Below are 72,089 nucleotides of genomic sequence, written 5' to 3' on the forward strand. Positions count from 1 at the left end.
TTCAGAAAAAAGAGTGCATCCAATGATGATATCTTTTATCTCTTCTAACTGTAGTACCTTCTTAGGTTGCAGGCGTGCCATGACCTGGGAAGCTCTCGTCCATCGAGTTCAGACAGTCTGTAGTAGCCCTTTCCAAGTACTTCTACAACTCGGTAAGGTCCTTTCCAGTTTGCTGCCAGCTTTCCTTCTCCTGGTCGAGTTGTTCCGATATCAATTTGGATTAGGATGAGATCATTTTCTGCAAAAATTCTCAGCACTACCTTTTGATTATATCTGGAAGCCATTCGGCGCTTTAGAGATTCTTCCCTGATCCGAGCTCTTTCCTGGATTTCGGGTAACAAGTCGAGTTCTTCTCTCTGAAGTTGGGAGTTTGCTTCCTCATTGTAGTGAACTACTCTAGGCGACCCTTCCTCAATCTCTACTGGGATCATTGCCTCTATTCCGTATGCTAATCGGAAGGGAGATTCCTTCGTGGTGGAATGTGGCGTTGTTTGATATGCCCATAGGACCTGTGGAAGCTCTTCTGCCCAGGCTCCTTTTGCATCTTGTAATCTCCGTTTTAATCCGGCCAGTATGACTTTGTTAGCGGCTTTGGCCTGCCCGTTGGCTTGTGGGTGTTCAACGGAGGTGTACTGGTGCTTTATATTCAAGTCAGCTACTAGTTTCCTGAAGCCTGCATCTGTGAATTGAGTGCCATTGTCTGTGGTTATTGAATATGGAACCCCGAACCTCGTGACAATATTTCTATATAAGAATTTCTGGCTTCTTTGAGCGGTGGCATTGGCTAGGGGCTCTGCCTCGATCCACTTTGTAAAGTAATCTACCCCTACTATGAGGAATTTGACTTGTCCTGATCCCTGTGGGAAGGGGCCGAGAAGATCGAGTCCCCATTTTGCAAACGGCCAAGGCGAGGTCACGCTGATGAGCTCTTCTGGCAGGGTGATGTGAAAGTTGGCATGTTTCTGACATGGTGGACATGTCTTTACAAATTCTGTGGCTTCCTTCTGTAGAATTGGCCAATAAAATCCCGCCCGGAGTACTTTTTTGGCGAGAGCTCGTGCTCCGAGATGATTGCCACAAATGCCGCCGTGTATTTCTTCTAGCACTTCCTTTGTGTTGGAGGTCGGCACGCATTTTAGTAAAGGTATTGAGATTCCTCTTTTGTACAAGATGTTGTTTATGATGGTGTAGTACTGTGCCTCCCTTTTTAACCTCTTTGCCTCCTTTTCTTCTGTGGGGAGCGTTCCTGTTTTGAGGTAGTTGGTTATGGGGGTCATCCATCCTTGGTCCTGACTTGTTATAGTCATGACTTTTTCCTCTTTCGAGATTGACGGGTTCTGCAACATTTTCTGGATGAGGCTTCTATTGTTGCCCCCTGGTTTGGTGCTGGCTAGTTTTGAGAGTGCATCAGCTCGGGCATTTTGTTCACGGGGTATGTGGCAGATCTTATACTCCCCGATTTTTCCGAGCTGTTCCTTGGTTTTATCCAAATACTTTTTCATGGTGGGATCTTTGGCTTGGTAGCTCCCTGTTATTTGTGATATGACCACTTGTGAATCGCTGTAAATGTTGAGTTTTTGAGCTCCGACCTCTTTAGCCAGCTTCAAACCAGCTAATAATGCTTCATATTCCGCCTGGTTGTTTGAGGCCGGGAACCCGAACTTGAGGGAGAGCTCAACTTGGGTTCCTTGGTTGCTTTCTATTATCACGCCTACGCCGCTTCCAGTTTTATTTGAAGAACCATCCACGTAAAGATTCCATTCTGTGGGGGTTTCTAGGGCATCTGTGAATTCTGCGATAAAGTCGGCCAGATACTGTGATTTGATGGCCGTCCGAGCTTCATATTGGAGGTCAAACTCTGAAAACTCGACTGCCCATTGTAGAATTCTGCCTGCTAGATCTGTTTTCTGCAATATTCCTTTTATGGGCTGGTTAGTTCGAACCTTAATGGTGTGAGCCTGGAAGTACGGGCGGAGTCGTCGAGATGTTAGGATAAGGGTATAGGCAAATTTTTCTATTTTCTGGTAGTTTAGCTCGAATCCTTGTAGTGCCTTGCTAATGAAGTAGACAGGTTGTTGCCCATCTTCGTCTTCTCTGACTAGTGTTGAGGCTATTGCCCGGCTCCCTACTGCGAGATATAATATGAGTGGTTCTCCTTCTCGTGGTCGAGATAGGATAGGTGGCCGTCCTAAGAACCCTTTGAAGTCTTGGAAGGCTTGCTCACATTCTGTCGTCCATTCGAACTATTTTCCCTTTCTTAAAGTAGCATAGAAGGGGAGGGATCTTATCGCAGCTCCTGCTAAGAATCGGGATAGGGCAGCCAGTCTCCCGTTGAGTTGTTGTACTTCTTTGACACAGGTTAGGCTCTTCATGTTGAGTATGGCTTGACATTTATCTGGATTTGCTTCAATTCCCCTTTGTGTGAGCATGAAACCTAAGAATTTGCCTGCTTCTACTGCGAAAGTGCATTTTGGGGGATTGAGTCGCATGTTGTGCTTCCTTATGGTGTCGAACACTTGAGCCAGGTCGGATAATAATGTATCTTCACTTTGTGTCTTTATCAACATGTTGTCCACATAAACTTCCATGATTTTTCCGATGTGATCTGAGAAGACTTTATTCATTAGCCTTTGATAAGTAGCTCCTCGTTCTTGAGACCGAAAGGCATCACGATGTAGCAGTAGTTTGCCTTTGGTGTTAAGAACGAGGTCTTTTCCTGATCTGGTGGATACATGGGGATTTGGTTGTATCCCGAATATGCGTCCATAAACGAGAGGTATCTGTATCCGGAGGAAGCATCTACCAGAGCGTCGATGCTTGGGAGTGGGTATGGATCTTTTGGGCAGGCTTTGTTGAGATCGGTGTAATCGGTGCACATTCGCCACTTCCCATTTGATTTTTTCACCAAGACGACGTTAGCTAGCCATAGTGGGTACTTGACTTCTCTTATAAATCCTGCCTCCAGTAGTGCTTGTACTTGTTCTTCCACAGCTTTGGATCGTTCTGGCCTGAGTTTCCTTCGTCTCTACTGCATCGGCCGAGATCCTGGGTAGACCGCCAACTTGTGGCACATTAGCTTAGGGTCTATGCCTGGCATGTCTGCGGCTTTCCATGCGAAGAGGTCGACATTATCTCGTAAGAATTGTATCAGTAATTCTTTTGAGTCTCCTCTTAGGATCGTGCCAATATTGGTCGTTTTGTCCGAGGTGTCTCCAATTTGAATCTTCTCTATCTCGCCTTCTGGTTGCGGACGGAGTTCTTCCCGTTGCTGGACTCCGCCCAATTCAATTGTATGAAACTCTTCTCCTTTGCCTCTGAGGTTTAGGCTTTCGTTATAACAGCGACGTGCCATCTTTTGGTCAGCTTTTATCGTAGCTATCCCTTTCGGAGTTGGGAATTTCATACATAGGTGTGGGGTCGAGACTATCGCACCGAGTTGGTTGAGTGTTGTCCGACCTATGAGAGCATTATAAGCTGAACTTACATCGACTACGATGTAATCTATTTTGAGGGTCCTGGATTAGTCCCCTTTTCCGAAGGTTGTATATAGTGGTATGTATCCTAGTGGTCGAACCGGGGTATCTCCTAACCCGAACAGGCTGTTTGGATATGCTTTATGTTCTTTTGCTTCTAAGCCGAGTTTATCAAAGGCTGTTTTGAATAAGATGTCGGCAGAACTCCCTTGGTCTATTAAGGTGCAGTGTAGGTTGGCGTTTGCCAATATGATGGTGATAACCATGGGATCGTCATGTCCTGTGATGACGCCAGACGCGTCTTCCTCTCCTTCGACATGATATACTTCTTTGAGATATCTTTTGCGAGAGGATTTGGAGATCCCTCCTGCTGCGAATCCGCCATGTATCATGTGGACATGTCTTTCTGGTGTCTGAGGTGATCGTTCAGTTCATCCGTCATCCTCGTCCCTTCGTCTTTTTCTTTGGTCATCATCTCGGGTAGCCAGAAATCGATCTAATCTTCCTTTTCTCACTAATTTTTCTATGATATTCTTTAAGTCGAAGCACTCGTTGGTGGAGTGCCCTCGAACTCGATGATATTCACAATATTCCTTTCGGTTTCCCCCTCCCCTTTTGCCTTTGAGTGGTCGCGCTGGGGGGATTTTCTCTGTATGGCAGACTTCTTTGTACACGTTGACTAGGGATGCCCTGAGAGGGGTGTAATTATGGTACTTTTTTATTTTCTCCCCCTGTCGATCTTCTTTCTTTTTAGATTCCTTGTCTTTATCCCGGTAGGGGTTCCCAGATTTTGAGGTTTCTCCTAACCGAGTGTTTTCTTCCATGTTGATGTATTTTTCTGCTCGCTCCTGTACTTCGTCTAATGAGGTAGGGTACTTCTTTGATATAGATTGGCTAAATGGTCCCTCTCGTAGGCCATTGATGAGTCCCATGATGGCAGCCTCTGTTGGTAAGCTTTGTATGTCCATACATGTTTTGTTGAATCTTTCCATGTAGTTGCGGAGGTTCTCCCGATCTCCTTGCTTGATCCTTAGTAGACTGGGGGCGTGCTTGGCCTTATCTTTCTAGATGGAGAATCTGGCCAGGAACTTTTTGGCCAGGTCATCGAAGTTTGAAATGGACTTTGGAGGTAAATTGTCGAACTATCGGATTGCTGTCTTCGTGAGAGTTGTTGGGAAAGCTTTGCAGCGAATGGCGTCTGAGGCGTTGGTAAGGTACATTCTGCTTCTGAAATTACTGAGATGGTGGTTGGGGTCTGTGGTACCGTCATATAAAGTCATATCTGGGAGTTTGAAGTCCTTTGGGATTTTGGTTTTCATGATCTCCCTGGTGAATGGATCTTGTTCTTTGTGTGAGCTTTCCTCAGAAGTGATCCGAGGGGCCTTCGATTTGAGATCGGCTTCTAATTGCTGTAATTTTTCTTCCAATTCTTGACGTCGCCGTACCTCTCTTTGTAGATCCTTTCCGATTTCTCATTGTTGTTGGGTTTCTTCTTCAAGATGTTTCAAGCGATCTTGAAGAGCTTCTATTGCTCCTGGTTTAGATGTATTTTTGTCTCCATTGGATTCTGGGGTGTCTTTTAGTGGGGTGTCCGCATTTTTGTGCGGCGTTCTATTTTCTAGATCTGAATCGTGGTCGTTGTCACGGTTGTCCACCATGGTGATGGGATGACTTCCAGGTTCCCTGGCAACGGCGCCAATGTTCCGAGGGTTACCTGAAACTGGAGGTCGATCTCGGTTGAGATCCTCTGTACGGATCGGTACCGACGTGTCCGGCTGGTAGGAGACGACCGGAGCTGTCGTGTCCGACTTGTTGGACTGGTTGTACTGCTGATCCTTCGTCACCGGAGGGTGGGGGTACCTGCAAGAGACTCCGATGCTTAAGTTAGCATGGGTATTAAACAGGTGTTATGTAGAATTAGAGTATGAGTTATACCTGGGTGTTCCAGTGTATTTATAATGGTGAGATGTGATCTTTGGATAAGATAAGTTAGTTATCTTATCTTATCTTTATCTTTTGGGTTGAGGTCAGCGTATCTTCAATGGAACCGCCCTTCTCTCTGTAGGCCTGAATGACCTTTGGATTTGGGTCGTATTCCTTGAATTGGGCCCTTTTTGGGCTTTCCTGTCGATTTGGCCGAGTTCTTCGTAAAAAAGTCGGTCCGCTTGACCTAAAGAGGTCGGTCGGTTTATCGTCGATCACCCCAGGTCGGATATCTCGACCCAGGGTATGAACAAACACTTTGAAGATCAAGATGAACATCAAGACTTATTTTTGAAAAATTTTCAAGAAAAGAAAACATGCAAGACACCAAACTTAGAAATTTTTAATTTTTTAGACACTAACAAATTGAAAATGCATATGAAAAACAAGAAAAGACACAAAACAAGAAAATATGAAGATCAAACAAGAAGACTGGCCAAGAACGACTTGAAGATCATGAAAAATGCAATGCATGAAATTTTCGAAAATAATTTTTAGAAAATTAAAAAGATGCAATTGACACCAAACTTAAAACTTGACTCTAGACTCAAACAAGAAACACAAATTATTTTTGGTTTTATGATTTTATTAATTTTTTTTTTATTTTTCGAAAATTAATTGAGAAAAACGAAAAAGAAGAAAATATTTTTTTGTATTTTTTTCGAAAATAAGAAATAAAAAGCTTAAAATTAAAATAAAATTACCTAATCTGAGCAATAAGATGAACTGTCAGTTGTCCAAACTCGAACAATCCCCGGCAACGGCGCCAAAAACTTGGTGCGCAGAAATCGTGACGGTTCCATTCCTTGGTAACGGCGCTGAAAACTTTATACGCACGTTCATAATCTTAATTCTTTGTCACAACTTCGCACAACTGACCAGCAAGTGCACTGGGTCGTCTAAGTAATAAACCTTACGTGAGTAAGGATCGATCCCACGGAGATTGTCGACTTGAAGCAAGCTATGGTCACCTTGTAAATCTCAGTCAGGCGAATTCAAATGGTTATGGAGATAAAAAGATAAATAAAACGTAAAATAATGATAGAGGTACTTATGTAATTCATTGGTGAGAATTTCAGATAAGCGTATAGAGATGCTTTCGTTCTTCTGAACCTCTGCTTTCCTGCTGTCTTCATCCAACCATTCCTACTCCTTTCCATGGCAAGCTTTATGTAGGGCATCACCGTTGTCAATGGCTACATCCCATCCTCTCTGTGAAAATGGTCCAATGCGCTGTCACTGCATGGCTAATCATCTGTCGGTTCTCGATCATACTAGAATAGGATTTACTATCCTTTTGCGTCTGTCACTACGCCCAGCACTCGCGAGTTTGAAGCTCGTCACAGCCATCCCTTCCCAGATCCTACTCGGAATACCACAGACAAGGTTTAGACTTTCTGGATCTCAAGAATGGCCATCCATGGGTTCTAACTTATACCACGAAGATTCTAATATCTCGGACTTGGTCCTCTGTATTAGATATCTAAGAGATATTCATTCTAGCTTGTTTGCATGTAGAACGGAAGTGTTTGTCAGGCACGCATTCATGAGTGAGAATGATGATGAGCGTCACATAATCATCACATTCATCATGTTCTTGGGTGCGAATGGATATCTTAGAATAGGAATAAGCTTGAATTGAATAGAAAAACAGTAGTACTTTGTATTAATTCATGAGGAACAGCAGAGCTCCACACCTTAATCTATGGTGTGTAAAAACTCTACCGTTTGAAAATACATAAGTGATAATGGTCCAGGCATGGCCGAATGGCCAGCTCCCATAAAAGTCTAAGATAGCATAAAAACTAATCAAAGATCCCTTACAAAGATAGTAAAAAGTCCTATTTATACTAAATTAGTTACTAGGGTTTACAGAAATGAGTAAATGATGCAGAAATCCACTTTCGGGACCCACTTGGTGTGTGCTTGGGCTGAGCATTGAACTTTACACGTGTAGAGGTCTTTCTTGGAGTTGAACGCCAGTTTGTAACTTGTTTCTGGCGTTTAACTCTACTTTGCAACCTGTTTCTGGCGTTTGACTCCAGAATGCAGCATGAAACTGGCGTTCAACGCCAGTTTACATCATCTATCCTTAATCAAAGTATGGACTATTATATATTTCTGGAAAGCCCTGGATGTCTACTTTCTAACGCAATTGAGATCGGGCCATTTGGAGTTCTGTAGCTCCAGAAAATCCACTTTGAGTGCAGGGAGGTCAGAATCCAACAGCATCTGCAGTCTTTCTTCAACCTCTGAATCTGATTTTTGCTCAAGTCCCTCAATTTCAGCCAGAAATTACCTGAAATCAGAGAAAAATACACAAAATCATAGTAAAGTCTAGAAATGTGATTTTTATTTAAAAACTAATAAAAATATACTTAAAAACTAACTAAATTATACTGAAAATTATGTAAAACAATGCCAAAAAGCGTTAAAATTATCCGCTCATCATAACACATTTTCATCAGCTCCTTATCATCTGCTATTGCTCTTAAACCAGTTTGCATAGGCCGATTAGGCACCAGCCACCAAGTTTGGCTAACCTTGTCATACCCAATTTTTTTATGATAGTCTCGGACGAAGAATACATCCAGCGTGTCTGTATCAATGTCCGGCAACTCACAAGTCTCTCCACCGTTGTAACACATACTCCCATCAGCCTCTGTGATAAACGACCCTCCATGGTGAAATATAATGGTAATTAACGGATCACCCATCTGCCAATATTTAAAAAAAAATCACACCCATTGTTTGAAATCAGACATCACTGCTAGTAATAGATTGGAAATATGAAAGTATAGAATAATCAATTATTGTCCACTAATAAGAAATGAATAAACATTACTGATGTCACATCAAGAAATCAGATCCAACTATGCAGAGAAAGTGTGAAATCAAGAACATTATTTTGGTTTAACTAAGGATAGCAGTTCTCTAGACACTAACTTCAATCTTCATGGATCAAACCATTCAAATTTACATACCCTTTCTCACAACTAATCCACTAGTCCAGACCAAATTCATCAAACAACTTGACTATTCCAATAGCTAAGTTAACTTCATTAGCAATTGCAAAACTTACTTTATATTATTCTAACATATGTATGCAAGAATCCATTATGATCACACATTTAGTTTAACTAAACAGCATTACATATTACATTCAGTTTAACTAAACCAACCCAATACAAAGAAAGGCAATTAGGTAAATCAGTCAAATTCAGAATCCATTATCAGAGTTACAAAAAATTTCAACTCCCAAAAGATCTTTACTTCTACTGTGATTATGCAAACTCTGTTTAACAAATTCATTGATCAGAGTCATTGTCCTGAAACACATTAACAATTTGGAAACTCCTCCACTAAGAGCAGTAAACCCTAACACATAAAGAACACGTTTTCATATCATCAAAACACAAGAAACACTCCTACTCTACAATTTTCTTGGCCAAACCACTACGAAAGCCAGTAGTGATCAAACCCTAGCACAGAGAACAGAACAGAGGCGTTCATACCCACGAATTACAATCGAAAAAAATGGCCTGAACTTTTGTGAATATTAGATTAACAACAATATCAAAAAACAGAGGAACCACATTTTTTTTTCATTTTTGGCTTACCTCTTTCAGAGAAACCAGGCTTCCCAACTTTGTGTATGAAAGAGAGGAAAACAGCGATGCTCCAAAGCCAAAGTCTTCCACTGAAATCAGTGCGGTTAATGCAATCGCACATGCGCCATTGGAGATTGAGGGAGGGAGAAGAAGAAACCTCACTCTGTGTTGTGTTTGTTTCGTGTTTAGAGAGGAGGGAGATAATACGTTATTGAAACGTTGATGGAGGGACGTATTCAGCGTGAAACGACGTCGTTTCATGTCATTTTGGTGCCACAGCCAAAACGGCGTCGTTTCTGTGAGTCCCACATGTCAACGACGCTGCCAGCTAAGCTTTTCAGTTGCGCCAGGTGTCCAGAAATTGTCGGAAGGACAACTTTGAGTCCCGGAATGCAAGTTCGGAGATGACTCTGAGAAACTTTTAAGTTCAGGAACTATTATGAGACTCGAGTGCAACTTCAGATACTATATTAAAGCTTATCTCATTTTGCATAGTTTTATTTTGTCATCATTTACACATTAAAATTCTTATATTAACTGAAAAAAATTTAACACACGAGTGGTAGGTAAAGTTTATCTATGTAAGTTCCACGTGTAAATTTATACATAAAACTCATTTTGTAAAATTTTAACTAGACTTTTATTCTCAACGAGAGATGCTCTGTCATGCGGGGAGTGCTAGGTAAATAATGATTATTTTAAACAACATGAATAATTACCAATCAAATAAAAATACACTACATCTTAATTTAATACTACTAATTAAATTTAAGATTAATTGACTCTTTTAACCTTATTAATTCACATTGTTCACACATTATTCAAAAATATTGTTAATTACTTATACTTTTCCTTTGCTAATACATTTGCCAAGAGTGGAAAGCCTTTTAAAATTAAAATACTGCCTAATCTTGTTCAACCACCTATCAATTATCAAGGACTCGATTCTTTTCACTTGTGTTTTCCCATGCATAATTGACGATTGCAATGTGATTCTCTTTTATTTTAGTGACTTTGGCGATTAAACTAACTTTATTAATCCTATAATTAAGTTTAAGAATTTACGTTGAATTAATATTTTTAGAAATTGGTAAAATCTTAATAAATTACAAAATTATTTGTACAAATTGATGAAAGACAGTCACTACTAAAAGTTACAAAATCTTGAAGAAGTTTCTCAAAATTTGACAAGTCAATAAAATTGGCTAAAAACGTATCGTATGGCAATTCAAACATTTGAAATTCAAGCAAATTAATTCAATATGAATTTTACTTCCTATAATTTGAAAGCAACTTCATCCCCAATATATTTACTTAACAACTAAGTCATTAGGAAATTTGTACTGATATAAGATTTGTTCGGGTGAATTTTAAAAAAAATATATATATTTTAAATTATTTTTTTAAAAGATTTTATAAAAAAATAAAAATAATTTTATATTTAGATATTTCATACAAAAATATCTTTTTATTTATCTATCAAGTATATGTTAGTTGAATATTTTGGTAGATTGGTAAAGTGTATAGATAAAAAGAAAGAGAATTGACTTCAAAGAACGTAGTGTACTCAGTTAATTAGTTAGTCAAAATCAAAGGCGTTACTTATTTGGGTCCTGTCGAGTGGGTTCAGGATTCATCAAAGGAAGGTTATTGTCTTATCGATAAGCGAATAGGTTGATCGATGAAGCTTGTCGAAATAGGATTAAACAATCAAAGCAATGATAAGACTAATAATCAAGGCAATTGAAGATGAAGACGGTTATCCATCATTTAAGTGGCGGGAATGATTAGGCTCAGATTTCTCACATATAAAGCACGTGATGAAATTTAATTGGTTGAAAAGATCTATAAATAGATAAAATTTGGAAGGAACAGATATTGAAATTTGGTTTTAAAAAATACTCTTATACAGTCACATTCTTAGAGACTTTTTGAGTCTGCAAAGAATTTTTTTTGTAAAATTCTTTCCATGTCTTTACATTTGTTTTAAGTTTCTTGCAATTTATTACCTTTTCTGCAATTTAGTTTCCTTTGGCAAACCTTTTTTTTTTTTAATATTTTTGCATTGTATTCGAATTCAAAGTCTTTCAACCATGTTAAAGATATTTTATTGCTTTTCTTTAATTTTAAATTTACTTCCTGTGTTTTTAATTTCAAGTTGTTTAAATTTCTTTTACTTTTCAAGTTTTTCTTTATCTTTTCGTTCGAGAAACAAAATTTTTGGTGCACTTTTAAAAATTGGTACTCACACAAGAATAGATTTTACTCCCCAGATACTAGATATCGAACCAACTACGATTTGCTAAAAATCTGCATAACAGTATATTTGTGTATAACAATATAAAAATATTTTTTGTTTATTTATTATGTAAAAAGTATTTTTTTTAAGAAAAAAAGATTTTTTTTTAAAAAAATGTAAATGATTGTTTCTTAAAAAAGATAGTTTTTTTTTTTAGTGTTTTTATTTTTACTAATAGAAATTTACCAAATATGCTAAAAAAATTATCAACTTAATGAAACAAGCACTATAAAGACAAAGCATACTGTATTATTTTTCTTTAGCGAAATTTATAGATTAATTTGAAGTTAGAATACAGATATACCTCATTGTTATAGTGATATTGTTCTTCTTAATGTATTGTTATGTATAACTGAGGGAAAAAATCGTACTAGATCATGTTATATTATAATGCATGGGCAAATTAATTGTTGGTTTCATTCTTACCGTCACTCACTCACTCACTAATTGATCTTTGAATTTCCTTGCTTTGAGAGCTAATTAATTTGCACAAGTGACTAATGAGTCTCACGGATTCACAAACACAAGATTGGAAAGATAATTAAGTGCTGCCGTTCCATCCTCAGATGATTTAAACAAAGTGATAAAGGGTTAAAAACAAAACATATTAACCCCATGCATTTAAACAAAGATAATTAAGTCTCCTCTCTTCTCCCTCTACTATCTGCTCTCTTGTGCTTGTGCTTTCACTGCTTTGTTTGTCATGCTTGAATCTGCTTTGAATTTGCTTTCTTATCTTTTAATCTGCTTTGTTAAGTTTTGAATCTGCTCTCCTATAGCACATAATATTTACATATGATTCAGGCATTCAACTATGTTATTTTCTTAATTTACTATGTTATGCTCTGTTCTAACCTCCTTGAATTCTTCAATTTTTGTTGTTGTTGTTGTGGCCTATTGATCTGTAATCCAATCTCTTTGTAGGATATAAATTTTAGTTTGAGTGACTGTGGAATGGCATCAAATGAAGCTACAATTATTTTTTATATTTCTTTATAATTTATGAGTATTGTTTATGTTCTGTTCTGTCTCAGAATTTTACAAATTACGATTCTGAACCAACCTTCTGAGACAAGATAAAAACTGAGTTCACTAACTTCTAACATTACTTGGATCATACAACAAGTTGAAAATTAGATCCATTCACCTGTATTCTGTTTGATTTCCTCCATTCTGGTTGTTCTCTATAGTGATTTAAGTATTAGCTGTAAATTAGTTGTTGTATATTTTACTAGCTTCAACTTTACTGTAAAATATTGGTTTCACTGCAAAGTAGGATATCATTTACAAAAGTCAATTTTGTTCAAGAGTATAATTTTGAACCCAAGACTTGCTAAAGGAAAAAATGAGCATGTACTACTGGAATAAACTTTTCTTGTTATCTTCACTGTTAATTATGATTTTTCCTTAAATGAGTATCAGTAATGATAAAAATTAAAAAGTAAAGTGCAGTAATTTAAATCAAATACTAACTTTGTCAAAACCGGACTGTAATTATCATAGAGAAAGTACTAGAAGCTAGAAGAATTTTAGGATAAAACGATAATCAGATACTAATCTGGTGTACATCAAATTCTCAATATTACACCTACATTATGGCACACATTCACAATACAACACATTAGAACCTCAAAATACATATTAAAATAAGAAAGATGAAAAAACCTTCAAAGTATCTCTTGAAGATTCTTACAGAAAGCATCAATATAAGTAGACTCTAAATCTTTATTAAGCAACATCTCTCTGATCTTAGCATGGTTACTTCTGACTATTCTGCTTGTCTCATTCTCATCATCCATTACAATACTAACTGCTTTGCACACACTTTCCTTAGTGTACAATCCATCGTCTTCCCCTTTCTCCACTTCCACACCAACTTGCAAATTCTTACTCATCATTCTTGCATTCAGAATCTGGTCACCGACATTTGGAAGCAACACCAACTGGCACTCATTGAGCAATGCCTCTGACAAAGAACCTGATCCGCAATGTGTAATGAAGCATCCAACAGAAGGGTGTTCCAATATCAATGGCTGTTGGATCCACCCTCCATACACAATCCCTCTTCCTTTAACCCTCTCTTCGAACCCTTCTGGTAGCGCGTCTCCAACTGAATCAAACCCGATTGGGGGTTTCAAAGCTGCAAGAAAAGGCATGCCAACTAGTTCAAGACCCAACAACAATTCTTGAAACAGGTTTGGCCTCAACCTGCACTCACTTCCAAGACAACAATAAACCACCGAGCCTTGTTTGAATTCTCCAAGCCAAGAAGCCCATTTCTCATCCAATGCAAAGTTTGGTTTCTCTAGTATCACTGGTCCTGTAGGAAGCACAGGCTTCTTGAACTGTTCCTGTATGAAATCGAGGTAAGGCCCTTCAATTTCCCTGCAAGTTCTGAACGCTATTGCATCGGCTTCACTCATGGAAATGAACATACGATCATAGAAAAGAACATTGCTCCCAAAGACCTGTTTCCGCTTGTTAGCGTAGGCTCGCGCCTCATGGACGTGAAATGTGATAGATGAATGAGGGTACCCTGGAGGAGGTTTCATGAGATCGTTCATTGTTTGGTCGTTCCCTTTTTGGAATCTTGAAGGTACAACAGTGTAGCCTATCATGGCAGAACTGACAGTACAAAAGTGAATGGCCTTGATTCCTAAACGCCTTGCCAATGATGGCATCCAATGAGTGAAATCATAGAAAACAAGATCAGGTTTAAGCTGGGAAAGATAAGTTTCTATGTGGGCTTGGGTTAAGTCCATTGCTGTCATGATGAGAGGGTGCAGAGGGTAAGGAATGTCTGAAGTGGTTTCTGCGTTCGGTGGAAGGCCGTCCACGTGGGGAACCGCGACGGCGACGAATTTGATGAGATCTGGATAAAGATTGAAATGGAGTAACTTGGATTGTGCTGTTTTGGGCGCAAAGAATGTGATTCTGTGGCCTCTTTTGGCTAACTTGTTACATAGGTGGAGGAATGGAGTTTGATGACCAAGGGCTAGCCATGGATACATGGCAATGCTCAAGGAACTTGTATCCATGCAGATAATTATTAAATAAATAATGAGGAAGAGATTATGATGTGGATCGATGGGAGCGAGAGTTTCTGACTATTTATACATAACTTACTCTGTATAATAATGGAGATAGATATAATGGGTGCAACTGTAAGTGCATGATGATATCAATGTTTAATAATGAAAGTTTGTGAAGAATGGTAAGTGATGCAGATTAAAGAATGGAGGGTACCATTGCGCCATCTCATCGCCCCCGCGTGCCGCTTTCCATTACCTTTTTTGGTGACTACCGCTTTCCATTCCACAAAATTTAATATAATATCCAAAACAATTTTTAATAAATCTTTTAGTAAATAATTATTTTAACACCTAAAAAATTTATATTTTGACAAAATAATCTAAAAAATTGGTAACGACAAAATGGGCTAATTTTTATAGATATAAAAAAAGATCGTGTGTAATTCACTTTTTATATGGATTTAAATTTTTTTTTTAAATGGAAGTAGAGAAATTTGAGGGTTAGATTTTATAGTGCATAAATCAAAGAATCTGATTTTTGTTGAAATATATATTTTTCTCTATCATAAAGCAAATTGAAAGGTCCGATTTGCGCATTTAAATTTTTTTAATATTATATGTTTAAAAAAATTTAAAATAAAAAATTTAAATCTGACTTTTAGATTTATGTGTTTAAAAAAAATTTTGAAAGTCACAAATATGATCCTCAGAATTGTACTCTTCACATAAAAAAAAAGTAGATACTACATTGAAAATTTTATAATTGTCTTCACATAAAAAAAGGTAGATAATGAAAATTTTATAATTGTCTTCATGTGAAAATATTTTCTTTTGACTTTTAGATGATGAATTATATGGTTAGATTTTTTATATTTGTAAAAGCGTAACTTATTTATTTAGGAGAAATGTTAGGAACCAGCAACTTTTGTGATTTGTAGCCATCAAGTAGCCATCAATGATGGTTTTAATAATGTGAGATTAGTGTGGGATTTCATCCAATGGCTCACTTTTATTTGCTGGTTACATGTTGGCCAAAATTTAACAAAGTTGCTGGCCCCTAGACTTTTCCTTTATTTAGTCACACTTTAAACAAAACATTTTTATAAAAAGATATTTTTGTTATCTTTATTTGAATAGTTGCCTAAAAAAATACATATACTCTTCATATTGTTTGAAAACACTATTAAAAGCCAAATAACACAAATAAAAAGCGAACAGAATGATCTTCAAAAAATATTTTTTCTTTGACGAAATAATCTAAATATTAGGCAATGATCAATTTGTTAAGCAAATTGTTAAATTCTTTTGAAATTCTTTTGCTCATTAAAAATTAAAAACCGAAAAAACTGACTGAATCAAACTGCTGTTGGTTCGATTTAGTTCGGTTCTATTATTGTAAAAGCAACAAACTGAATGGTTGCATTGTGTGTCTGTAGAAATCGAATCGTGTTCGGTTGGTTTTTTATCCAAAACCGAACCGATAACACCCCTAAGTCAAGGTGTCATTCCTCATTATAAAGATCAAGTTAATATAAATTTTATTTTAGGAGCCACTTAGTAAATGACGTTTAAAATATTTTTTTTAAAGATGTTTTTAATATTAAATTTTAACACATAATTGATTAAATCATATTATTTTTGTTAAAATTAGGTCAGACAAATTAATTTGACCGAAATAATGGTGAATCAAATCTTGAACTAATCTAAATTAAAATACTCTTATTATATATATTAATTTTAAAATGAAAAGAACATTTTTCTTGAACTAATCTGCACTTTAATTCAAAATGAAGTACCTAGAAAAGTCGAAATTAATTTTTTTCCCTTATAATATGATGAAGGTTCTTGCAGAAGTTGTCAATATAAGTGGACTCCAAATCTTTAAGAAGCAAAGTCTGCCTTAATTTAGCATGGTTAGCTCTGAGTGTTTTACTTGTTTGATTCTCATCATCCATCAAAATAGTGATAGCTTTGCACACACTTTCCTTGGTGTAGAATCCATCTTGTTCCCCTTTTTCCACTTCCAAACCAACTTGCAAGTAGTTTGCCATCATTCTTGCATTAAGGAACTGGTCACCACCATTTGGCAGCAACACTATTTGACACTCATTCAGCAATGCCTCTGTACACGAGCTTGATCCACAATGCGTAATGAAGCAACCAACAGAAGGGTGTTCCAATATCAATGGCTGTTGGATCCACCCTCCATACACGATTCCTCTTCCTGCAACCCTCTCTTCGAACCCTTCTGGTAGCGCCTCTCCAACTGAATCGAACCCAACTGGGGCTTTTAATGCCGCTAGAAACGGCATGTTAGTGAGTTCAAGACCCAGCAGCAATTCTTTGAACAGATTTGGTTGTAACCAGCACTCACTTCCAAAACAACAATAAACCACTGAACCTCTTTTGAACCCTTGAAGCCATGAACCCCATTTTTCATCTAGACTAGCATTGGGTCGCTCCAGAACTGATCCTGATAGAATCACAGGCTTCTTGAATTGTTCCTCTACGTAGTCGAGGTAAGGCCCTTCAATTTCCCTGCATGTTCTATATGCCAAAGCGTCAGATTCAATCATGGTAGTGAATATACGTTCACCGAGAAGAACATTGCTGCCGCAAGTTATGTTTCTCATGTTATATATTTCTCGTGCCTCATGTGTATGAAGCGTTATGGACGACGAAGAAGGGTACCCCGGAGGAGGATGCGTTAGATCAACATGATTGTGTATCCCTTGATTGATCCTTGCAGGGGAGAGAAGATAGCCTACCATCACAGAACGCGCAGTGCAATAATGAATGGCCTTGATTCCTAGACGCCTTGCCAATGGTGGCAACCAGTGAGTGAAATAGTCATAGAAAACAATATCAGGTTTAAGAGTAGAAAGATGGGTTTCCATTACTTGTTGAGTTTGATCCATGGCGGTCATGAGGACTGCAAGCAAAGGCGGAGACACATCTGAGGTGGTTTCAGCATGTGGTGGAAGGCCTTCAACACGAGGAACAGTGATGGTGACAAAGGTGATAAGGTTGGGGTGGTGATTGAAGGAAGCTAATTTGGATTGTGTTGTTTTTGGGGCGAAGAATGTGATATTGTGGCCTTTTTCGGCTAACTTGTTGGCTAAGTGGAAGTGTGCAGTTTGGTGGCCAAGGGCTAGCCATGGATACATTGCTATCTTCAAAGAAGCTGCTGATGATTCCATTCTTGTTGATTTCGTTCAACCTTAGAAAGGATGAGTAAGATTCATGACGGATTTGGTTTATATAATACTTTTTGCCAGATACAAACCTCATGTTAGGTGGACTCAGTAAAATAAAAAACAGTCTGGTGCACAAATATAAAAAACAGTCTGGTGCACAAATGTCTAGTGTTGACGCATGGTTTGAAAAAAGACCTCTTTCAAAAGGTGTAACATATAGAGTGTGTGTTTCAATTTCAGTTTGTAAACATCAGTTTGCATAAAATAGATTTTATAAAATTAATTTTGATGAAAAGCAAATTTGGATTAACGTTTGGTAATATTTGTATTAAAATTGATTATAGTAAAATAAATGTTGTTTGGATTATACTACTCAAAATTATTTTTAGATGAAAAATTACTAAAAGAGACATCAATTTAAATTATTTTTTTTATATACATGCAAAAACAGAACCTAACAAAAATAATATAAAAAATATTTATTATATAAATAAATAAATACAATAAAAATATAAAAGAGAGTACTATAAATTTTATAATGTTAAACAAAAAAATTCTATAATTTTTCTAGTATTACCCGTACTCTTTAATTTAGTATTATTTTGGACTATAAATTTTCATTATTTATGACTCTGTTGTTACTTATAATAAATTTTTTATTTATTTTGTCCTTTTTTTTATAGGATCATAGTTTATATTATACAAAATTTTGATAATAAACGTAGTATATAATAATTATAATTAGAAATTTTACAAAGTCAAAATAAAAAAATAAAAAAAATTGATATAAAACAAAGATAAAGTACATCAAATAATAGAAAAAATCATACAGATAAAAAATAATAAAAATTTCATAAAACGAATAACATATATCATATGAACAAAAAATACAATAAAAACTAAATAAAATTTATATGAATAAAATAAAAAAATAAAAAAATTTCATACACAACATAAATACAATATAATAAAAGATAGAAAAAAAAGAATTCATATGAACAAAAAATAATAAAAATATTATAAAAATTAATAAAATACCTGAAAAATTATAACACTACAAAAAAAATCAACAATATTTGTCATATGAATAAAAGAAATACAATAAAATAAATAAAAAAACATATAAACAAAGTCAAACAAAAATTAAAAAAAATTCATAAAAAATATACATATAAAAAATAATATAGAAAATGATAAAAAAAACTCATAAAAACAAAACATCAAAAATCGTAACACTAAAAATTAAAATATGAAAATAAGTATTAAAAATAATAAAAAAAATTAAAATATTCAATTTACTAGTGATTGAAACAAATCTGAACAATTTTGATAAAAAAAAATAGAAGGAAGAACTATGAAAAAGTAAAAAGAACTACAGAGAATTACTCTGAAACTTATGGTTATTGGTATTCTTCTGATAGAAGAAAATGAAGGGTAAAGTTGGTAAAAAAGAAATAAATCTCTCACCTAATTTTCTAAAGATAATCAGCAATCATAAACGTAAAAAGCAGAAGCTACAAATTTTAGCTTCTTCTTAACGTGGATTCAGAGGCAGAATCGTTTCTGCGTTTAGAAAAAAAATTACCAAACATAAAATAAAATATTCAAAAAGCTCAAACGCACTTCTTCCTTCACCAACGCATTTACCAAACACACCCAAAGTCGTCTAACTTGGTAATTACATTAATAGTTGTTTATACATTTTGAATTCGCCAGAACCTTAAAGTCACACAGAAATAGCTCAATCTTATTCCAAAACTCCCCTTCAAGTAAACTAATTTAAAAACTAGTAATAATTCTGTTTAAAAAGTTCTTTCACATCCAAAGAGGGATGAAAATTTTGCAACTTGCAAGGCCATCTTTTTCTTTTCTATTCAGTAGTTAATCTTTTCTTTATCAAAGTGCCTTCATGTGTCACATGATGTCTCCACTAAGCTGCAATAATTAATTAGGGAATAATGTTAAATTGTTCAAATGAATCCAAGGGGGGTTGTTAATGGAATAATAAGCTTTATGCTATTAGTTAACTGTGGGAATCTATCATTATTATCTCGGATAATGTTAGGAAGACAAAAAAAAACAGTCAGAATTTACTTTATTTAGACAATTAATGAATGCTAAATAAAATAAATTAGGACTGTTTATGGCTGATTTTCTTTGTCTACCAAATATTTCCGTATTATCTCTTTAAATTGCTAATTTATATCTTTGAAATTGAACCAAAACAACGGAAGTATGCGGTTTTCTCTTTTTCAAAACGACTACGAACAACTCTCATATACTTGTATGCATCTTAAGGACACTTGTTAAGCATAGAACTCGAGCTATCTGCATCTTTGATGTTTCTCTGTCAAATCAATGTAGATAAAGTACTTATGATGATTTTTGTATGAGCTTGGCTAGTTAAATTTTCAATAAAAAAAAATGTTTACTTTTTATCCAATCAATACATTAAGAAGCTCATATGTAGTTTATAGACAAAAATTTAACTTCAAAACTCTCAACTGACTTTTTATTTCTCGAATTTACCGAGGATCACATGATTTACTGTCGATCATTGGTTACGAGAAATTTGTAGTAGTGGAGTTCATCATTATTCACCTTTATACCCCTGGTATTTTTAATATAATTTCATTACACATTTAAACATTTTTATTAATTAAATTTAATTAAATTGATTCAAATTCAACAAAATCGCTCCAACATGTACACGTGAATTGCATTATTTTTTTTACGTAAAAAATAGTACCAGAATTTTGTAATTCTTGACATTAATTTTTCTTATTTTGACACTAAAATTTTTTAAAGTTCTAAACACTTGATAATGCAATTTTTTTTACTTCTTATTCTTCATCTTTTTTCTTTTTTCATGCAGAATTTATGTATATTTATTCATAAACTTACGTATTTTTCTTTTAAAATTTTGTGTTTATTATAAAAAAATAAATAAAAAATAAATAATTCCTTCATTTTATTCTTTTTTTATTTGTTTGATTTTTTATTTTTTTTTGTTTCTCTTAGAAAATAAAATAAAAAAGGATGAAACAAAAAAAACTATAAAAGTGTGTGTGAAATAAGAGGAACTATAAAAATAAGAAAGAAGAAAGAGCCGTTTGAGAAAAATACAAAATAGAAAAATAACACCAAAATTTTTTAATTAGAACACATAAATTTTTTAATTTTGATACAAAATTTTTTTAACCATAACATACAAATTTCTTAATCGAAAACAATTTTTTAACAAGAACTTACTTCACTTCATCTTTTTATTCTTCTTTTTTCTTCTTCTTATTTGTTGTTCTTACTTTTTTTCATTATGCATTTTTTTTATTTTTTCTGTGTGTTCCTATTCTTTTTAGTGAAAGAAAGAAATAAACAAAGAAAAGACGAATAAAGAAGATGATGATGACAATGGAGAAGAGAAAGGAGGAAAAAAAGAAAAAAAAATGCAGACCGGACATAAAATTCAATTATTTATTGTTTCACTTGTGATCAGGACCGTTACAAGATCGGCATTACAGACCATAACTCGACAATTTACGTTATTAATCTGTGCTACATTATTAATCGGCGTTACAGTTACTAATCAGCAATCAACGTCATTAATCGGCAACTTACGTTACAAATCAGCTTAACGGACTGCTTTACAAAAGTGAAATGTCCAACCTAACATTTCACCCTTATTATTGCTCTTTAATACAGGCAATAAAGCAGAAGCATAATGGAATGATACATTTTCACCTATAAAAGGTATGATCTCCTACCCTAAAGACAGATTGAATTCTCAATACTGACTTAACCTTCGGAATGCCTTTGCAGGTACACTCTCCCCTTGTTTCTTGCTCAAAGCTCTACGTGATTGGATATCTCCTTGGAGTAAAGCTTGGATTAATACAAAGCTCAAAGGTCGGCACCGAAGATAACAACTCGGCATCGAATCCCAGAGACCGAACTCTCCCTCCAAGTATCCATACAAGAACAATTGGCGCCTACCGTGGGGCCGAGAATATAATCCCTTCCATATATCATCGGCCTCAAGGTTCTCGCCTGAGTCATGGCTGAACAACTTCACCCACACCATCCGAACTCCTTCAGATGGTGACCGAGTTGCAGCAAGCCAACCAGCGCATGGCCGAAGAGAACCAAAGAATGGCAAATCAAATTGCCAACTTGAATAACACCCGGATCGAAAACAACAACGATCGGCAAGAACCGACAGGAGAAACCAAGCATCAGTCAGGACCAACACATGTCTCTGACACTGCTCGACATGAGGAAGACCAACCCGAGCATGATGAGGAAGCTCGGCCAGAAGATGAGAATGACCACCTAGAAAGCTCCCCTGGTCTCTTTACGGCCGAAGTGATGAATTTCGTGCTGCCTAGGAGATTCACTTTGCCGACCACCCTGACTCCCTATGACGGGTTGGGTGATCCAAAGAAATACGTCAAAAAATTCACCTCCATAATGATAGTAAATAGTGCATCTGATAAAGTTTTATGTCGTTGCTTTCCATCTTACTTAGACGGTCCTGTACTTGATTGGTTTTGTTCTTTGCCTGCAGGTTCTATTTCTTGCTTTCGAGACCTATCAAAGCCATTTGAGGAGCACTTTGCTGGATCATCCATTTACCTACCTGACTCTGATTACCTGAATATAATCAGGCAAGGCCAGCAAGAAAGCCTCAGGGTAATGACGCGCTTCACAAAGATAGCCATGAGTATACCCGACCTCCACCCCGAGGTGAAACTGCACGCCATAAAAAGCAGACTGTGACCAGGAAAATTCCAGGAAACTATTACTGTAGCCAAACCTAAGACTATGGCCGAGTTCTGTAAAAATGCTAAAGGACAGATCGACATCGAGGAACTCCGACAAGCTCAAAAAACAGAACAGCCTCACTACAGAGACGACGACAAAACACGAGACAACACGAAGAATTTCAAACCAACTCCACGATATGAGTCCTACACTAAATTCAACACCAAGCGCGACGACATCATCAAGGAGATCTTGAATTCAAAATTAATCAAGCCACCAAGAAAAGCCAGTAGTTACCCAGATTCAAAAGGCACGAACCGATCAAAATACTACTCTTTCCACCAGAAGCACGGACATACTACCGACGACTGTGTCATCGCCAAAGACCTACTGGAGTAACTAGCTCGGCAAGGTCACCTGGACAAATACATCGGCGGCCACATACAGCGGCGAGCACCCCCTTCTGGAGACCAAAGCTCGGCCACACAGCATGACCGAGATAAAGACCGACCGAATAACAACCATCCCGAACAACCAACACGTATAATTAATTGTATTTCTGGAGGTTTTGCAGGTGGAGGAGCCACAAGCTCTGCAAGAAAGAGATCTTACCGAGCTATGCTTTCCATCAACGCCGATCAAACTCAACAGCAAACACTACCACACTCCCCGTAGATAACATTCCAGACAGCCGATCATAACAACAATATAGCAAATCTCGATGTCCCGGTCATAATCTCCCTGCAATTCGGAGATCTCCTAGTAAAAAAGGTGTTGCTGGACCCTGGGAGCAGTGCCGATGTCCTATTCTACTCCACATTCCAGAAGATGAAATTGAGCAGCAACATCCTCCAACTTTCTACTGGAAACCTGGTAGGTTTCTCAGGTGAGCGAGTCCCGGTTATGGGCTCTGTGTGGTTACAAACCACACTCGGTGAGTTTCCCTCGTCAAAAACTTCAGACATACAATACTTAGTTGTTGATTTCTTCAGTCCCTACAATTTAATACTTGGCCGACCTTTCTTAAATAGGTTCGGCGCTATAGTATCTACAATTCATCTCTGTGTTAAGTTCCCTGTGCAGGATAACACAATTGCAACCATTGACAATGATGCCAGAGAAACCAGGGAATGCTACAACAACAGTATCAAAAGACCTAACTCAAATACAAAAGCCCATGTTCACAACATCGGCAGCATGGACGACCTACCAGCTCTGGCCGATCTAGATCCCAGAGCGGGAAGCCTTGAAAGACCGACCCAACAGAGGACCTGCATAAAATCTACTTCACAGGAAGCACGGACAAATTCACATACGTCGGCTCAACATTATCCTCGGAAGAGAAATCGTCATTCCAAGCATTCTTACAACGCAATGCCGACCTGTTTGCTTGGACTACAGCTGATATGGCAGGCATCGATCCATCCATCATATCCCACAAGTTGGCATTAGATCCATCTGTCTGACCAATAGCACAGAAAAAGAGAAAGCTCGGCCATGACCGAAAACAAGCTTCCCTGGAAGAAACCAAGAAGCTCATCCACGCGGGCTTCATCCGAGAAATCAGATTCACAACATGGCTGGCGAATATCGTCATGGTGAAAAAACATAATGGTAAATGGTGCATGTGTGTTGATTTCACCGATCTCAACAAAGCATGCCCCAAAGATTCCTATCCTTTGCCCTCTATTGATTGCCTAGTTGATAATGCCTCTGGTTATGAAAAACTCAGCTTTATGAATGCATATTCTGGCTATAACTAGATCCAAATGCATCCATCTGATAAAAAATAAGACAGCCTTCATTACTGAATATGGAAACTATTGTTATAAAGTCATGCCATTTGGCCTTAAGAATGCAGGTGCAACATATCAACGTCTAATGGACAAAGTCTTCGCCAAACAGATATGGTCGCCAAGACAAAGATCAGAAACAATCACCTTGATGATCTCGCAGAAATCTTTGAACAGCTAAGAAAATACAACATGCGGTTAAATCCCGAAAAGTGCGCATTTGGGGTTCAGAGCGGCAAATTCCTCGGCTTCATGCTCACTAGCCGAGGTATTGAGGAAAATTCAGAAAAATGCCGAGCTATTTTAGACATGACAAGTCCACACACCATCAAGGAAGCCCATCGGTTAACAGGGAGACTTGTTGCACTCTCTAGATTCTTACCTTGCCTAGCTCCTAAATCTTTATATTTTTTCCAAACTTTAAAAAAGAAAAAAGCTTTCCAATGGACTGATGAATGTGAACAAGCATTCACAACTATCAAATAAACTCTTTCAAAACCACCAATTTTACAAACTCCCTCTAAAGGGAACCATTATTCTTATATTTATCTATCACTAACTGGGCTATAAGCTCCGCTCTTGTTGCAGAAAGGAAAAACAAACAGTTCCCGATCTATTTTACCAGCAAAACATTACAAAATGCCGAGCTTCGATATCCGAGCATTGAGAAACTGGCCCTAGCCCTGATCTTCTCAGCCAGAAGACTCCGACAATATTTTCAGAGCCATGAAATCCATGTTCGGACAGATCATCCTTTGCGGCAAGTCCTTCAGAAATCTGAGCTGGCTGGCCGACTAGTAAAATGGTCGGTGGAGCTATCGGAATTTGATATCAAGTACGAAGGCCGAGCATCCATCAAATCCCAGTTCTTGGCCGACTTTATCGCCGAATTCTCGGTACTAAGTACAACTGAAGACTACATCAAATGGTCTTTATACGTCAATGGGTCCTCGAACCCACAAGGGTGTGGAGCAGGTATCATTCTAGCCACGGCAACGTCATAAAAAATTCTCTCAATTTTGCATTTAAAGCAAGCAACAATCAAAGTGAGTATGAAGTGCTAATTGCTGGCCTTAGACTCGCTGCTGACCTAAACATCACCGAACTAAAGGTATATTGCGACTCCTTACTTATCGTCTAGCAGGTAAACAACTTATACCAAATAAAGAACCCTTTGCTTTCTAAATACCTGGATATCGTACAAAATTTACTTTCAAAATTTTCTAAATACGAAATACAGCACATACCAAGAGAGAGTAATGGCCGAGCTGACATTCTGTCTAAACTCGCCAGCATTCAACCAAACAGGTCATCACTTTATCAGTCAACACTGCTCAAGCCAAGCATTGAACTAACACAAATCTTAAGTGTAACACAGGAAGCAGATTGGAGATCTCCATACATAGAGTATCTCCGGACAGGGATCTTGCCAGGCGACGTCGAAAATGCTCGACACTTTCGCCGACAAGCCTCCTTTTTTACAATTTATAATAACTGCCTATATAGACGAGGATTCTCTCGTCCATTACTTATATGTCTTTGCAGAACAGAAGCCGAGCTTGCACTTGCTGAGGCGCATGAAGGGATCTGTGGTACACACCTCGGAGCCCGAAGTCTGTCTTCCAAAATTCTCAGAGCTGGATTATATTGGCCGACAATACGACAGGATTATCACGGAAAAGTTAAAAGCTGTAACAACTGCCAGAAACACAGTCCGATCACACATCTCCCGGCCGAACTCCTACACAGTTCCGAGGTAAGTTGGCCGTTCAACCAATGGGGCATAGATATCCTCAACCCTTTCCCCACAGCAGCAGGGCAGGTAAAATTCTTAGTTGTAGCAATTGACTATTTTTCCAAATGGATCGAGGCACAGCCCCTAGCCAAGATCACATCACAACAAATGATTTCTTTTGTCTGGAAATATATTATTTGTCGATTCGGCATTCCTTGGCACATTATCACAGATAATGGTCGCCAGTTTGCCGATCAAAAGTTTACATCCTTTTTGCAGGAACTAAAAATCAAACAGCATTTCTTCTCAGTCGAGCACCCACAAACAAATGGCTTAGCAGAGGCTGCAAATAAAGTAATACTACATGCTCTAAGAAAGAAACTGGATGATGCAAAAGGCCTCTTAGCCGAGCTTATCCCAGAGATCATATGGGGATACAACACAACAATTCACTCAACCACAAAGGAAACACCCTTCCGGTTAGTCTACGGTTCAGACGCAATGATACCAGTGGAGATCTCCCAATCCTCACTGCGCACTGAAATGGCCGACCAAACTACAAAAGACATAGCTCGACAATCCGAACTTGACCTCATAGAAGAACTCAGATCGTCCACAGCAGTCAAACATTTGGCCATGCAACAGCACATAGCCCGAAGATATAACTAAAGACTTCACCCAAGGTCTTTTCATGTAAACGACCTTGTGCTCAGGAAACAGAGGCAGCTAGAAGACCATCAACCCATGGCAAACTAGCAGCTAATTGGGAAGGTCCTTACCGAGTCACAGAAGTCATCGGCAATGGAGCTTACCGATTACAAACCTTATAGGGTAAAGATCTTCCTAACACTTGGAATGTATCTTCTTTAAAGTTATATTACAGTTAATACCAGGGACTGGCCAGCACTCTTTTTCCTACTACCAAAATTTTTCCCACAAGGGTTTTGCTTGGAGAGGTTTTAACGAGGCTAGCCTACCTGGGCCTTTGAAATCAAAGGTTCTTCAATAAATAAATTTCTTTTTTTTTATCAAATCATTATTTTCCCATTCCATACTTCTCATTCATTCATACATATAATGCCGACCTATACTATTAGTCCGAGCATTCAGAAATAATCAACAAATGGCCGATCTCACTCTCAATCCGACCATTCAGATACTATCAAATAAACAATTAACCGATCATATTCCAAAACAGATCATTTGGAATCTACCAATCAAACAAATATCCGATATTAATCGGAAGCCAATCATTCAGAATTTTACAAATATCCGATCTAACTCGGAATCCGATCATTCATAATTCATCAATTAATCAAACAAATAACCGATCTAAGTCGAAATTCATCAATCAATCAAACAAATAACCGATCTAAATCGGAATCCGTTCATTCAGAATTCATCATTCAATCAATCAAATAACTGATCTTAATCCGACCACTCGGATACAATCATTTAATCAAATTACCGATTATAATCTGAAACCAACCATTCGGCACATATCAGTCAAAACAAATAGCCGATCTTACACCGAATCATACCACTCGGAATCAATCACTCAAACAGATTACTGAGCAATACTCGGAAACTGACTTTTCAAAATTTATCACAAATTACTGCCGATCATTCAACAGAATCCAGTTATTATCAAACAAAACCTATGCCTATTAATCGGCATCTCAATAAACTCGGCCTTTCCATGATACTTCTCCATCAAAATAATGGCATTTCACCATTAAAACAATTTTACCTAATAAACATGTTTGGCTCAAAGCCACAGTTACAAACCAGATAAACACCCATACAAATAATAATATTATCTCATAATCATAACATGCACAAAAAGCATGTAACCAGAAACACCAAGAGTTGTTTTTCACAAAACAGTAGCAAGATAATATCACAACATTAAGCTCAACTCAGGAGCAAAATAAGTCTACCAACAAAAAGCAAAAGTACAACAACAGCAAAACAAAACCCTACTAAGCATTTTCATCTCCTTGCTCAGCAGCACCATCATCTTCGACCATAACGCCATCCTGCACTATTTTACCTGGATTCATCGATGAAAAATCCACCCCGTGAGCTAGAAATCTCGCCTGAAGGGAAGCCCTCTCAAATCCTTCAAGAAAGGAATAAAGAATTTCTCATTGCTTGTTCTTCTCCACCTCCTTTAACTGAGCGGTAACCTCAATCATACGAGTACTCAGAGCAGATAAGTCAGATTCTTTCTTTTTTAAATCTTCAACATCTTTGGCATAACTATCCTTCACCTCTTTTAAATGCTTCTCAACCTCAACTAACTTCACCTCTAGCTCTGAGATCTTAGCAGCCTTTATAGCCAACTCTTCCCTCAAACTCGGATCCTCCTTTTTCTCAACAAACTTCCGATGAATTTTTTCCCAGCTCCGCCCTAAACTCGCCAGTCGCAGTCCCACCACCTGAAAATCATACATTATGACATTAATATTCCACAAAAAAAATTCAAACCTTTTGCCTCAAAACTTGAATTACCTGCATATACTGATCAATGGCAACATCACCAACCTCATCGGTCAGAGTTATATCTGCCGACAATTGACAACACTCATCAGCAATAACCATATATAGGTAATCCCTTCCCCATAAAGACGAAGAATCAGTCTGATCAGCAATCCCGTGCAACCTTTTTGATTGTCAAAAAACTTATGAACTTCTTCAATTGGCACATCATCCTTCTCATCATCAGAAACATCGGACAAATCCACCACGTCACCGTTTCTTTTCTTAGCAATAACTTTCCTCCTCCTCGGCTTCGGTTGATCAACCTCTCCAGCACTAACAACTTTCTCAACTTTGGACGTCGAACCTTCCTTATCCAGGTTCTTACTTTTCACACGTGCCCTAAAGTTTACCGCAGATACACCAGGATACTTTCCACCTGAAAACAAACAAAAACCACATTTCATCAACATATGTCAAATACTGAATATAAAATAAAATCCCAACAAGCTCACCTAAGTAATCTACCACAGCCTGCTTACTTTCCTCCCACTTCAACAAATCGAACACTGAGATCAATTCCTTCCGATCAATAGCCTCGACCAGATACTCAATAATAAACTCATCCCTAAGCTTGATAAACTCCGGGCCGAGTATATTATTGGGCTCAGAACACCAAAAAATTGGGAATCTCTCCCCTAAATGCTCGTCCACATAAAAAGGAAAATCCCTTTCAAAACTTCTCACCTTCAGATACATCTCCTTAAATTCCTTAAATGACGACTTATACAGCTTAAATATTGCAAACCTTGGCGAACTATTCAAGTTCACCCACCCACCTTTCCACACACCTTTTGCTTGAAAAAGTGAGAAAAATAACTTTACAGATGGCACTTCTTCTAAAAATTCCATCAATACCTCAAATGCAGGAAGAAAAGCCCACCCATTCGGATGTAGCTGAGATGGAGCACAGTTCATCTGCTTCAAAATCTGATATTCAAAATCGCTAAATGGAAGCTTAACCTTCAACTCTTCAAGAACACAACTATACATAAAAAAGTGTTCAAAACCCTCACCCCTATGAAAAATCCTATCACTTTCAGAACAGGGCAGTAGCTCCAGTCGAATTCCAGAACCAGACCTAACAACTTTACTCTTATCCACTTCATCTACAGCTCCATAATCCAAGAACAATGACACACGACTCCTAATATCCTCATTAACCCAGTCATAAGACCAGTCTATCCTCTCCTTCTTATCCTTCTCAAACCCCATCAACAGCAACAAACAGAAACAGAGGAAGAAGAAACGAAAATCAATGAAGAAGCAGACAAAAATTTTTTCACATACCTCTTTTACTCATTTTCTTTCCTTTGGAAATTTCACAGCCAACTTTATCTCACAAACTCAAAAATGATGTAGATGCTACACTATTGGTATTCCAGTAATAGTTACCAATGAGTTACAGAAACCCCTTCAGTAACAATAACCTACTTCTCAGTCACATCAACCGCCCAAAGAGCAGTCTTGAAAATGACAGCACACTTAATGCCATCATTACTTCTCTCTCTTCATTTAAAAACTGTTTACTTTTTAATATATTTTTTCTTTTATTAACCCTTTTTAATAAAACATCTTGAGCTGGGGGCTCCAGGTCCAACACATTTGCCGACGTAATATACTAATGCAACTGCCGACTTATGCTTCATTTAAAGCTCAACCTACTTCATTAAAACATACTCTCAGGCTAAGCTTGGGGGTTATGATCAGGACCGTTACAAGATCGGCATTACAAACCATAACTCGGCAATTTACGTTATTAATCTGCGCTACATTATTAATCGGTGTTACAGTTACTAATCAGCAATCAATGTCATTAATCGGCAACTTATGTTACAAATCAGCTTAACGGACTGCTTTACAAAAGTGAAACGTCCAACCTAACATTTCACCCTTATTATTGCTCTTTAATACAAGCAATAAAGCAGAAGCATAACGGACTGATACATTTTCACCTGCAATAAAGCAGAAGCATAACGGACTGATACATTTTCACCTACAAAAGATATGATCTCCTATCCTAAAGATAGATTGAATTCTCAATACTAACTTAAGCTTCGAAGTGCCTTTGCAGGTACACTCCCCCCTTGTTTCTTGCTCAAAGCTCTACGCGATTGGACATCCCCTTGGAGTAAAGCTCGGATTAATACAAAGCTCAAAGGTCGGCACCAAAGATAACAATTCGGCGTTGATTCCCAGAGACCGAACTCTCCCTCCAAGTATCCATACAAGAACAACTTGATTTTTGATAACTTCGATAGGATGTTGAATTAAACTTGTATTAAGATCTCAGTTCGAAGAGCAGATATGATTCTTCTAAAAAGAGTAAGTTCAACCTAAAAATTATTTAACATTTGTGTCAAAACAAACTGCGTCGAAATACTGGTGGTAAATTATAGCAAATAAAAGGAAGTACGTAAAATAAATAAAAGTTTTAAATAAATAAAAAAGTAAAATTAAATTGAAAAAAAGTAAAATAACAATAAAATGTTAAAAATAAAAAAATAAAAAGAAATGAATTTAAAAAAAAAAACAAACACTACACCAAATTAAGTGTCTTTGAAAAATTTCAAAAATTATTTTTTTAAATTTTTGACTTATAAAAACTACTTTACCATTATTTTGTATGAGCTTGGCTAGTTAAATTTTCAATAAAAAAAATTTGTTTACTTTTTATCCAATCAATACAGTAAAAAGCTCATATGTAGTTTAGGAAGTATTTCACGTGTGCCATGGTACGGTACTAGAGTTTCAAAACTCCATGTACGATCAAGTTGCATGTAAAATTTTGTTTTTTAGCAATTTATTGAATTACCAATTCACCCCACATCTAAAATGAAAAAGACTACGTTGGGCAGCTTGTAGCTTTGAGAGAAAATGCGGGGAGCTGATCAGCGCACGGTGAGTCTCGAAGGTACTCCGTGGTTGAATCACGCTTTCAACGCTAATTAACAAAAATTGCGTATTGTTACATTTAGAATACTGTTATCCATGCTTATTGGAATAGAATTCTCTAGTGTTTGTCCTTGTTTCAATCTCATTTTCTTCTTAGTAAGAACAACAACAAATTAATTTAGTCCATGTCTATTTTTAACATATATGCTTTTCTATATGAGATGAAGTGTACTTTTGCTAGCATTCCCAATATAAAAAATAACAACCTATCCACTTTAATTTAACTTAGCTTTTACTTCCATTAAATTTATAAAATGAAAAATAAGTTAAACCAGAAAAAGTTTGTGATACAATTTATAAACATCACAATAAGATATGTCAATAAATTAATTACATTAAAAATTAAACTAAAAACAATCCTTTTTATTTACTTACATTAATTTTATTCTTGTTATGTATCAAAACTGAATTATATAGCAAAAATAATTTAATAACAAATTTATAATATCCTTAAGGGAGCCAGTTAAATAAAGACGTTTAAAACATATTTTTTTAAAGATGTTTTCTAATAATTAAAATTTAATGTATATAATTGATTAAATTATGTTATTTTTGTCAAAATTAGATCAGATAAATTGATTTGATCTAAAAATCGATAAACTAAATAAATCTTAAACCAGTCTAAATTATTTTTTTATATAGAAAATGACTAAGATACTGCTATTATATATATTTTTTGAAATTTTGAGAATCCTAAATCCTAACTCTATGACGACACAGAGAGAAGAAAATGGTTAGAATTTAGGATTCTCAAAATAATAATAATAATAATAATAATAATAATAATAATAATAATAATAATAATAATAATAATAATAATAATAAAAGTATTTTAGTCATTTTTTATAATAGAGATTTTGTAGTCATTTTTATAAAAAAAAATATTAATTTAGATCTGTTCAAGATATAATTCACCAATTTTTTGGCCAAATCAATTTATCTTATCTCATTTTGACAAAAATAACACGATTTAATTAATTATATGTATTGAATTTTAATTATTAAAAAACAACTTTAAATAAAGACGTTTTAAACTTCTTTATCTGAGTTGCTTCCTATCCCTAAACCTTCAAAAACAAAACTGATTTTTCGGAATCATTAATTTTGATATATATAACAAAAACTAAGTAAAAAAAATTGTGTTTAATCTTTTTTCGTTGAAGTGTTATTTTTTTTAATTATTTTTTGCAATATTTTTTCTGTCTCAATTCTGATTTTATAAATTTATTTATTTTTTTAGCCATATAAAAAGAATATTTGTGAATGAATTATAGTTCAAATAGTATAATCTTTCCATACTCATTTAGAAGTTGTGGGTCCGAATCTTTCTATTTTTGATTAAAAAAAAATCATATTGAGTTATCAAAATATCCCATTTTTTAAAAATAAATTCTATCCCATAAATCAATAAATAACTACTAGACCAATTCAACTTAATTAATTTTTTTTCTTTTTATTTTTTGAGTTTTACCTCAATATGTCATTAAAGGGCCCATGATTAATCGAACCTCAATGCCATGCCCAGAAGCCTAAGCCATGCGGCTGTTAGCGTGGGTTACAAGTCCCGTCAGTTCACTCAACCAAATTTTGGCCAAATTTGACCTTTAACATTGGGTTAACAGCTCACTTTCACCACCAGTCGAATTTCCATGCTGCATCCCACCTAACTTGAGTCCACAGTATCAAAACTTCGCCTCATCTTAGTCAATGAAATTTTTTATGTTAAATCTGAACGCATTTAGAGGTTGGAGTTCTGAAACTCTAGTCCCGTACTGTGGAGCACGTGAAACGTTTCCTGTAGTTTATAGACAAAAATTTAACTTCAAAACTCTCAACTGACTTTTTATTTCTCGAATTTACCGAGGATCACATGATTTACTGTCGATCATCGGTTACGAGAAATTTTGTAGTAGTGGAGTTCATCATTATTCACTTTTATCCCCGTGTTATTTTTAATATCAATCCCATTACATATTCAAACATTTTTGTTAATTAAATTAATTTAATTAAATCCAACAAAAACTCCAACACATACACGTAAATCACATTATTTATTTTACGTGAAAAGTAATACCAAAATTTTGTAACTCTTCACACTAAATTTTTTTTTAGTTTAACACCAAAATTTTTCAAGACTTTGAACACTTGATAATGCAATTTTTTTCTTCTTATTCTTTATTTTTTTTCTTTTTCGTGCAGAATTTATATATTTTTATTTATAAAATTACATATTTTTCTTTTAAAATTTTTTGTGTTTATTATAAAAAAATAAATAAATAAATAAATAATTATATAATTTTTTCATTTTATTTTTTTTATCTGTTTTATTTTTTATCTCCTTTTTTTTTTTGTTTCTCTTAGAAGATGAAATAAAAAAGGATGAAACAAGAACTATAAAAGTGTGTGTGAAATAAGAGGAACTATGAAAACAAGGAAAAATGAAGAACTGCTTAAAAAAAATACAAAATAGAAAAATAGCACCAAAATTTTTAATCACAATACAAAAATTTCTTAATTTTGACATTAAAATTTTTTAACCATGACATAAAAATTTTTTAATCGAAAGTAATTTCTTAACAAGAACTTACTTGATTTTTGTAAGGCCCAGAATATTTGAAAAGTCTTATTATGATCAAGTCTTAAATCCTACAATTATTTATAGCCTTGATTTCAGAGATTATTTTATTAAAGATAATTAAGGCAAGTTTTGATTTATTGGATTTGAGATAAGTTATGATTATTATCCAATTTTATAATTATTGGATTATTTTCTATATTTAAAGTATAAGGTTGATAGTTATGAAATAATAAGGATTTTATAAGATTTGGATTAGATAAGTAATATTTAAATATTATTACTGCTATTTTGGAAAAATAAAGAAATTAAGTATATTATTTCTAATTTTTGGATTTGGGCATTTTATTGAAAATAATTTGTGAAATTGATGAGCAAATAGTATTTTCTATATACAACTAGTGTTGGATTTAATTTGAGTTTCAATTATTATATTATACCCAATTTTATTTGAAATTACCAAATTACCCCTAAACCTAATTTTGCCTAAACCCTAACCTAGCTACCCTTTCCCCCCTGAGCCCAGCAGCCATAGCACGCACAGTTTCCTTTTGTTCTTTCTTCATGAAAGAAAGGAGCAGAAGCAAAAGAAAAACGAAATAGAGGGGAGAAGAGGGAGGCGGCGCGGTGGGTGCCACTGCCATCGTCGCCGCCGTCGCTGACTGAGGGGAGGGGAGCTCTGAACGAGAAGAGAGAGCTCGCGAGACAGGGGGAGATGGACCTGCGCCTTGCCGTCGACCCACGTCTCGCCGCCACTGCCTCCATGTCTTCCAATAGCGCCACCATCGCCGCCGTGGATCGCGACCAGAGGGGAGCACGAGATCGAGAGAGAGTGAGGCGTGGAGACGGCGTCGCGCGGAGAGGGACTCGCCGCTGCCGTCGCGCACAGCCATGTGTCGTCACTGCCGTCTGAACAGTCGCCGTCGCCCTGGGGTGTAGTCCGCCGCTACCGCCAGTGGAGATCACTGCTGTGGAACGGAGGTGAGAGAGGGAAGCAAGATGAATCCTCTCCGCTTCTGGTGCTCTGGTTCACCGCCACTACCGCCGGAATCCTTGGCCGCCGCTCCTACCGTTGCTCCATTTGGGTTTTGGGTGAGTGCGCCGCCTTTGCCCTTGGAAGCCGCTGCTTGGGTCAGGATGCTATGGTGGTTGCTGTCCTTGTCAGTAGCGGGAGAGGATGAGACGCGATGATGGTGGGTGGTTCCCAGCCCTTGCTGCTGTGCCGTCAAAATCTGCCGCCATGGCCGCCGGAGCTCCGGGCTGAGTTTCTGCCACTTGAGACCCTACTGCCACCGTGTTCCACTGCCGGTAAGTTCTTTGAGTTTGGTTTCTGTTCTGTTGGAATTCCGGAAAGGTTGTTAACGCCGCGTGGTTGTTACAGTTACCGTCACCGGTGTTTTTGCTCGCGATTGTCACTTGGGGTTACTGACGGAGCCACTGCCGGGTTGATAGGGAGCTGCGGCTGCTTCGTTTTGTGATTTCAGTGAGTATTTTGATTTTTGAAAGCCCTGCGTTAGTGCTCTGTTCCGTGTAATAAAGTATTTGCGATGTTAATGGTTCTAGGAGTTAGAATCCGGTTTGCTTATGCCACTTGTAGCGGTTTCTGCTTTCGAGAGAGCAAGCCGAGTCGGGTTCTGATTGTCGGTGATTTCGGGCAGAGCGAAAAGAGTTCAGTTGACACGCTTGGGTTAAGTTTTGCTTGCTGAGGTAGGGGCGCTTTCCAAAAACTATAGTTTATTATTGGAATTATTACATATGGGTACTGATGTGAGATATTGTGTATTTGGTGATTGTATCTGCCTTATGTATTATTTGATTGACTCGAATGATTATGGATGTTGGTTTGGCCGAATTGTTGTGTGGCTTGTGAAATGTAATGTTTGAAATTGATTCTTTAAAGATTTGAAATGAGTTTAATCCGTTGAGGATTGGTTTGAATTGAGTCAATTATTTTGATGATGTGGAAGATAGAATACTCTTGAAATTCAGCCTGTGTTGCTTTAATTGATTTGGTTTTGATAAATGATTTATTGCTGAACCGATTCTTTAAAGCTTTGGAAATGAGTTAAATCGGTTGATATTGAGTTGATTTTTGAAATGGCTTCCTTGAGATATGCCACTGAGGCGACTGTTGGATTTAGCTTGCTTTTGAATTGATTTCTGGTTTTGAGCTGTTGAAAAGGAATGAGAAACGGTTTAGTTGGGACCCGAAACGGGTGGCAAAAGTCCAAGTTTTAGGGGAGGTGCTGCCGAAATTTCTATAGAATCCGAGTCCTTATTTGAAATGTTAATTGGGGAATTTTGAGTTTAATGCCTTTCCTATCTATTTTGAGGATTGTGAAATTATGGCTTCTTTATTACCTTTACTTAGAGCAATTAAGAAAGCAATGAAGTTATGCTTTGAAAGAATTATTGAAAAGAGAATCATGATTTATCCTTATTTTCCAAGAAGAACAGTATGTCTTTGGGTACAAGTCATTTGAAAGAGAATTTTGCTTTGAGGCTGTTTTAAAAGGTAAAACGGGTTTATGTTTTTCTCTATTAAACACAAAGATTGTCCCTTGGGAGAGTTTTCGTGATTTTAAAAGGAATTGGATTTCGATTGATGAGCCTCATTATTTTGACGTTTTAAATAAGATTCAAAGTATCTTTTGAACTCTAGTTTAACACAACAAAAATGATTCTCTTACCAGTTTGAAACGCTTCAGATTTAATTATGGAATTGAAGCCGGTTTTGTTTAAGTAAAGGAAATGGTTTTGAAAGAAGTAAATGTTACGTGACTCGGTTTGGCTTAGATCCTATTTTCTTACTCAAATCAGAAAGCCAATGTTTTAATAATTTTAAATGATTTTGGCGAAATGAGATATGTTATTCTCCCCTAAAGACTTGGGACTCTGCCGAGAAACTTTGTTATAAAATCCCATTGTTGAATGGATGATTTTGAGTGTTTCCAAAAAGAATCTTTAACTTGCCATGGTTATGGAAGTTTGGAAAGAGGATGCCGAGAGTGGCATTGTTTTCAAAGGGGAATTTACCTTGAGTAAAAGTGGCTTATGAGCCTAAAATGATTTGAGAAATGAGATCTTTAAAGCCAAGGCTGAAAAGAGTTGAAACTCGATTTCAAAGTGAAATGAATTGAGGAAATGATTTATGGCTTAAATGCCGACTTTATGAATTTAATGATGTTGAATGGTGGAAGTGCTGTTTTGTTGTGAGCCGGAATGGCTGTGTATGATTATACATATTGGTTGGTTTTGGATTGAACCGTGAGCCGGAATGGCTGTGTATGATATGAATATTGGCTGGTTCTGGACTGAACCGTGAGCCGGATGGCTGAGATGGATGTTGATCCATGGATGAGATTGAATGCATGTTTATGCTGAATCATTGATAAATGTGAATGTTGCACTTCCACTATCTGAGATACGAGTTTCCCTGGGTAGTAGCAGTGGCTAGCCACCACGTGCTCCAGGTCGAGACTTGATACTCTGTTGACCCTATGTCGTAAGTGTGGCCGGGCACTGTGAAAGGCCCGGATGAGCTCGCCCCCATAAATATTCACCAGTGATGGTGATGGATAAATATTCACCAGTGAGGGTGACGGATATGGATCATGATTATGATCAAGTTTATGATGAGTATAACTCGAGTTGGGGATGCACGACAGAGGGACAGTCCAATGGTTAGCTACCAGGACTTGTCGGGTTGGCTTTATAACCGACAGATGATATCATCAGCCACTAGGGACAGGCATGCATCATATGCATTTGTGTGACATTGGTTGGGTGTGCATATTATACTTGGTTTGCCTATGTGATTAATTGCTAACTGTTCTACTTGTAATAACTGTTTGTTTGTGCTTGAACTTTCTTCCTGTGTTTGCATCTGGGACTCTGTTGGATTGTGGTGATTGGTTGTTGGTTGGATTGTTTGGGCCTAGGGCCGTGGTTGAATTGAGATGGACCGATGGTTGGTTTCGGTATTGTGGTTATGGTTTGGAAATGCGTGAAAGGCTAATTTGGTTCAGCATAGATAAACCTTCTGAAATGCTTTTGAATATTGTTTAAATGAACAGTTTCTTCTTTCAGAAAAAGGATTTCAGATTTCTCTTTTATTGTAAACGGTTGTTTTTGAAAAGAGGCATAAGATGGTTATTAATCACTAGTACGGTTTATCTTCACGTATCCTATTACAGTAATTCCCAAAAACCCTCTACTGAGAACCCTTTCGAGGATGATGTTCTCACCTCCCTACATTTTTCCCCTTTCAGGATATGGGCGCAGAAGTTACGAAGAGCTTATTTAATTGTTGTTGTGATGCTCTGTATTGTTTTAGTTATGGTTTATTGTACCCTCGCCTTGATCTTGATATAACCTGTAAGAGGGATAGGAATTGTATTGGATTATGTTTGTAATATTACTTATATATATATATATATATATGTATGTATATATGTGGATGTACTCTTTATGAGTTTTTGTAAGTTGTATGGTATTTATGGATGTACGTTATCGAACGAAAGTATTTTTGGGAGCGGTATTGCGGTTTAAAGTTTTAAACAGGCTCATATTTTTAGTATTAAATAGTATAAGTGTCGTCGTAATGTCCGAGCTATCAGAGTCGCGCAGCCGGAAGTGTGAGCTCTGGTAGTTAGGGTGTTACATTATGGTATCAGAGCAGTTCTTCCTGTAGAGCCTGAGGAATGGACTGACTATGCTTCAGTTGCATACTCTGAGCGTTTGTCATGTATTAGGTCTTGTCGAATGACGAGAATTAGAGCTTTATGCACATGACAGCCTATTGATTAACGCTGTTAGTCTTGCATTGCATAATTCCTGATATTAAGTTCGGCCGGCTTAATACTAGTGAAATATGTATATGAAAGCACTGATGGGTTATCATAGATGAAATCCTAGTTTTGAGTAAAGCGAATCGCGGGTTTTGGAAAAGTTGGAAACTACTTCTCGAGGCTATTCAGTTGTGTGTCTTGAATTCTGTTCGAGTTGACATGTTCTTTCATATCCTAACTTGAAGTTCTTATTTGCTAGACCTTTTGAAGAGTAATTTGATGTCTTCACTCTATTCCTCTATCCATATGTATTCTTGTTTGACCTTAAGTGCATATGCTGGTTTAAGATCTTTGTTGCATCTATCTTCCTCTGTTTGAGTTCTTCTTGATTCAAGTATTCTTTGATATAGCCTTGAACCTGTCTTAATGTGCTGTGACTTTTAACTCCGGATTCTGAGTCCATTCTTTGAGAAATTGTTGATTCAGTTTTTCTCTTACTTGACAGTGATCACAGCCAATTTTGAGATTTTATAAATTGCTGTTGATTAGATATATGCTTTTCTATATATGAGACTTTGAAATTATTTATACAGTTTAACAACTATTTCTTTCTAATACTTTGCCTGTACTTTTACTGGTTTATGCAATTGTACTTATTTTAAAAGTAAATTTTTACCTTCTAGTAATTTTACTATAGTTCCAATGGACATCTTTATTTGATTGTGTATTTGGATATTTTCTGAAATACTGGAAAGAAAGAATTTTTCGCTTTCATTCCGGTTGAGTTTCGTTTGATAAGCTTTACTTAACTTATTTTGAATTGAGTTTGGTTTAGCATACTACATAGTTTATGCCATTGTTGTTCTTTTGAAAATGTTGGATTCATAGCTTCTTCTTATGAACGGACTGGTTCCTTCTTAAGCTTTTCACCTCTATGAATGTCATACGTGATTCTGTTTTTAACTAATCTTTTACATCTTGTGAACATTACCATTGATCTTGGTTTGTCCCCTCTTGTGAATCTCATCCTTATGTGGGTCAGTTTGATTCGTTTCAGGATAGTACATTGTTTATTCTCCCATTATCTCTACAAGAGTTTTTAGTTAAAGATTTATCATTGAAGAATTACAAATGATTGAGTTGTCTTTTCTATGACTTTTGTATTCTTTTGGATCAATTTAAAACTTGTTTGATATTTCATGCTTAGTGGATCTTGTTTGAACTACTCTAATTTAAGATCCTTTCTTGCAAGGCTTGACTCCTTTTTAGTACATCTTAAACTTCTTGAATGTTCTTCTGAGATGGGGATTTCAAGAACACTTTTGGAGTATTGTTTTGGACTTTTTAAAGAAGTTTTGAATTCTCTTGTAAGAAGTTTTAAACGGAATTTATTTTCTGTTTCTTGATTTAGATTGAAACCATTGTTCAATATTGATGAAGTTAATTTAAAAATCGGCATGCGCTATTTTAAATGAGGTTTTGGAAAGTTTCCTTGTTTAGTGGAAACCGGTTTGTTTGTAACGCACCACTTATTTCCTTACCAGATTGTAAGCAAATTTTTATCTCGGAGTTTCTTTTCTAAAAAGAGTTTAACTTCCTCTTTCGTACTTGCTATAAATGTTATACAGGCTTGTTTGAATATGAAATTTTGAGAATTTCGAACAAGCATCTGATTATTTCCGAGTTTTTATGAACTGCTTTTGGTTAAGTTGTGCATTTAATTATCTTTCTAAAATATTTGAGGAAATATTTTAGCTCTTAGCCAAAGTTGTGTGCATTTGTTTTTGGAACTCTACAAAATCTACTTCAACATGGAATTGTATTGAAGTAAAGCCACATTTATGCTTTTGTTACTCTTTTGAAGGACATTTGTTGCTTAACTTTTCTTTTAGACTGCGAGGTGATTTTCCTGCAAGTTTTCGATTCTTTTAAGAACAATGTATTCAGAAGTATTTTTAATCATGCCCTTGAGTTTTGTGAGCTTTGCCTTGGGTTTGAGATATTCTCTTTTGTAAACCTCATACTTCATCGACTCAGTTTGAGTTTGTTTCAAGCTGATGCGCTGGTTATCTTCTTGTTGATCCTATTGAACTTCTTTGATCTAAGGGTTATCTTTGAAGTTGTCAATTGAATTATGTCTAGCAAACTTTATTGCTTGAACATCCATGTTTATCTGGGATTGGATATATTCTTTCAAATCTATGACTATTGTCTTTGACATCCGTCTCTCCTTTCTAAGATCTCATATTCTTCTGAGTAGACTCGAGAATTGTTTTGGTATCACGTGCGACTTGTAGACGTAGTAACGCGATACGTTAGTTCTTTAAGATGTGATGTGTATACGGAAGTTGAAGCGGTAGGTGTGCAACGTATGAGTTGTGGGCATTTTGTTCCTTGCGAACGGGTTTGTGATTGTCAGGCTTGTGATCAAATTTGGGGTTTGTAAGGTGCTTGATGGAATTGGAAAGTTGAAACCTTGAGGTTGATATAAGATTAGTGTGCGGATATTGAGCACATCGTTTTAACTCCATCCTGTTTTCTAGCCTTTGATGCCTTGCCCTACTATCACATGATTGACCCATGTTATCTTTTGCATTGAACCTATCTTGTAACGTTTGCCTGGCAGTTACACTCCTACCTTTGCATCCTTATGCTTATGATAATCAAAGTATTTGAAAATCGTATATATGATTATATTTTGAGATATTTTTGCTTCTTCTTTAAATGTGTTCAAGGGTGAACTGTTATGGAATTTCTTCCATTTTGTATCAATTTTCGAGGGCGAAAATTTTTATAAGGTGGGTAGAATGTAAGGCCCAGAATCTTTGAAAAGTCTTATTATGATCAAGTCTTAAATCCTACAATTATTTATAGCCTTGATTTCAGAGATTATTTTATTAAAGATAATTAAGGCAAGTTTTGATTTATTGGATTTGAGATAAGTTATGATTATTATCCAATTTTATAATTATTGGATTATTTTCTATATTTAAAGTATAAGGTTGATAGTTATGAAATAATAAGGATTTTATAAGATTTGGATTAGATAAGTAATATTTAAATATTATTACTGCTATTTTGGAAAAATAAAGAAATTAAGTATATTATTTCTAATTTTTGGATTTGGGCATTTTATTGAAAATAATTTGTGAAATTGATGAGCAAATAGTATTTTCTATATACAACTAGTGTTGGATTTAATTTGAGTTTCAATTATTATATTATACCCAATTTTATTTGAAATTACCAAATTACCCCTAAACCTAATTTTGCCTAAACCCTAACCTAGCTACCCTTTCCCCCCTGAGCCCAGCAGCCATAGCACGCACAGTTTCCTTTTGTTCTTTCTTCATGAAAGAAAGGAGCAGAAGCAAAAGAAAAACGAAATAGAGGGGAGAAGAGGGAGGCGGCGCGGTGGGTGCCACTGCCACCGTCGCCGCCGTCGCTGACTGAGGGGAGGGGAGCTCTGAACGAGAAGAGAGAGCTCGCGAGACAGGGGGAGATGGACCTGCGCCTTGCCGTCGACCCACGTCTCGCCGCCACTGCCTCCATGTCTTCCAATAGCGCCACCATCGCCGCCGTGGATCGCGACCAGAGGGGAGCACGAGATCGAGAGAGAGTGAGGCGTGGAGACGGCGTCGCGCGGAGAGGGACTCGCCGCTGCCATCGCGCACAGCCATGTGTCGTCACTGCCGTCTGAACAGTCGCCGTCGCCCTGGGGTGTAGTCCGCCGCTACCGCCAGTGGAGATCACTGCTGTGGAACGGAGGTGAGAGAGGGAAGCAAGATGAATCCTCTCCGCTTCTGGTGCTCTGGTTCACCGCCACTACCGCCGGAATCCTTGGCCGCCGCTCCTACCGTTGCTCCATTTGGGTTTTGGGTGAGTGCGCCGCCTTTGCCCTTGGAAGCCGCTGCTTGGGTCAGGATGCTATGGTGGTTGCTGTCCTTGTCAGTAGCGGGAGAGGATGAGACGCGATGATGGTGGGTGGTTCCCAGCCCTTGCTGCTGTGCCGTCAAAATCTGCCGCCATGGCCGCCGGAGCTCCGGGCTGAGTTTCTGCCACTTGAGACCCTACTGCCACCGTGTTCCACTGCCGGTAAGTTCTTTGAGTTTGGTTTCTGTTCTGTTGGAATTCCGGAAAGGTTGTTAACGCCGCGTGGTTGTTACAGTTACCGTCACCGGTGTTTTTGCTCGCGATTGTCACTTGGGGTTACTGACGGAGCCACTGCCGGGTTGATAGGGAGCTGCGGCTGCTTCGTTTTGTGATTTCAGTGAGTATTTTGATTTTTGAAAGCCCTGCGTTAGTGCTCTGTTCCGTGTAATAAAGTATTTGCGATGTTAATGGTTCTAGGAGTTAGAATCCGGTTTGCTTATGCCACTTGTAGCGGTTTCTGCTTTCGAGAGAGCAAGCCGAGTCGGGTTCTGATTGTCGGTGATTTCGGGCAGAGCGAAAAGAGTTCAGTTGACACGCTTGGGTTAAGTTTTGCTTGCTGAGGTAGGGGCGCTTTCCAAAAACTATAGTTTATTATTGGAATTATTACATATGGGTACTGATGTGAGATATTGTGTATTTGGTGATTGTATCTGCCTTATGTATTATTTGATTGACTCGAATGATTATGGATGTTGGTTTGGCCGAATTGTTGTGTGGCTTGTGAAATGTAATGTTTGAAATTGATTCTTTAAAGATTTGAAATGAGTTTAATCCGTTGAGGATTGGTTTGAATTGAGTCAATTATTTTGATGATGTGGAAGATAGAATACTCTTGAAATTCAGCCTGTGTTGCTTTAATTGATTTGGTTTTGATAAATGATTTATTGCTGAACCGATTCTTTAAAGCTTTGGAAATGAGTTAAATCGGTTGATATTGAGTTGATTTTTGAAATGGCTTCCTTGAGATATGCCACTGAGGCGACTGTTGGATTTAGCTTGCTTTTGAATTGATTTCTGGTTTTGAGCTGTTGAAAAGGAATGAGAAACGGTTTAGTTGGGACCCGAAACGGGTGGCAAAAGTCCAAGTTTTAGGGGAGGTGCTGCCGAAATTTCTATAGAATCCGAGTCCTTATTTGAAATGTTAATTGGGGAATTTTGAGTTTAATGCCTTTCCTATCTATTTTGAGGATTGTGAAATTATGGCTTCTTTATTACCTTTACTTAGAGCAATTAAGAAAGCAATGAAGTTATGCTTTGAAAGAATTATTGAAAAGAGAATCATGATTTATCCTTATTTTCCAAGAAGAACAGTATGTCTTTGGGTACAAGTCATTTGAAAGAGAATTTTGCTTTGAGGCTGTTTTAAAAGGTAAAACGGGTTTATGTTTTTCTCTATTAAACACAAAGATTGTCCCTTGGGAGAGTTTTCGTGATTTTAAAAGGAATTGGATTTCGATTGATGAGCCTCATTATTTTGACGTTTTAAATAAGATTCAAAGTATCTTTTGAACTCTAGTTTAACACAACAAAAATGATTCTCTTACCAGTTTGAAACGCTTCAGATTTAATTATGGAATTGAAGCCGGTTTTGTTTAAGTAAAGGAAATGGTTTTGAAAGAAGTAAATGTTACGTGACTCGGTTTGGCTTAGATCCTATTTTCTTACTCAAATCAGAAAGCCAATGTTTTAATAATTTTAAATGATTTTGGCGAAATGAGATATGTTATTCTCCCCTAAAGACTTGGGACTCTGCCGAGAAACTTTGTTATAAAATCCCATTGTTGAATGGATGATTTTGAGTGTTTCCAAAAAGAATCTTTAACTTGCCATGGTTATGGAAGTTTGGAAAGAGGATGCCGAGAGTGGCATTGTTTTCAAAGGGGAATTTACCTTGAGTAAAAGTGGCTTATGAGCCTAAAATGATTTGAGAAATGAGATCTTTAAAGCCAAGGCTGAAAAGAGTTGAAACTCGATTTCAAAGTGAAATGAATTGAGGAAATGATTTATGGCTTAAATGCCGACTTTATGAATTTAATGATGTTGAATGGTGGAAGTGCTGTTTTGTTGTGAGCCGGAATGGCTGTGTATGATTATACATATTGGTTGGTTTTGGATTGAACCGTGAGCCGGAATGGCTGTGTATGATATGAATATTGGCTGGTTCTGGACTGAACCGTGAGCCGGATGGCTGAGATGGATGTTGATCCATGGATGAGATTGAATGCATGTTTATGCTGAATCATTGATAAATGTGAATGTTGCACTTCCACTATCTGAGATACGAGTTTCCCTGAGTAGTAGCAGTGGCTAGCCACCACGTGCTCCAGGTCGAGACTTGATACTCTGTTGACCCTATGTCGTAAGTGTAGCCGGGCACTGTGAAAGGCCCGGATGAGCTCGCCCCCATAAATATTCACCAGTGATGGTGATGGATAAATATTCACCAGTGAGGGTGACGGATATGGATCATGATTATGATCAAGTTTATGATGAGTATAACTCGAGTTGGGGATGCACGACAGAGGGACAGTCCAATGGTTAGCTACCAGGACTTGTCGGGTTGGCTTTATAACCGACAGATGATATCATCAGCCACTAGGGACAGGCATGCATCATATGCATTTGTGTGACATTGGTTGGGTGTGCATATTATACTTGGTTTGCCTATGTGATTAATTGCTAACTGTTCTACTTGTAATAACTGTTTGTTTGTGCTTGAACTTTCTTCCTGTGTTTGCATCTGGGACTCTGTTGGATTGTGGTGATTGGTTGTTGGTTGGATTGTTTGGGCCTAGGGCCGTGGTTGAATTGAGATGGACCGATGGTTGGTTTCGGTATTGTGGTTATGGTTTGGAAATGCGTGAAAGGCTAATTTGGTTCAGCATAGATAAACCTTCTGAAATGCTTTTGAATATTGTTTAAATGAACAGTTTCTTCTTTCAGAAAAAGGATTTCAGATTTCTCTTTTATTGTAAACGGTTGTTTTTGAAAAGAGGCATAAGATGGTTATTAATCACTAGTACGATTTATCTTCACGTATCCTATTACAGTAATTCCCAAAAACCCTCTACTGAGAACCCTTTCGAGGATGATGTTCTCACCTCCCTACATTTTTCCCCTTTCAGGATATGGGCGCAGAAGTTACGAAGAGCTTATTTAATTGTTGTTGTGATGCTCTGTATTGTTTTAGTTATGGTTTATTGTACCCTCGCCTTGATCTTGATATAACCTGTAAGAGGGATAGGAATTGTATTGGATTATGTTTGTAATATTACTTATATATATATATATATATGTATGTATATATGTGGATGTACTCTTTATGAGTTTTTGTAAGTTGTATGGTATTTATGGATGTACGTTATCGAACGAAAGTATTTTTGGGAGCGGTATTGCGGTTTAAAGTTTTAAACAGGCTCATATTTTTAGTATTAAATAGTATAAGTGTCGTCGTAATGTCCGAGCTATCAGAGTCGCGCAGCCGGAAGTGTGAGCTCTGGTAGTTAGGGTGTTACAATTTTTTTTTTATTCTTCTTTTTTTTTGTTGCTCTTACTTTTTTTTTGTTATGTATTTTTTTTTTTTTTTATGTTTGTTCTTGTTCTTTTTTGTGAAAGAAAGAAACAAAAAAAGAAAAGAAGAATAAAGAAAATTGAGCTTGTATTAAGATCTCAATTCGGAGAGCAGATACAACTCTTCTGAAAAGAGTGGACTCGACCTGAAAATTATTTAACGTTTGTGTCAAAACAAACTGCGTCGAAATACTGGTGACAAATTGTAGCAAATAAAAGAAAATACGTAAAATAAATAAAAACTTTAAATAAATGAAAGAATATAAAATTGAAATTGAAAGAAAGCAAAATAACAATAAAATATTGAAAATAAAAAATAAAAAAAATTAAAACGAAAAAGAAAACAAACACTACACTAAATTAAACATATAGCAATAAATAATGAAAATAAGTGTTTATTGTTTAATGTAGTTCTGCATCTTCGGTGTTGAACATAGAGATTGTTTGTGTTTCGATTTTTTTTATTTGCTATGAAAAATGTTTAGTGACTTGACTAAGTTGATCCTCTAATTTAGATTTATCAAGTTTAAGTTGAACTATGTGAGAAATAATTTGTGTTATTTGTACTATCTTTTGTTCTTTGTTTATGTGAATGATGATTTATGATAGATAATTTGAGTAAGAGGAATAAGGAAATTTAAGGAAGAGTAGTTTACACACTTTTTCAAACTTATATTAGTGGCTCTTTTTAATTATTTAATTTTAGTGTTCTAATTTGTGAAGTTTTAATTTTGGTGTTCTAACGAAAGGAATAGAAGGATATTTCAGAATAAAAGTAAAGGTGTTGAAGAAATTACTCACATGATTGTCATGAGTTATAACGAGTGGAGAGGTGTGGACCTTTTTAGTTGTTGATGGCTATGCCGGAGATGACATGGAGATTTTTTAATGGCTGTTGTGTTATCTTTAAGTTGTTATTTTGTTTCTTGTTTGATTGTTCTACTGTATTGTGTTGATCTCTGATGCAAACCCAAATCCAAATTAACAAGGTCCAACTGAAAAGGAACTAATTGAAGATGAAAAAGAAGATAGTCATGGGCCAGAGATGTTGGGTCCTAGAAGAAAGAAACGCCCAACTTGGCACCAAGATTATGTGATGTAACAAATTGCTTCTAGAATGCCTACGTGGCAAAGTTAGTTACGTTTTGAGTATGAAAATGATTGATATAGGGTAAAAGTAGCATCGGGAGAGAGTAGAGAAATATCATTTGGCCATTAGAGAATTAGCTCTGGAGTATAACCCTCACTCGAAGTAGGAAAACGTTTGTGTTCGTACTCCTTTTCATTCATGTTATTTACTAGTAATACAACACCAATTCAATATACTTTCTTCTCATTATACAAATTCATTACAAATCCTATTACACATTTTCTAATCTATCAAGCTCTCTGTTTTCAAAAAAAAAATTTTTTTTTAACATATTGTAAATGATCTAACTGTCTAGGCCGTTGTTTTGATATAAAAAATTGATCTATACTTTATCACATTGATTTCTGTATTTTGTAACTCATTGGTTATTTGTGTTTTTAGTATTGATTTCATGGATCGAATTGCTCTTTTATTTCCTGTTTTTATAAACTCTCTTTGGTTTATGACTAGAATTACTTTTTATATCTTTAAATGATGCTTTCTTTAGTTAATCTCAAATGGTTAGGGAGCTGTAAAAAATGTTACTTGATTTGAAGTTAATCTCAAATTGCTTAATGCCTTTTTAGGTTCATAGGCGACTTCCAAATTTTTCTCAACTAAATGGCGCGGCTATGCTACGGAGTATGTTTTAAATCATACATTACAGAATCATATTCATAAAATAATAAGGGTTTAATTACTAGTTTTGTGAAATTTTTAATTAGTTATCTATATTTTTTTCTTTTAATTGAGTTCTTGTACCAAATTTTTTTTAATTGAATTCCTACACTTTTTTTTCTTTTTATTTGGGTCCCTGTACGGATTTTTTTTAGTTGCAAATTTTTTTTAGTTGAAAAAAAATTTGGTGCAGAGACCCAATTAAAAAGAAAAAAGTATAGGAACCTATTTAAAAATTTTGCAAAACTATAGAAACAACAGAATAATTAAACCAATAATAAATAATAAGGCTATATGCCTAGAACCTTTTCAAAAGCTATATTGTTGCTGATTTTATTCATCTTATCATTGTTTTCCTTATCTTTACAGTTATTTGTCTTTTATTTTTGTTTTGATTATAGATTTATGTTTCTAAGGTAAGGAAAAGAAAATCACATGACTTTGCTTCATAAGCAATAATTGAAACATAACTTACCAGATTTTATCTTTTTAGTTGGATAACTATAGTAAGTAATAATAGTACTCCCTCTATGAAAAATAATACAGTAATTTTGTTAAGTATCTATAGTGGTTTATGCCTTGCAGGGAGTGTATATGAGGTTGAGGGCAAAATAGTTGGTGATGCATCAAAGTTGAATAGAAAGAATTTGGTTAAAGTGAAAGTTTATGATCTATGACCATTGTAATCAAATTCTTTGTACTCATTTACTATGACAATTGTAATAAGTTTTCTATGTATTAATTATAGATATTTTATTTTATTTTATTTAGTTTTTTTCTTGTGACATGCTAGTTTAGTTTGTTCTACAAGTTTTGATATAAACTATTTAAAAAAAAAAAAAGAAATAAAGGCTATTGTTGTTTTTGATTATTTTTTTTTAGTAAATTGGAGTATGTACCAATGTTCAAACCGTCACTAAATATATTGTGATGGATTAAATAGTTATTAAATATAGAAAAAAATTATCACAGGAATTAAAAACTTAAAATCGTTGTTAAAAATTTTGTGACGACTTAAAATAGTCACAAAATACAAAAAAAATGTCATAGAATTTAGTAATTTAGCGACTTTAAAACCGTCGCTAAATATATCATAAAAAACACTAATAAGTGTTATAAATTAGTAACGGTTTTATACTTCAAAAACCGTCACAAATATTAGCGACACTTCTTACCAACGGTGGTCCAAAATCGTCACTATGTCACCTAGCGACGCTCAAATTCATGACTTTTTTAACAATTGCAAAAAAATTTAGCGACGATAAAAACTGTCATTAAGCATTAAACAAAAGCGTCGCAAAAATGCTATTTTGTTGCAGTGAAAGGAAAATAAAATAAAAATGGACTCCTGACACTCACATGCACTTGCATTTCATGATTTTTCTGTTACATCGCTGGGACTTAAAATTTTTGCAGAATTTTTGTCTGATGATGAAGTGTTTTTTATTGAAGTCACTGATTTCTTTTGAACTACTCCTATTTTGACCATGAGGATAGACTTGACCATGAAGAATTTTGACCATGATCTAGTTTTCTCCTTTTTTCAAAGCCACGATCTTGCCTTGACCATGAAGAATCTTGACTCCCAAGTTTTGACATCCTACGTCTTCTCTTATCTTGGTCTTCAAGTCTCACATTTTCTTCAGCTTCTTCCCCAAAATTTGCATCCATGTTCTCAACTTAGCTTGAGACTCAAGCAAAAGTCTTAATATTCAAGGAAAAACAATAACTGCTTTTCAACCTATTTTTCTTGTGTTGAAAAGCTTTGAGTTTGACACTCTTGTAAAATCTTTCTTTCGACTTCGATTTGCTCGTATTTGCATCTGTTGCTAAGTTTAACTAAGTTATTTAGATTGATACAATCTGTAGTTGAAACGACTTCCTATCGAGGAAATTCACTTTTAATACTAACACTTACATATGTATTTGTTCCAGCTAAAATAAAAGTGGCAGGTAGATGTAAGATGTATTATTTCAACTTGGTTAGACTTGGTTCAATAAAAAGCTTGGATGAATAACTTTTCTCTTTTAATATTTCTCAATCTTTAATTGTTTATTGAGTAATTACCCAAATCAATATATGAGAATTGAACATTTTAGTCTCTTAGATTTTAAAATATATAAAACAATAATCCTCAATGTTTACTTTTATTGGACAATACAATCTCTCTTTATTAGTCACTAACTATGATTGCTGACGTAAAAGGTTAACTCGCACATATGGCCGTAGAATTTTCACGTGTGCGAGATGGATTAGTTTTTAGGGTGAAGTACAAAATAATTTTTGAAGAATTTAAAACATTTTAAAATATTCCCTAAAAAATTTTAAAAGTTCAAAAAGTCTAGTTGAATGTTTTTAATCTTTTAAAAAATTAATGTCTTATAACATTTTTATTATTCAAAATAATAAAATACTATTGAAAAATATATATAAATAAATAATACATAAAATAACAAAATATATACTAAAAGATAATTTTATTTATTAACGCTAATATGTCATAAAAAATAACATTATTTAATTATTAACTTATGATACCTACGTCGAGGTAATATAGTAACGCCTCACTTTTAGTACGATCATGACGTGCTAAAATTGCCTTTACATTGCAAGATCTTCAAATAGTAATAATCACATAATTATTAATATTAATGAATATTATACAAAAGGATTCAAACGAAACTCAGTACAATTCATATCCCTCTGTATAAACTAAAAGCTTAATAACAAAGGCGAGAGAATTCTGTGAAAGCAACTCAACGCATAAACTTAACTCAAATAAGACTAATAATCGCTCGCAGCTTCAAACTGAGTCTTCGAACCTGTGTCACTGAAAGGGGGAGACTTTGGGGTGAGAACAAACCACACGTTCTCAGTAGGGAATGAAAATGCCGTAAAAGTAGTGAAATAAAATACAAATAATTAACTTTACTAAAAAAAACTATATTTCTATCAAACCTTGTTGAAAATACTTTTGGTTTTACTTTAGCTAACTAATTACCTCTTTTGAAATCTCTAAACTCAAATCAAATTCTAAATATAAAACTAGTCACATTACCCATATCTCAGTCACATAATTAATCCTCAACAATCACAACATAAATTCTTAAACACCTCAATACATTCGCAAACTAATAGCACAAGTAAGAGGTCCAAACCAACAAACAAACAAGTCAAACAGCACAATCACAGAGAAGTAATACAAGCAAACACAACTAAATACAAATGTGCAAACAACATGATGCATGTCTATCCCTAATGCAGGCCATGAGCTCATGTGTCGGTTGCCTACCCGCTCCAGACATTACCTGGGCACAAGTCCCAGGTATGGCTTTCCAGATGCATACAGTGTGCTTATAAGTCGTACGGCTAGGCCGCATACAGTGTGACTTTCCAAATCAATGAGCATACATCTAAAAAACAGTTCTCAGTGTGTGGGTGTCCCCACTTTACATTTGGCACTAAGACCCAAACAATGTCACATCTGCTCTCCTGTGGCAGACAATCTCTTTAATTAATATATTCTTTTGATCTTTGTTCTCTGCTCTCCTGTGGCAGAGATTCCTTTTCTTAATAAACCGAACTCAAATAATTTTTTATTTAAAACCAACATCACTCTTTATAACCCTTTTCAAACCTCCGAAACTACTTTATTTACAAGAAGTTCTTCTTTCATACAAAAATCAGTTCTTACTTAACCATAATTTTCTCAAACCAACTTCAAAATCATTTCAGATTTAAACCTCTTTCAAAAGACTAAAAGAATCATTTTTGATAAATCAATAAAACTCATTCCCACTATCTCAAATCATTTCAAATGCAGATTTATTTTCTATATCAAAGTAATCCCAAATCAAGAAAAGAAAATTATTTTACATAGTATTCAATCGAACCGACTTTCCAACTCAATAATCAGAATTTTCAGCCACAACCAACCAATTCAGCATAATCTCATAAATCAGAATTTTAAACAATTCCATCAAAATCAGAAAACCAACATCAGTCACAGCCTAAATTCAACCGGTCGTAATTCAATTTCATCAATTAACCACTCGCAACAACAAAACTAGTCACGAGACATTTATAAATTATTCGTACTTATTCACTAAACTTTAATGGCATTCATAAATTAAAACAATTAATTTTAAAATAAAACCCCCTACCTCCCTACGAAATTAAAATACTCGAAGCTCCGGATAAGCTTTTCGACTGAGCTGTGGAAGAAGAAAATGTCAAAAATCGTCTGTGCCTCCTAGAACTCTAATTAGCCGAACTCAAGGGGAAGAGGAGTTACGTCATCGTCAATTTCTACCGGACAAAAGTAACATCAACGTGTAAAGAAAGAGAATACAAACACTTTTATCGAATTAAATTTTTTATTAGAGTTACGAATCACAAGAAAACTCGAAAACTTTTGGGAAGTTCACGATTTCTCTCTTCTTTTCCTCGGTTATTTCTTTCCTTCCTTACCTAAAAATGAATCATGCAAGGCTAAAGATACTAATGATCATGATTTAGAGGAAAATCTTACACATGGAGGGTTTAGGTGTCTTTGGTTAATAATTTTAATTGAACATGTGTCATGCTTTTATATACATATATGCTTATAAGTCATATTATATATATATATATATATATATATATATATATATATATATATATATATATATATATATATATATATATATATATATATATATATATATATATTTTATTCCTTTAATAGCTCGTTGATGATGATGATAAATGTAATGAAAATGATTTGATATTATGCTTAGGTTATATATATGTACACATGTATACATAAGCCATCTTATTTCGTTTCTTTTGGTTTCTAAATATTCTCGTTGAAAACCTTTCCATATATATATATATATAAATAATGGACTAATAATAATAATAATTATAATTATAATTATTTTATATTTTATTTTTTTAAAATATCTTATTATAATAATAAAAATAATTTATTAATTTTAATAAATTTTAAACTCAAAGTATCATAAATTTTAATTTAATTACTTTTAGAAGAATAATTTTCTTTAAATAAAATAATAAATTATTATTTATTTTTTTTAAAATTCGGGGTGTTGTATCCCACCCACCTTACAAAAATTTCCGTCCTCGAAAATTCATACAAAACGAAAGATATTTCATACCACTTCACTTTTTAAACACATTTAAGGAAGAAGCAAATATGTCTCAGCATATATACATATATACAACTTTTAAATACTTTGATGGTCATATGGCATAACAAGGGTAGAAATGTGGTTGCAAAGCAAAAGTAACAAGGCAGGTTCGATGTAAAAGATAACATGGTTCGATCATGTGATGGTAAGGCAAGATAACGAAATGTTATAAAATATGCATGGGTTAAAATGATGTGCTTAACGTCCACACACTAATTTAATCTCACACCAACTATAGGGCTTCAATTCCAAACTTCAACCTGAGGTATATTCGCCACTCCAAAATATACTTTAAAATACAGATTATTCATGAAATTCTCAACCTCATCATATACTTCGCGACCCATTACTGGTCAAAAATCTAACTTCCACAAACTTCTTCACGGGACTCAAAACCCTAAAATATCCTGTGACGTCGCACGCTTACAAGCTCCACCTTTCGTGTTCAGGAATGCATCCTAAAAAACTAACGCATCACTTGCTATGTGTAACGGTCACACGAGACACTAAAATAAATCTCAAGTCACTCAAAAGATACAAGACCTCAGAGAAAGGACAAGCAACTTGGACAAGGTTCACAAAGATTTCAACGATTGACTTTGATGCATCAAGTCCTAAGTTACATTAGAGAATACATGAGCCAAGAAAAGGAGTTTAAACAACACAAGGAGGAATCACACGTTACCCTAAAACAAGATTGAGTTACCTAAAAGGATATCAAACTTAGGAAAAGAAGAACAAAATTTATGGATGGGGTTCATAGGAATTCAAGAGAATGTTGAAGAACACTACCAGGTAGGGAATAATTCATAATGTAAGGTTCGAAACAAGAATTTCAAAAGAACCAAATTCAATCGGAATGAGTGATAAATCCCTATTTTATGATTCATCTTGTGCTCAAAATTGAGTGTTTTTATCAATTCTTCACCCACTTATTCATATGAATTGCATGGTTTTACTTTCCCTTCCTTATTTTATAATATATGTGAAAACATGTTTCCTATGCTTTAAAAATACTAATTTTAATTGTCCTTTATTACCATTCGATGCCGTGATCTGTGTGTTGAGTATTTTCAGGCTTCATAGGATAGGAATGGCTTAGAGGACAGAAAGAAAACATACAAAAATGGAGTTTTGAAGAAAGGGCAGCGACGCGCACGCATAGACGACGCGGACGCGTGCCTTGAGCAAAATGTAAATCACGTGTACGCGTGACCGACGCGTACGCGTGACAAGGAAAAACTTCAGACCACGCGAACGCGTGACCCACGCGCACGCGTGACCGACGCCACGTGCAGAAATCTGCAGAAAACGCCCTCAGCGATTTCTGGACCCTTTTTCGACCCAAATCCAAGCCAAAAACACAGGATATAAGCCAGAGAATGGGGAGATAAAAAAAATGATTAGAACGATTGATACAACATTCATAATTCATAATTTTAGGTTTTAGATGTAGTTTTTAGAGAGAGACTCTCTCCTCTCTCTTAAGTTTTAGGATTAGAATTTCAACTTCTTCTCAAGTTCAATGTTCCTTTAAATTAGGATTCTTATATTTTCATTTATTTCATAGTATTTTTCTATTTAAATTTTATTGTTTATTTAATTGCTTCCAATTTTATTTCAATTATCATCTCTACTCTTTTATATCTTTAATCCTTATTCAGAGTTACAATTGGAAAGCTTTTATGACATTATTAATGCAAAGAGTATTTTTCTATTTACCTCATTATTTGTTTGATTATCTTCAAGTACTTATTTAGTCATTTATTATGTGAAATTGGCATCCATGTCAATGGAGTAGATTTTTCACTTGACATGGGGATTGATTAAGAGGAGACACTTGAGTTGAAATGCTCAAGTGCTTAGTTAAAAGGGACATTGTTGGCTAATTCTGTATCTACTAACGCTAGACCTTCTCAAGGGAAAGGACTAGGATTTGTGGATAAGAGTCAGTTCAATCACTTGACTTTCCTTTACTCAGTAAGGGTTAACTAAGTGAAAACAACAACCTCTTTACACTACACTTGAAAAGATTCTAACAAGGATAGAACTTCCAATAAATCACACCCCCAGTCAAGGCTTTTTAGTTAATTATATAAATTCTCTTTTTAACTTCCACCGCTTTAAATTACAATTATTTATTTTTCTAATCTCAAACTCAAAATCTTCTCAGAAAAACCCATAACCAATAATAAATACACCTCCCTGCAATTCCTTGAGAGACGACCCGAAGTTTAAATACTTCGGTTATAAATTTTATTGGGTTTGCTTAAGTGATAACCAAACTTTTGTACGAAAGGATTCTTTGCTGGTTTAGAAACTATACTTACAACGCGATTATTCTTATAAAAATTCTTTACTGGCAGAAATCTCGTTCGTCAATGAGACATACATAAGATGCAAGACATGAAGCAAAAGAACCAAACCGCATCTTAAGAAAAGCAGATATCTCAGGAAATTTAAGTAAATGTATACAGTTAAGATCAAATGAAAATAGCATATGAACAAGGAGCAGGGTTGAAAAATAATTAGTTAACTTTTCAAGAAAGAAATCTCAAATAAGAACCTCTCGGCAAACCATGAAAGAATAGATACGTAACCGATTAGAATCAAGAAATTAACTCCTAATGTTCCCAAAACCCACAATTCATGTTACCTATTACTTCTATCTCGTCTATCATAATCCATTAGTATTTCCATATACATGAATCATTAGTATTAAGTTAGCCAGACCTAATACCATGAGGTATGCAATAGTAGACTAACAGCGTTAATCATCAGACAGTCATGCATATCAGATCTAAATTCTTGTTATTAGAACAAGTCACTAAGCATGACAGACACTCAGAGTATGCAATGAAGCATAGTCAGTCCATTCCCAAGGCTCTAACGGGAACGAACTACTCTGATACCATAATGTAACACCCTAACTTTTAGCATGTCATGATCGTACCAAAAGTGAGGCGTTACTAACCTGTTTTCCTTGTTTACTATTTAATATTAAGCCTTTACATTGCAAGATCTTCAAATAGTAATAATCACATAATTATTAATATTAATGAATATTATACAAAAGAATTCAAACGAAACTCAGATACAATTCTTATCCCTCTGTATAAACTAAAAGCTTAATAACAAAGGCGAATGAATTCTATAAAAGCAACTCAACGCATAAACTTAACTCAAATAAGACTAATAATCGCTCGCAACTTCAAATTGAGTCTTCGAACCTGTGTCACTGAAAGGGGGAGACTTTGGGGTGAGAACAAACCACACGTTCTCAGTAGGGAATGGAAATGCCGTAAAAGTAGTGAAATAAAATACAAATAATTAACTTTACTAAAAAAAAACTACATTTCTATCAAACCTTGTTGAAAATACTTTTGGTTTTACTTTATCTAACTAATTACCTCTTTTGAAATCTCTAAACTCAAATCACATTCTAAATATAAACTAGTCACATTACCCATCTCTCAGTCACATAATTAATGCTCAACAATCACAACATAAATTCTTAAACACCTCAATACATTCGCAAACTAATAGCACAAGTAAGAGGTCCAAACCAACATACAAACAAGTCAAACAGCACAATCACAGAGAAGTAATACAAGCAAACACAAACAAATACAAATGTGCAAACAACATGATGCATGTCTATCTCTAATGCAGGCCATGAGCTCATGTGTCGGTTGCCTACCTGCTCCAGACATTACTCGGGCACAAGTCCCAGGTATGACTTTCTAGATGCATACAGTGTGCTTATAAGTCGTACGGCTAGGCCCATACAGTGTGACTTTCCAAATCAATAAGCGTACATCTGGAAAACAGTTCTCAGTGTGTGGGCGTCCCCACTTTACATTTGGCACTAAGGCCCAAACAATGTCACATCTGCTCTCCTGTGGCAGACAATCTCTTTAATTAATACATTCTTTTGATCTTTGTTCTCTGCTCTCCTGTGGCAGAGATTCTTTTTCTTAATAAACCGAACTCAAATAATTTTTTATTTAAAACTAACATCACTCTTTATAACCTTTTTCAAACATTCGAAACTACTTTATTTACAAGAAGTTCTTCTTTCATACAAAAACCAGTTCTTACTTAACCATGATTTTCTCAAACCAACTTCAAAACCATTTTAGATTTAAACCTCTTTCAAAAGACTAAAAGAATCATTTTTGATAAATCAATAGAACTCATTCTCACTATCTCAAATCGTTTCAAATGCAGATTTATTTTCTATATCAAAGTAACCCCAAATCAAGAAAAGAAAATTATTTACATAGTATTCAATCAAACTGGCTCTCCAACTCAATAATCAGAATTTTCAGCCACAACCAACCAATTCAACATAATCTCGTAAATCAGAATTTTAAACAATTCCATCAAAATCAGAAAACGAACATCAGTCACAGTCTCAATTCAACCGGTCGCAATTCAATTTCTTTAATTAATCACTCGCAACAACAAAACTAGTCACGAGACATTTATAAATTATTCACACTTATTCACTAAATTTTAATGGCATTCATAAATTAAAATAATTAATTTTAAAATAAAACCTCTACCTCCGTACGAAATCAAAATACTCGAAACTCCGGAGAAGCTTTTCGATCGAGCTGTTGAAGAAGAAAACGTTAGAAGTCGTCTGTGCCTCCTAGAACTCCAATTAACTGAACTCAAGGAGAAAAGGAATTACGTCACTGTCAACTTCTATCGAACAAAAATAACGTCAACATATAAAAAAAAAGAATACAAATATTTTTATCGGATTAAAATTTTTATTGGAATTACAAATCACAAGAAATCAAACTCGGAAGCTTTTGGGAAGTTCACGATTTCTCTCTTCTTTTCCTCGGTTATTTCTTTCCTTCCTTACCTAAAAATGAATCATGCAAGGCTAAAGATACTAATGATCATGATTTAGAGGAAAATCTTACGGTGCCATCTATTGTAAAGATGCATCTTTACAGATTTTTGTCTTTTTGTGGCAAAAAAGCGTGTCATTAAAAAGTGTTGCTTAAAGAGAAAGTGTTACCCTTAATCGTTAACTTGGCTCTGATACCAATTTTTACCATTTCTACTATATGATACCAATTTTTTACTAGTCCTTGATGTATATTGTGATTTCATTTTTCAATCTTGTTTTAGTTTATAATATTCCTTTTTGCATGGATTATTGTATATAAAATCTTTTATCTGTTTGTCTTTTTCTTTAATATAATTTCTCAAATCCTCAAAAACTTCTTTTATTTCTACACTTTCTGTTGTTTCTAAATACCTTCTTAATTTTTCGACTTCATTTTCCATTTTTTCTTTCAACAGTTTTAATTCTTTTAAGTCATAATATGGTTTTCCAGGCATTTATAAATTTTTTAAATTTAATTCCAACTTGTTTATATTTATTCTTATTTCTATCCTTTTTATTATAAGGTCATCAATTTCGATCTGAAGGTTATTTAATTCCCTTTTATACTCTTTTATTTTACTTTTTAATTTTTCCGCCCTTTTTCTTTTTATTTTATTTTCTGGTTTTTCAATATTTTTATGCTTCATTTTAAAATTTCTGCAAACTCTATCATCGATTCATCACTATTTTCTAGAGATTCTATTAATTTTTCTAGTTCTTCAACTTCTCTTTTTAACTTGTCATAGATTATTTTTAGAGCTTCAAATGCTCTTTGATTTATTTCAGAAAACTGTAAATAATTCAAACGATTTTCTCTTTCAAAGAGCTCTTGTTTCTTGTCTTGATAAGTTACATATATTTCTTCTTTATTTATTGTCATAATTTAGTGTTTAGGGTTTCATTTAATTTTTTGACCTTTTTTGTTAATTCTTTTATTTCAGAATTTTCTTCTTTAATCTTTAACTTAGATAAACTTAAAGGGCTATTAATTTTAGATTCTCTTATTTGAAAATTCGATGAAAATAATTTTCCTGATGGTTCTTTTAATAATAGAACTGGGTTTTCAATAGCTTTATATTTTGGTATCTCTGTTTTTACAATTTCTGAAATAATTCATCGACATAAATTCTTTCTCTGTTTTTAAATATTATACTATGATGGTTATTTGTTAAAGCATAATTTATTGCATATGTAATTGAAAATAGTTCATCATCTTGTTCCATTAGATTCTTTCTATGAAATTTATAAGCCAAACTTATAGATCTTCCAAGATTTTCAGTTGATAAAGGTATAGCATATCCAAGATGGGCATTGAATTTAACATTTACGTTTGCCAAGTTTCCATGAACAATTCCAATTATTTGATCTATTGGGTCATCAGTAATTCTTTTGTCACAGATTGCTAAGCTTATTGGTGAATTAATTCCTTTCATATATGTAGATTTGATTAAGACTTGTATAGTACTAATATGAATCCATCCAATTTTAGATCTTTTTTGTTGATCCTTAATTTTCTCAATCTGTTTACTTAATTCTTCATCATTTATCAAAGCTATTTCAAGTTCTCCATTGGCGGATTTTATCTTTATAGGGGCTTCAAGTTGAATTTTTCCATAGTATATTATATTTTTTCTATTAAAAACTTCTTTTAAAAGGTTCTGTTTATTAAAATTTTCATTTGATTTGAGATTTAATTCTGTTTTTAGAACAGTCTGTTTTTCATTATCTAATAAAGCAGTTAATTTATAATAATCAGATTCTTCTGTTAATTCTAAACTTTCTAAATAATTCATAATTGAAAGACTAGGATGAAGATGTACCTTTCTGGAGAAAAACTTCCTTTATTTAGTATATTTTACATAAGGTGTTTTTATCTCCAGAGGGGAGATTGTAAATACTAACTCCAGAGGGGAGTTTAGAACTATTTTTCCTAAAGGAATTCTTCCTCAGACCATAGAATCGCCTTGGCAGCTTCCTCCTTGCTCTCCTAGCATGTGAGTACTCTTTGCCTCCTGCTTTCTATTTTCTGATGATTCTACAATTGCCTAAGCAACCTATTTATAATAGTTGGGTTTGATGGACAATTCCCATCCTTACCCTTCTTATGACGTCATTGCTTACGTCATTGTTTGTTCTTTTGCACCAGCTACATTGTTGGTGCTCTATGACCTAAGTGCTTACGTCACTATGCAATAATGTTGAGAGATGCTTCAGATACACTGTCCTCTTCTTTTATCATGTGACCTTCAGATGCATTGTCTCCTTCCTTCATCATGTGAGTTGATTCCGTTTCATTATTGCTTTCTTCAGATATCTCTGAGGCACATAGCTGGCACTTGTGGTCTTCTCTGTCTTTTATTAAATAGCAGAGATTCCTCTTTATCCCTTCAGGGAGCTTTTCTAAAAGTCCAGATAAGTTGTAGAATGCTGATTCAAATTCCACCAAGAGTCTCATCTCTCTTTCTTCATTTTCATTTCTTTTGCTGGACACAAGCAGAGTATTTCTACTTTTATAATTAATCCTTGTGTGAGATTCCTTCGTTATTTTTTGAGTTCTTTCAAAGACCCTTGCTAATGTGCTGGCTAACCTTCCTTCATGACTGTAAATCGTTAAATCTTGAATTTGATCAATTGGTTGAAAATTTCCTGGGAAGACGGACATGAATATTACTTGGTGTGCTGGAACCAAGCATTCTTCTTCTTCATTAAAAATAGGTTGACTGTTTGTAAATTTTAGGGATATATCCCTTGGATTTACATTGTCAATCATATTTTTAAATCTCTTTACTGCATCAACGAATCCTGCAGAAAACTCACTAATAATTTTTAGATCATTAAAAATTAAAATTGTATCAATTAATCCATATTGGAAAAACTGATAGGTGTCTGATGGGGAAGCATCTGGGAATATAACCAGCTTTGTTAGCTGTTCTTTGGCAATAGGATAATATCCCAAAATTGCCCTTTTTTTTCAGTCCAATTTAGGACTATGTTAAGGGTTTCTCTGAGATTTGATTTACAGACCCTTTTCTTTTCCTTGATTTCAGCCCTTGTAGGAATGTTTCTTATTATCCCTGTTCTCTGGGTTTGAACTGGAGCTTTATCTGCTCTTTTTAAGGTTTGCTCTGGATGGAGAGCTTCATATTCCCTGAAGGATTCCTTTGCCTCTTCCAGTGTTAGAAAACCTCCTTTATGAATTATCCTTGATTGATGTGTGAATGGTGCTGCTTTTTCCCAGGCATCATATACTCCTTTCATGGGGCCATTATAAATTACATAATATTTTTTATCTTGGGTGGATTTTTTAATGATTTCAGCAATTGTTTTATTTTCTAAAATTTTTTCTTCACCTGATTTGTCCACCACGCTTAGCTGGCTGAACTATGATGGTTTTGCTTGTTGTGTTGATTTCATTGCTTCGATGGCCTTCTTGAGAGATTGGATCTGTGTCCTTATTTGCTGACAATGCTTGCATTTTTCGAGTTCTTACTCATACTTTTGAATTTCTTGATCTAATGTGTTGTAGACGAACTCCATTCTCTTGTTAATGTATCTGCAATAACATTTTTGTCACCCTTAATATATTCAATTTTTATTGGATATTGTAACAAAAATAATTGCCATCTTACCAATCGCCCATGGTTATAATCAACTTTTAAATTATATCGTATGAAACCTGTTAGGTAACTTGAATCTGTCCTTAATGTAAATTCTCTGGGTAGTAAATCAATTTTCCATTTCTTAAGAGATTTAATTGCTGCTAGAGTTTCCTTTTCATGAGTGGTATATCTCTGTTCTGTTGGAGTAAAAGTCCCTGAAATATACCTGCAAAGTAATTCCTTTAGGGAATCTTTAGAATCTAGTGATTCTTTTTCTTGCTCCAAACTTTTTATAGCTTTCTTAGCTTTTAGACTTCCTGACCAGGTTATGTCTGAAGCATCTGTTTCTACTATTAAGTAGTCATTTTCTTCTGGAATATAAAGTTCTGGAAGTTTTTCACATAATTCTTTAATCTTTTGAATTTGCATACTATCTTTTTCATCCCATTTCCATTCTTTTTTAGTACTTATTTTTGGAAATAAGCTTTTAGTGTATTCTGTTATATTTTTTAAAAATTCTTGATCAGAAATATAATTTATACACCCTAAAAATCTTTGTAATTGTTTTCTATCTTCTATTTTATTAGGAAATAAATTTACCTTTTCTAGGACATTTGGCTGAAGTTTTAGCTTTTCCTGAGTGGATAGAATTAATCCAAGAAACTCTATTTCTTGTTTTGCTATTCTTGCTTTCTTTTTGCTAAGAACTATTCCTTTTTCTTTACATCTTTCTAAAACTATTAATAATTTTTGAAGATGATCTTCTCTATCCTGTTTTGTAAAAATTAGTATATCATCAATGTACACTAGAACAAATTCATTTAACTCTTTTAGATTTTCTTCCATAAATCTTTGATAAATACCTGGGGCTTGTTTTAATCCGAATGGTAATACATTCCATTCATAGAGCAACACACTTGTTGATTCTTTTGTTGGGCAAGTAAAAGCAGTTAATTTCTTTGTTTCTTCGTCTAAACGAAGTTGCCAATATCCTGATTTTGCATCAAGAGATGAAAACCAAGTTGCTCCTTTGATTTTTTCTAAAATAGAATCTTTTCTTGGAAGTTTATGAGCATCACCAATAGTTGCTTCATTCATCTTCTTATAGTTAATAACCATTCTTCGTTTTCCCCTTTTAATTTCATTATTATTTTCGACATAAAAGGCTGGAGCCGCATGAGGACTTTTACTTAATCTTATAATTCCTTTTTCCAAAAGATCCCTACATTCTAGTGAAAACTCTTCTCTATCTCTTGCGGAATAAGAAATTTTATTTGGAACATTTATCTCTTTTGTAGAATCTTTTAATTTAATACTTACTAATTCGTTATTTGTATTTTTAATATCTAAAGGATTTTCAGCACAAATTTCATCCAAAAGTTCTTCTATCTTTATTTCAAGATTATTTTTTGGGATTTTTATCTGAAAGTATAAATTTAAATAACATGTCTTTAATATAGAAAAGATTTTAAATTTTAAGATCTTATCTATAGTAGTAGTCGGTATTTTTATACGTTTTGATTTTTGATTTATTGAAGAATCGTGTGGAGCTTTTAAAACTATATATGTTAATTCTTGAATGAATGGATGATATAGCTTTAAAAAATTATTTCCTATGATAAAATCCATTCCAGAATCTAACATATATATAGATGGAACAATGAACCTATAATTTTGAATAAAATTTTCAACCATCTCTGCTTTTTGGTCAATTTTATGTATTGATTTGTCAGCTATTCTAACTCTTAATGGTTTCTTTAATTTTTTCCAATCAAGTTTTATATTTGAACTAGCAAAGCATTGTGTTGCTCCAGAATCTATGAAAGCATTTATAAACTTTTCTGTTATTTTTATAGTAATAAATGTAGCATTATTACTCAGTCTCTGAGTCTGTTTCCGAGACATACTAAAAAATATAGTCTAAGTTATCATCAGATTCCTCTAAAGGTTCCATGAAACAAGACTTAGCAATTTCTATTTGTTTAGTAAGATCCTTTTTATCCTTCTTTTTCGGACATTCATTTGCATAGTGTCCTTCTTCTTGGCAATACCAACATTTACAATTTTTTTTTTTATTTGGGCAATAGTTATTTCTTTGTCTTTTGTTTTTATTATTATTTTCCTTTCTAAAATATCTCTTTTTTCTCCAATTTGGATAATATTTTCTTTTTCTAAATTGATATTTTCTTTTTCTTTGAAAATTTTTATTAAGACCATATTTTTGAGGTATCTCTTCATTATCTTGACAGCAAATTCTAATTATATTTGCAAATCTTTTTTGAGTTGCTTCTTGCATACAACGTTCTTTTATTTCCTCTCTTATTGCAGAGGTTGCTCCACCAAAGTTATTTTCAATTGTTCCTCTATTTATTTCTCTTATAAATCTTCCCATTATAAATTCATTAGCATGATATGGAAGTTTTGTTATATACATACTAAGATAATGATTTTTATCTTCTTCTTTTAATTTGTAATAATGTATTCTATATTCACATATATAAGACTCTACATTACATAGATCATATATCTGAATATTAGCTAAATGGTTTTTTGCTTCTTGATATTCTTTATTATAAACTTCTTGTCTATGATCTATAATATTTTTTCCAAAAAATTCTTTATATAGAATCATCATTATATATAATATCTTATCATAAGCTGTAGTTTTTGTTGCTAATTCTTCTATTATTTGGTTTTCTATTGATGTCATATAATCTCTTATAGTTCCTTTAGTATGAAACCCTATGTAATTCCAAATATCTTTTCCAGACAATTCACTAAGTTTTGGATTAGTAAAGGCTTCTAATAAAAAGGAATTCAACCAATTTTCGAAAATTTCTTTTTCGTTCTTTTTACAGTCTAAATCGAGCATTCTTTCTCCTTCCATTTCCTGGATTTTAGGAACATATTTTGATGGTATTTTTGTATATTTTGAATCTTTATTTGTAAACCCTTTTTTAAAAGCATAGTTATCAAAACCTGTTTCCCATTTAAATTGAGATTGATTATCCTTAGATGTTCCAGCTTCATTTTTTACTTGTATTGGAATTGCTGGTTCTTCGTCACTTGAATAATCTAGAATGTGTTCTTCATTTTCTATATTTTCAGAATTTACTAATTCTTCTTCTATTTGAAAACCATGTTCCATAATATTATTTTCTTGAGCCATTTTTAATTGTTTAAAAAGCATTGTAACTTCTTCTAATTTTTCTTCAATATTCATAATTTCAATGGTGGTTTTACTTTTAAGTCTGTTATGTTGATTATATTTTGGATTTTTTCTTCTTTGGGATTCTCTTTTTCCTTATTTCTTTGAAATTTTATGGATATTAATATTTCTTCAAGCATATCTACTATAGAATTTAATTGTGGGTTAAAAGTATGATAAAGATGTGGGGAATCATTTCCATGGTAGCATTTTTTAGAAGTTCCGTGTGAAAAATAAGTTTTTTCGGGTTTTTGAAGTCCTTCAATAAAACTTATAGTAAAATAAAGATTTTGAAAAAAATCGTTTTGTATTGATTTTAAGAATTCGGTGTCATTACAATTAACATTAGTTAAAATCATTAATTTTTGATCTATTAATTTTGATAATTTAATTATTTCTTCTCTTAAATCTTCTAATTTATTTTTTCCATTAGGTGACGCTTTTCTTTGTGAAGGGTTACGATTTTAAATGAAAAGTGTGGCTTTAGAATGTATGGGTTATATTTTACCACATAGCATATCTTTAAACTTTGATCTGTACCTTATATTTCTCCAAATCTTACACATGGAGGGTTTAGGTGTCTTTGGTTAATAATTTTAATTGAACATGTGTCATGCTTTTATATACATATATGCTTATAAGTCATATTATATATATATATTTTATTCCTTTAATAGCTCGTTGATGATGATGATGATAAATGTAATGAAAATGATTTGATATTATGCTTAGGTTATATATATGTACACATGTATACATAAGCCATCTTATTTCGTTTCTTTTGGTTTCTATATATATATAATGGACTAATAATAATAATTATTATTATTATTATAATTATAATTCTTTTATATTTTATTTTTTTTGAAATATTTTATTATAATAATAAAAATAATTTAAAAATCTTAACAAATTTTAAACTCAAAATATCATAAAATTTAATTTAATTACTTTTAAAAATAATTTTTTTTAAATAAAATAATAAATTATTATTTAACTTTTTTTAAAAATTTGGAGTGTTATAAATATAGAAACCATAATAATAATAAATAAATCTAAAAGGTCATTGCATTACGAAAACTATTATTTATATCTTTAAATTTCTAAAATATTGACACTAAATAAACTTAGAAAAAAAAAATACTCTTAAGTGAAAAAACTTATTTTGTGCAACATTATAACCAATAAATTCTAATTTTTTTTAAAAAACATAAATAAAATACTTGTATTTATCAAGACTTTTTTTTTTCGAGTGTTGTAAAGTATTAGAAATTTCATATTGGGATTTTGTAAATAATTTACATTGACTTTATGGTTAATTAATCAAAACTTACAAATTTGACTTCATAAATGATTTAGTTCGTATTGCATACAAGTTTTAAGTATTACCTTTATAGGCATTTGCACAACTATTTTTAATTGTTTATGTAAAAAATTTTATGTTAAATAAAAATATCTTTTCAAACAACATTAAATCATTCTCTTCTTATAAAATATGATACCTATAAATTAAATTAATATTTTGTACAATCAAAAATCATATAGGTTCATTTATTTAAAATTTTTTCTTTAAAAAATAGTGTCTTTTTAAAATTAATTTATAATTTATTTAAAAATACGTAGAGAACTTGTTTATATAAATAATAAAATTTGAGATAATAGATCGAAAATTTTAGAAATTAAAATTTAGTAGTTTATAAATAATTATATATAAATAATTTGAATGGATTATTTGAAAATTTTTAAAATTTTTAGAGATTATCTTAAAATTTTTAAAATTTTTTTAAAATTGTTTTGTAATTCATCTTATTTGGCTCTTTAGTTATTGTTATATATTATGAAATAAAATAATATATAGTCCTATGAAAATCTAATATATAGTCCCAATATTTTAGCACAGTACAACATTTACTAAACTATTATTAAGTTCTTCCGAATTTCATTAAACTAGCTAATTATATATGTAATATTTAAATAAAATTTAAAATTTCAAAAAGTTTATATACTTGCTGATCTATCTGTTATACCTTACATATGCATGCCCTATAAATCGGTCGACTAAACGATTTAGCAGATAGCAACATTTTTAACAAGCACGTGTATAATTTGGTTATTGAAAACAATGTAGTGGCCCCTTTTCAGATAACGTCTAAAGGAAGTTAGCAAAAGATCATGTTAAAAGAATAACTGAATAAAAAGTACATTTCAACTCTCACTTTCTATATATGCAAAGACTCTAATTAGAAATTGGTAGATCATTCACTCTAAATATTCGTTACTCTTTTCGATCACACTTTTTTTATTCGTAATAACTTAGTGCCTGTTCAGCCGCTTTTCTATTGTTTTTAAAAAATTAATTTTATTTTTTTGTTAATATATTATTCACTTTTTAAATTTATTAGATAAGTATGTTTTTAATTTGACGTTGATATGACTTTATTTATATCATATTTTATTAAAATTAAAATTACTAAAAACTAAAATATAATTCAAAAAATAATGATAATAACATTATTCTGATTCAAAAAGAGTATATATAAACCAAAATACATGTTAGTTATTTACAAAAAAGATAATTTTTACTTAAATGTCATGGATATTCATATTTGTCTTCATCTTTTTTAAGTGGTAGGCCAAAATATGAATCTAAATACGAAGAGGTCTTCATTTTTTTTTATAAATAGTGAAAAATAGAATAAATGAGAATGCTTATTTTTTTCGTTTTTAAATATCAAAATATAAGAATAATTGATAAACAAATTAGGAGAGTATAAAAATTGTGTATCTGAAAAATTTTTTTCGTAATTCATCATACATCTTCTTATCAATAATTTCTTTAGTCTTGAAAAACTGTCAGATTTATTGACCATAAAAATAAATATATAAGCGCTTCAAGATTATTCAATTAAAAATTATGTGTAACAAAATCAAAATAAAAATTTAAAAACATTATTTACAAATTAACTATTTATAAACGTTATCAAGTTTAATTATTTATTTTTAATTAGTATTTAATTTGAAGTTGAGATAAAAATTTATATTCAAAACACTCTCTATCTTCATGCATAATTTCAATTGTTAAAAAATATTTTATTTTTTTAATTTTATATTTAATTTTTTAAATTATCTTTAATTTTATTATATTTTCAAAATTATTAATTTATATTTTTATTATATCCCTTACAATATCAAACACTATTCTTTCTATTGCTATTATTCTCTATACACATACATGTCATTGTCTCATCGCCATTATTATTATTATATTACTTTGTTCTCCTTTCTCGTTTTTTCCTTCTCTTTCCATCTTCTCTTCACCCGACTGTCCGTAATTAATTATCACCAAGTATTATTATCAATTAAAATAAAAATTTAGAAACATTATTTACAAATTAACTATTTATAAATGTTATTAAGTTTAATTATTTATTTTTAATAGTATTTAATTTGAAGTCGAGATAAAAATTTATATTCAAAAGACTCTTTATCTTCATGTATAATTTCAATTGATAAAAAATATTTTATTTTTTGTTTTTAATTTTATATTTAATTTTTTAGTTTTTTTTAATTTCATTATTTTTCAAATTTATTAATTTATAATTTTTATTATATCCCCATACTATATCAAACACTATTCTTTCTCTTATTATTATTATTATTATTCTCTATACACATACCTATCATTGTCTTGCCTAGTCGCCATTATTATCTTACTTTGTTCTTTCTCGTTTTTTTCTTCTCCTTCTACCTTCTCTTCACCCTACCATAATTAATTATCACCAAGTATTTATATGTTACATCTTTTATACATTAATCAAATAACCAGTGCCATATGCCAAACAAATGATATTATAGAAGTCAAAGTAAATTATATTTTTGTAATATAATTTATTTATTTTAGTTTAATTTAAAAATAAATATTTATGTACTCAAATTTTAAATATAATACTCTGTATAATTAATAATTTAAAAATTAAAAAATAATATTATCCCATTTGAAGTAATTTAAAAAAAATAAATTTAACAAAATATTAGACTTTTTCAATTCATCATTGACAATTGACAGGTACAAACATATTTAAAAAAATAAAAAATACATATGAGATGAAAAAAAATAGTTTTTCTTTTATAAGAGAAAAAGATAGAGCACTATATTTGTACGTGAAATATTAGGGACAAATTAAGAAAGTAAAATAATGATGAAAATATTAATTCGGTATTAAAGAGAAAAAAAAATATAGGTGGAAGTTACACGTGAATGTAATAATTGCAGTAAAACTAAATGAAATTTGTAACGATGGAGGTAATGAAATCGATGGTGTTGAAGGTAAAAAAATAATGGTAGCAAGAGAAATATAACGAAGTGTATTAAGAGGTCAAAAAAGAAGTAGGACTGCAGGAGAATGAATGAAATTTTAAAAAATAAAAAAATAAAAAAGATATTTTAATAGAATAATTAGAATGGGGCTAAACTGTTGGATAGACCATCAGAGTACATGACTCACGGATATACTCAAAACAATACTATACAAACAAAAACTAACATAAAATTAAACAAACCATAATTTAAATGAATACCTTATAATATAATAAGATCTATAAAAAAAATATTTATCACCACTGGTTAAACACTTGTTAGAATTGAATAGAAATTATGCGTGAGTTTTTGTAACTGTTAGTGAAATATGTTAGAAAAATAAGTAACTGTCAAATATTTTTGAGTTATGTTAGTGGGATTAAAATAGAAAATAGAAAATTGGACACCAAACACCATATATTGACATTATATATTGTTACAGATAGAAGCATGAGTTGAAGAGTATCCATTAGTTTATTTTTTTTATAAGTTATAGTAATAAATTTATTTTTATTTTACAATTTTTATTTTGTAAGATATATCTATCCACTCAAATTCAAAAATATACACAAAAAGAAATTAAAGATGTAAGTTTTGTGCTCTTTATTCTATTTGTTATTATTAGTCTTATGAGAATATTTTTTATTTTTTATTTATTTAAATATTTATGTTTAAATAAATATAAACATATAAATATTATATATTACATTATTTTGATGTGATCGTTACTATTTATCATTTCTTTTTAATATTAATTTTGTATTATTTGTCGTTAGTTTTACATGATATTATTTTTTATTCTTTTTAAATATAAATATAAATATAAATATATAAATATTATATATTATATTATATATTATATTTTAGGATGAAAATAAAATATTAAAAAATATTATTATTATTATTTTGATCATTAAGTTTATTTTTTAATTATTTACATGAACGAATGATGTCTTGAAAAGATTGGATACCAAATTTTTAATGTTAACTTTATAACTTCATATATTGTTTGATGTGTTGTTTGATTAAGAAATACACTACAATGTATGTATAATTTTGTTTTCTAAATTAAATAATAATGCTCAGATATATAGAATAAACCATTTATAGTAATATTAATTTGATTAATTTTGTTACAGAATATCAATAATAGAATATCAACCAATTATATTATTTTGATTTCTGTTACTTGTGCTACTTCTATTGTCATGCGCTTCCATTTCTATATTTTTCAAAACTAAAATATAATTATTAAGAACTAATTGAATTCATAATAAAGAAAATTAGTTATCGTGTTACCTGTATCAAATTGACTATGGGTGGTAGCTTTAGCTATTTGTCTAATTGTAGTCAATCGGACTACCCCTGTATTTATTGTTGTCTTTGTTCTTCGGTCCGTTGGCGTGACTGTTGATTTCGTGAAGTTTCCATTTCTATTTTTCAGAAAGATAGTAATATGCAGAAAAGGAAAACATTTGCGAGAGCAAAATTGAGAGTAAAGGAGTAATTTAATTCGCTTAAGGGTTAAGTACGATTGAAGGTGGAACAGTTTTTTTTGAGAAGTAAGGTGGTTTTTAAATTGAATACGATCAAAAGTAGAACAATTTTTTTTAGAAGTGAGTTGGTTTGTAGATTGAGTACGTAGTAGTAGCAGTTTTTTTATTAGAAATAAATCAGTTTTAAAATATGTCGTGAGTTGAAGGTGAATGAATCAGTTTGATATTCTGTAGTGGGATAAATTGTGTTTTTATAAAAAAAAAATAAAAAATGGAGGATGCAGTAACAATTTATTATATTGAATTCAGTATTTAAAAAAAAAAGAAATAGGGGTAAAATAGAAAAAAGAAATTGGATACCAAATTTTTTTATCCCATTATACATTAGTATAACCCATTATATATTGGTATAGATTTAATTAAGGAGTATACTTTTACATGTAAATAATAATAGACATCAGAAATATGTAAACCATGTGTTATAAATTTAATTATTCCAATAATTTTAGTTAATACCGATTTATTTTTCTTAATAATTTAAATACTATTATATTCTCAGCCCATTAAAATAACTATAAATAAAATAATTATATTATATAGTTCAGTTATTGTACTATAATTATATATTGATCATGTATATACTATTGTATTATGGGTTATTATATATGAAAATACTAATAAAAAAATAAATAATTAATATTTTGTTGACGTGATCTTATTTATATTATTATAATATAACATTATTTATATTAATTATTTATATGTTAATAATTTTTAAAAAATATCATGAAAAATTAAAGATAAAAATATAATTAATAAATTTAATCTCAAAATATCATGTATCCTGAGTACGTAGTGTCAAATTTTTTTATTTAAAGTGAATCAGTTTTTAAATTCTGTCGTTGGTAAACCCATTTTTTAATAAAAAAGAAATAGGGGTAAAAGAGGAAGAAAGAATTGGACACCAAACTCCTATATCCCCATTATATATTGGTATAGATCTACCATTGTTGATTCTCTCAAAGCTGAAATACACCTCATCCATCCTTGACGGTAACGAATTTATACCTAGTAGAACGAGCTATACATCATCCATAAAATTTATCACACAAAAATATTTTGACGCCCACTGTAGAGCCGAATGAACATAACCCCACACTTTTTGTTTCCATTTGTGTTATATATATTTTCTATGCTGGGATAAGACGATGGAACACACTCCACCTCTTCCTCCACCAACTTAATTCGAGTTGCTAGGAATAAATGCGACAC

General features: G+C 33.5%; 2 protein-coding genes and 1 pseudogene across 2 annotated transcripts; 1 reads left to right on the plus strand and 2 right to left on the minus strand.

Moving 5' to 3' along the window:
- Window positions 1-12,893: 12,893 nt before the first annotated feature.
- LOC107629806 (UDP-glycosyltransferase 79B30-like) lies at window positions 12,894-14,506 on the minus strand. Its single transcript, XM_016332698.3, has one exon. It carries the CDS (start codon window positions 14,402-14,404, stop codon window positions 13,034-13,036), a length of 1,371 nt encoding a protein of 456 aa, XP_016188184.1. The 5' UTR covers window positions 14,405-14,506; the 3' UTR covers window positions 12,894-13,033.
- Window positions 14,507-16,209: 1,703 nt separating this feature from the next.
- LOC107634224 (UDP-glycosyltransferase 79B30 pseudogene) lies at window positions 16,210-17,672 on the minus strand (annotated as a pseudogene).
- A 6,279-nt stretch (window positions 17,673-23,951) lies between these two features.
- On the plus strand, window positions 23,952-26,553 carry LOC148570068 (uncharacterized). Its single transcript, XM_088506821.1, has 6 exons — window positions 23,952-23,977; window positions 24,218-24,417; window positions 24,738-25,124; window positions 25,181-25,260; window positions 25,390-25,905; window positions 26,164-26,553. The coding sequence occupies exons 1-6, from the start codon at window positions 23,952-23,954 to the stop codon at window positions 26,551-26,553; spliced, it is 1,599 nt and encodes a 532-aa protein (XP_088362947.1).
- The last annotated feature ends 45,536 nt before the right edge of the window (window positions 26,554-72,089 follow it).

The sequence above is a fragment of the Arachis ipaensis genome, chromosome B3, assembly GCF_059453495.1.
Source record: "Arachis ipaensis isolate K30076 ecotype BB chromosome B3, ASM5945349v1, whole genome shotgun sequence".
Taxonomy (NCBI): domain Eukaryota; kingdom Viridiplantae; phylum Streptophyta; class Magnoliopsida; order Fabales; family Fabaceae; genus Arachis; species Arachis ipaensis.

Coding starts and splice junctions, on each gene's coding strand:
- LOC107629806 (XM_016332698.3), bottom strand. CDS start 14,404: ATGGATACAAGTTCCTTGAGCATTGCCATGTATCCATGGCTAGCCCTT.
- LOC148570068 (XM_088506821.1), top strand. CDS start 23,952: ATGGTGAAAAAACATAATGGTAAATG. Junction 24,418..24,737: donor CTTCATGCTCACTAGCCGAG/GTATTGAGGAAA, acceptor CTCTTGTTGCAG/AAAGGAAAAACAAACAGTTC. Junction 25,261..25,389: donor TAAACATCACCGAACTAAAG/GTATATTGCGAC, acceptor TACGAAATACAG/CACATACCAAGAGAGAGTAA.